Consider the following 72,089-nt stretch of genomic DNA (forward strand, 5'->3'; position numbering starts at 1 on the left):
TTTAATAAAAAGTATAATTAAGCCTAAATTTCCCATCCATTCATAATGATAATGAAAAGTACTAGTATAGATATCTTAAATAAATCTATCTAAAGAATTACCGATAGATATCCAGTAAAAAATAATTATAATTTAATTTACTACCTCCAAAATTATTTACATTTTCTTTGTTTCTATTTATTTAGTATTTTACTTAAGGCTTTATTTTAATTTCTAAAAAATGGATGATTTATATCTCCAAATATTATAATTTAAATGAATATTTTATGTGATATTTATTTAATTTTTATCAAAAGAATTTTATATTTATAATAAGATTTAAAATTTTGACATGTAGATGGTTGTCAAATTTAACCTAGAAGAATAAAAGTTAACATTAACACATTGGCACCTTCCCACTCCACTCATTCTATCATTATTGAATGCCTATTGACATTAATAATGGTTTAACCATCTTGTTGACAACAATAGGAAATATACATGAACAATGATTTTATTAAACAAAGTGAAAAGGTGTCAACTATACGATTGAATACATAAACATAATTATAAAAATCAATTATACCAAAAGATGCAACCATACTCATCAAGTATTAAATAAAAAAATAATACAAGGAGAAATGGAGTCCAGTCATAATACATGATATAAATGTACCATTACCTAACTCTCCATTTGCAAATACTTATCTCCTAAGCTATCAAACATTATTTCATCTTCTTTCTCGATATGAGACTATGTCTCAAACACTCTTTCTACCCAACCTAAGAATAATTTTCTCCCTCTGGGCTCATCCTAACATGAAGTGTACATTGAACTTGCCTATTAAACCTAGCAATCAAAAACTACTTGAGAAAATGGATCGTAAGGTGTAGCCATAAAATTAAGTATGAAGATTATATACCAAATGTTAAACAAATCACAAATGTCATAGGGACTCATTACATAACTAGAATATTTAAGGAAATATATCCACACAAAGTTTGTCAAATTATTTGAAAATGATATTTATGCAGGTAGTTAGGTGCAAAGAAAGTAAAAAGCTTCTTGCCTTTCCTTGATTTCCCACATTAAAAACCATTCCATACTTAATGTTCTCAAATAAGAGTGATTACATTACAAATACTTTCATTAAATAAACAAATTTCTTAACAAAATAACTACTAGAAAGAGGAAAGCTTAATAAATATTTTATTCAAGTTTCTATAGTTCAATTAGCATTTCTCTTACAAGAATCTAACTAAACATATTTGTGTGCCCACATGAAAGTAATAAGCCAAGGGTTATATACCTTCCTTAGAATCAAAATTTACATGTCAAAATGAAATGACTGCGAGTAATGTAAAACCAAAGGTAAGTGCTTTAAAAAAAATATTTAATGGTATCTTAATTTTTCTAAACTTTATATTTGACTTCCCTGAGTCTTTAGGAAGGATAAAAAAATAGCTGGTTAAAATTAGCCATAGAGTATCTTTATTTTTCTGATCTCTATATTAAAACATAGAGTATTTAACTAGTAATTTAGTAAGCAATTCTATTTTCTTGTAATTTACACAAGAACTCTTTCTTTGTCAACTAATTTTGATTTTGTAAATGAAGAACTTTATAAGATAATCTACTTTATTAAAAAAAAAAGATTACAATTCTCTAAACTTTCATGGAGAAATTTGTAAATATTTGACTATGAATATAAAATAAATAGAAATCCAAAATATTAAGGAATCATTACGTTTAGTAAGGGGTCAACTTCTATTGCATGAGATTACATACAACTAAAATTTATAATATATAATACGTTTAGAAACCTTAACAAAATGACATGTCTTGATCTAGAATAAGTAGTAAAAGTGTATGGTTATGATAAATCAAGTAGAAAGTACAATAATTAACAACCATTAAAAAAGGTTAATGATAATAAATAAATAAATAAAATTAATTTTTTTCTTGAGAGTGTATGATATTCAAGAATACTTCAACTATTTTCTCCTCTTTTATAAAATATTAACTACTACAATTTCCTATTTGTTTACCTTATATACATGAAAGTTATAGATCTATAAATATATTTTTTGATTCAATAAAAGGAATGAAGGATTGAATCCTTGAAGGATTGAAAGAACATTAAACATTGCAAGAGATATCCCCGAATATGAAAAGACACATTATCTATTTAGTTGAGTGAAAAAACATTAAACATAGTGAGATCTATATGCTAACATGAAAGGACACATTATCTATTTATCTTAGTGAAACAATATTAACATTGCATGAATTATACACTTACAATTAGTCACTATTCCACCATTATGAAACCAATTTTCAAGTTTCATCCCTTAAAAATGTCTTCATAAACTAATAAATAACTCATATTAAGTTTTGGCGCAATTTTCACACTCAATCTTTGAGAAATATTCTAAAATATGTCTAAATGTTAATAAAATTTTGTTAGTAAAAAATAATAGATAAAACCTAAAAATGGTCCACAATCCTCTGATAATTATTTATGCCATTCCAAGAATGAAAAGCACATGGATGTGATAAATGAGCCCAAAGTATAGTGTGTTCATTTGAACATTATAGTGTATTCACAAACTTAACCATGGAATTCTTACAAGACACTATCTTAAACTGTGCCGTATTATTTTAGCATAAGAGCCTATAAAAACTTTATTCAAAAAAATGGAATATCATCTTTTTAGGATTTAAGAGGAAATATGAATCTATTTTTTTCGCATAAATTATCTGCTAGTTTCATGGGAACAGTCAATAGACACTGCAGTCCAATCGAGCACATTTCTTTGAACCATTCTACAAAAATATTATACATGATTCCACACTTTGTATTGGAATAGTGAACATCCTTTAATCTAGGAAATTGAAATAGAGTTTACATTGCTCATTAGGCATAATTACTTTTATTTTACTCTATAACTAGACATGGAGTTCACTTATATTAACTGAAATGCAACCCATTTTAGGATATTTACACATTTACATACATTAAAGGATAAACTACTAAATTCTTTTTCAATAGAAATTTATTTATTTTTATTTGTTTCTACTCATCACCAATATAAAAAAATTATTAAGAGTTATTTTTCTTTTATATATTTTGAGCAATGTATGTAGGATGAAACTTACAATTTGAGAAAACCCTAACTGTAAATTGTAGGCATAATCCTTTTTCTAAAACATGGAGAACATGTGTTGTAATAGCACAAAATAAATGTTTTAAATGTTATTCTTTACAGTACAAGAGGAAATAGGTTAGATTATTTATTATGAATATTAGCATGAAAATATTATACATGGCATCTTTACAAAGTCCCTTTGAAACTTATGTCAATTCAAGTAGCATATTGTCTTAATGGAAAACAATTGCCTAGTAGAATAAAAGAAATTGCCACATTAAAATTTTTGCATGTATGGAATAAGACTAGGAATTGGAATTAGGAATTAGAAATAAGAATAGAGAAATGGTGTTTGAATAGGAAAACAAATAGGAATATGATTTGTTATTCCACACCCCATTTAATTTTACAAAACTTGCAAATTTGATACAATAGAGAACTTGCTTCTTGTAGGTTTGTTAATTAAATAAAAAGAACATTATATAAATTACTAACTTCCCATTAAAATAAAGAAAACCAATTTGACTATTTGAAATAAAAAATAAAATATATTTTCTCCTTCGCTCAATAAAAAATTAATTAGTTGTGTTGACCATTTGATCTTTTCAACACATTTTTGTATTCAATGGACTTTTAATTAATAAATAAAAACAATTTTCATATACCATATACAAGGGCTAAGGATCAATGCACAACAATATCTATACAATTGTGCTTTTAAAAATAAATTCAAACAACATTTTGACAAACAATCAGTGATAAATATATGTAAAAATAACAAGTAATCCTAATATCTGCCCAGAACACTGAAGGCATTTCCAAAAATGCCAATTAAAAAAAAACATAATCAAATATAAAAATTATTTTTAATATTGTTAGAATGTATACTAGATTTTTTTTTTTGGGAGATTTATTTTTCTTAAAGTTTGTAACTTTATTTTTTCGAAACACACTATTGATGCAACCACAAAAAAGTACAAAGAATTTATTTTATACCTCTTTCCCAGAGGTCAACGAAAATGAACAAATTTCTTGATCTTTTTGTGGGAAACAATTTTACTATGATTGTCTTGTCCACTTTTTTATGAATTGAACATCATTTATGCTATGTTAGTTATATTTAATAAATATTCATGTTTTTATGAAAATGGATCCATGAATGCACAATGATGAATGATGCATAGCTACTAAATATAACTAAGATCCAAAATAAATAATACATTTTTCACACTTTCATAGGAGAACATGTTGGACTGAACCCTTGAGGAGTACATTTTACTCCACGTGGTATGATGCTTATGAAATTAACTTAAAATATCCATTCTAATCATAAATATACAATAGAGTGAATAAATGTATGTTAGATAAAATATAATATTTTTAAATCTATTCTCTTACTTTTCTCCCTAAATTTATACACTATGTAATATAATTGAATTTGTATTGATTTCAAAAATAGTCTAATGTGGATCCCTATGTTCTAAAATCTCTAGGGACATCAAACTGAAATGTTAAGAAAAGAAGCCTCATATTGTAAAACAAAAATTCTAGGTTCTAGTAAATTGCATATTCAGAGGTCATATGGTCAAGATCTAAAGTTGAGGCTTTTATTGGTCCTTAAAATTGGGTAGCTAAATGATCACCATTTTAGGGACTAAAACTAGAGTCTTAGTATTTCTTTCCATTGGTGCAAATGATTTTGAAATTTGAGCACCAAGTCAAAAGTGACAACACAAATAGTTTGGAGTAAATAAACTCCTTATTTTTTTTATAATTTTTGTTATTTTTTTATGTCATGATATTGAATTCAAATTATTATGCTTGTGGGAAATTTTAATGTTCCATGATTATATATATTCTTCAAATTTTGAATATGGAGATGAATTTTGGATTGCATATAACTCTTTCAAGTTTGAAAGTTTTTCCAAATTGAACACAAATATCATAACTTTTCAATTCACACTAGATTTTTTTCTTCTATTCCATTTTTTAATTCAGGTCAATGGTATTAGAGTAGGGACACTCCTTTCTGCCAAATCACACAAAGTCTTCCTATCAAAGATTATGACTAGTCACATAGTATTTTTTTAAATACCCTTCTTTAAGACACACATAGCCAAATTTGTGAGATGATACATGCAGGTTTGTTAAGAAAATAGTGGAAGATGTTATAAAATACCAATGAAAATAGATGTTGAGCATGTTTCCACACATTCTACTAAACTAGCAATCCTCTAGGTTAGTAGTACCATTTCATGGAAATACCACTTTCAAAATATATGCAAATTTTGATATCCAAAATATTTTAGGAAAAGTTGATGTTTTCAATTAACAAAAAAAATAGGTTTTCAAGGAATGCAAAACACTTTACAAAAAAATCCTCTTATATGTAGATACTCATAAAAAAATAGTCATAATCTAGTTACTATCAAAAACATAAAGACTCTAACAATAAGAAACTACACAATATCAACAGTAGAAGCGATGAGAGTGAAATAGTCCACCAAAGACATAGAAAACAAAAAAGACCAGAACAAAAAAAAAAAAGGAAACTAGACCAAGTCTAGGAGGAGACACTCTATTTGATTTTCTGTAATGCCCCGCCAAGGGATTCAAAGAATTAACCTAAAATTTCACTAAATTTGGTAGCATTTTTTTTTTTTTTTTCAAACATGAAAGTAAATCCGTTTACAACTTATACATAGTAATGGAAGTAATAGCAATATCCATCTAAAAGTAAACATCACATATATAATAGGTTACATTCTTTAAGGATCCCTTAACATAGAATTACATCTAAATCAACTAATCTTAATGAATCCATCTAATACTGCATCCACATAAAATAATAATGAAAAGTCCAATGTTTATACATTACATTTATGAATGCTCAATCATCCACTATACATGTCACAGGATATGAAAGGCTTAAAAGAATATACATGTATGGAAATAAAATACATCATCCTACTCTAGTCCATGATGCAATAAGGTAAATGATACATCAACATAAAAGACAACCATTTATCACAAACATAATTAACTAAGTGCATGGTTCCTCCCAACCGTAAATAGCATCATTAGATCATCATGGGTCCTAGCCATCCCTCTGTGCGTAAAATTCCAAATCACTGAGGACATCATCGGTATTAACATGGTAGGAATTTCACTCCTAAACATACTACATCATATGCAGAAAGTAATCTAACATGCAAAATAAAGCATAAGATAACATCATCTAACATATGAAAATTGTTAATGTAAGGATACATATCCACCATCATAAAGAACGCATCAGCCACAGTTTCTCAAATGGATCTCAAATGATAAGAGTGGAAAAACACTACCACCCGACCGCGTGGAACCTAAATGGTCCACTCCCACTATGCTGAGGAGATAATCACAAGTCCCAAAAAAGCTAACAAAATCACATAGCATAATACTCTCTAAGTCTAGGAATCCTAAAACTATAGTAACTCAAAGGTTCCAATCACAAATCGACATCTAATTCCAGAGGCACGACAATGACATGTAGGAAACCTACTATGCAAGCAGGAAAGTGTCATCGCACGGATCACACTAGAGTTACCTTAGTAGTCTCTCAATAGACCCTAGCCCCTTAGTGATCCCTGTGCGGCCACTAGTATCCTCTCATACAGACGAGGCATACTATGGAATGCAAGGTTGCAACCAAGCATTCTCTCTACTCCCATCCTAGTTTGTACTAGCACTCGAGGCATGGGAAAGAACATAAAAATTATCTTATTAAGTTTTTTAATTCATTATTAGGTGTGAATTTTTTCACTTATTGAGACAACTTACAATGAGTTACCCTGGCAGCCACTTAGGGCTCCGAGCCCCATTGCAAGCCACTTCCCAACACTACAAGCAAATAACCTACCCTAAGCTCATGGAATTATAAATCACAAAATACCGAAAGATAATCCACAATATAATCATCAAATCTCCATGAGAAAAAAGAAGCATCCATAGATAATCATGACCACAACAATTCTCTATTGGCAACTGAAGGTATCCCTGATAATCACAATAATCATTGGTTCTTAATAAGCAACCAAAAAGTATCTCAAAATAATATTGATCAAAGACTACAAAAAGGTCGAGTCAAAACATGTCGCAACATGACATCATCAAGATTAGATAAAAAATTTCAATTCCATCAATGACTGGAAGGTAACCCAAGTATAATTCATCAATGACTCAAAATGGTTAAGTCAAGTGTCTCATACATATGAATCTCAGCTGCACACAAGAAGACTGGAAAGCATTAACAATCAGTAAATACAACATCTCATAGAGCATACCATCACATTACCATGGTTGGGTTTATAAAGATTGAGATCAAAAGACATCATCATGACATCACAATCATAACCCCTGAACCTCTAATAGACGTCCTATAACTGGTCAACACTAGTCAACCAAAAAACCCAAAACAGATAGCATAGAGAAAACACAATGCAAGCACATGTTTGGGTTTTCTAAAATTACATAATTGAATTAAGTGTGGAGGTCTCAATTTTCATTCTAAATTTAGATATTGAATGGAAGAACATTTTGTAGGTTTTTCCTAACCCATGTACTATTTTAAAGAATAAAAGTTTTTCCCTCTAACTCTTAGAATTCAATTTTTCTAAATGTTCTAGGAATAAACATTATACGTTATTTTGGTAATGAACTATAATAATCAGCAACAATTATACCACTTCATTAGCCAATTGATCATGATTTAAATTGCATTTAAATTAAACTAACTATCAATTATATTATTAAATCTCCAAACCCAAATCCCTCATTAATTCAAGCAACTAATGTTTCTATTTAATTTAATAATAATTAACGAACTATTATTAAATTAATGTTCCACATTCACCATTTAAAAAAAAGAATAATAACAAATATTAACTTATATATATATATATATATATAATAACATAACAAATATTAATATTAATTGATGAATATATTTATATTTTATTATAAATGATATTTAACAACACATATAAATTAACATAATATAATATATGATATTTATAACAAACTTTAAAAAAGATGAAGGGTAATTTATAATGATCGCACCGGCCACTGATGAGTGCGCACCATAGGTACTCTACGGATCACAGTACACTGCGAGTCGTAGGTACTCTACGATCTTGCAGGCCTGCAGTATGTAGGGGTGGGATATGGAATTCCTACCCTCCCCCCCCATTATTATTAATTTTGAATTTTTTTTTTATATAACGTTTTTATAAACGTTTTTGTGCGGCATGAAAAATTCCATTTTAAATGTTTGTCACTATGCCATTTTTAAAAAAACAAGAACTATGTTATTACATTTATATATTTTAATATAAATGTTTTCACATTGACATAATTTTTTTAACAGTGTAATATTAATGCAATTTAGAGCTCTTATATATATATATATATATATATATATATATATATATATATATATATAAGTAATTCAGACAGAAATTTGTTTGATGTACACAATGAATAGAATACAAATTCACTCAGATGAAGAAATAGAGTGTATTACCCTTCTGTTAAATTTTAACTACCTATTCCTTCTGAAAAGATTTGTCCATATTATTTAACCCCAATCCCATAAATTCCTCGGATCTATGCATGCGAGATTTTCTTATATAGAATTTTAAATATCAACGACAAGATTGCATAAAACTTAAGCAATCATGCATGGAATTCTCAAAAAGCATTCAAAAGACACGAAAAAGACAGGAAGTGCAAGATGTGGAAATAACATAAGCAAAGCCACAAGTGTCTACTTGGACACTGATGCTAAATCACTTCTCCTCAAAATTCCATAGAACAAGCTCCTTCCTTCTCCAACGTTCTCAGGTCCTCCAAAATGCTCTCCCAAACGCTCTCCCTAAGCTTCTAGTAGTGCCTGAATATAAAGAACTCTCAGGAAGCACCTAGAATGTCTCTAGAAACAACTAGAAGGTGTTGACAACTAAGCACGAGCTTTTTCCAACCTTCTAGATGAGTCATAAGGTTGTAGACACCATGTGTTTAATTTGTGCACTAACCCTTGTGTTGTTGACATATGTGGAATCAAAAGGTGCGTTTACTCCTAGGAAAGCTTATAACTTTTATTATTAATATTTATTTATTACTTTATTATTATGTTATTATTATTATTAATTTTAATTTTTAACTTCTTTTATTTAATTCTTTTCTCAATTAATTCTCGTTTAATTATTTATAATCAAAATATCAAAGATCATGATATTATATTAATTTCTTCCAAATAATTAATTTATTAATTAAATCTATTTATTTAAGACTTAATTAATAAAACATTCAGCATAGACCTCCAAGATAAAATATGAAAACCCATCATAGAACAATCCATACAAAATCAGTCTAAAGGGTTAAAAATCATGAATTATGTCATCCGACACATTCGGTGGGTAAAATATCTAGATACTTGTCCTATCTCTCTAGGAAAAATGGTTTAAGGGTTTGGGATTTGAATTGAGAATTTATCTACCTTCTCTTACCATTGAGATAGTGTAATAGGGTACGCTCATCCTGGCAATTCAGGGAAGTCGATACCCAGTACCTGCAACCTGCATAAAAACCATGCATGTACATACAATATATATATTACTAAGCTAAACAAGCACTGGCAAGAAGTGGTGCATCGTGTAGATCTCCAGTAGCAAGTGACTACGACTCCCTTCCTTAACCACATTAGAAACACTATACAATAAGAGACAAACATGCACACCATACACATGGAAGTATGGGGTAAGTATCCATAAGAACACACATGTGATAATAACCATCTAACTAATCATCATCAATAACTGAAAATAATGTAATAATCATCATGCATCCATGAAATGTAAAGTCTAAGTAATCTTGTCACATATAAACTGAATCCATAACACAATATTTGATAGTCTCAAAACAATACTATTAATAATCATCAACATAGAACTAGCCCTAAAAGAGTTTGAAAATGATAACAAAAATGTGACCTAGGGGCAGGCATTACATTTTCCAAATCTTCCAACTTCTGTAGAGTTTGAAGGATTGAGTCCTCTTTAGGCTCTTCCACTTTAGTGTCCTTTTTGTTCTTTCTTTTTTTGCCACTTGTTCTCTTGTAGGACCTATGATATCATTAGTGTTAACATCATCCTTGTCCAGATTAATGAACTTCTAATATTGCAACATTTTATCGAGATTTTTATGGTTCATCCTTGATGCCTTTAGTTCATGTAATTATGAAGAAAAATCGTAACCAACATTGTTTCATTCTTTTTCATCCTTTCAGTCAGAATCTTTATTTTGTTCTCCATTTCCTTAACTAGTATACTCAAATCAGCATTCTTCTCACCACCGTCCTTCTTTCTAGCATCCTTAGTTTCCATTTTAGTCGACTAAATTTGATTGACAAGCTAGTTGTCAAACTGAAATGAGTTAGAATACCTAGCATAAGCAATGTCAAGAATATTCAAGTTAGTATTTTTCTTATCCTTATTTCTAATCTAGGATTGATCCAATGAAATAATAGACTGGGCTTTGACAATGTTCTTCTCAATTCTAGTATTACAATCCATCTTGTTGTTGCTAATGTCATTTAGGGATTTCACTTCCATGGCATCCAAGTAGTTTTGTTGATTACAATTCACATTCTACAATAACCTTGGAGAAAACCCCTTAGCTTTCTAAGTGTATTCCTCCTCAATCTCATCACTATTATTATCCTCCATAATCTACTTGTCTTCCACACCATACCCTCCATCAATATCAATTTTACCCTCTGCATTATTAGATCATCCATCTTTTCCTCTACCTTACCCTTAGGGAGATCGAAATCTTCATTACCTTCCCCACATTCATATTTAGTGTTAAAATTTTCCTCTTCCTCAGAGTTGACCTGATCTTCATGATCAAGAGTGCTAATCTTCTCCCCCTCAGAGCTACCATTATTTTTTGTCTCTTGGCCCTCTATCTCGAATGAGGTTGAAATATCCTCTAAACTATCAATAGGGGTGGATGTAGTAGTCTCTTCCGAATAAGATAATTTCAATTTTTCTTATCAAGGTCTTTATCTGAATCAAAGAGCCATCCAAGGAGTCATCTAGGTATGAGATCACAAGCCTTCTTTTCTTGTCCTATTTCACCTCCTTGTTCCTTTTATTCCTATTCTTCTCTTTGGACTTCTCTAGATTTTTAGTCTCTATTTGTTCCCCCACTTTGTGCTTTGCACAATACTTAGTAATTAATTGCATTAAGCCCTCATGAAGAACAAGGTTAGATTGGTTCTTGCAATGCTTTTCAAGGCCCTTAACTAGAGAATTGAAAAGATAGAAAGGAAGATAAACTTTAACCTCATGTTTGAAGTGATTAATAAAAACAAAATTGCAGTTGCAAACTCTTGTGAACCTACCATCAAGAGTGATATACTCTATAATTGTCGTAACAACTTTTCACCATTTCTTCTTAATCTAGTGAATATCTAAGAAGCTAGCGCACTTTTTAACTAGAAGACCCTTTTAATTTTTCTTATTTGTAAATTTATTTAGGGAAATAATTAGAAGACCCATTACTTAGTAATCTCTTTGTCCATGCCATGGAACTTCTCGAAAAACTTTGTAACACGACCTTTCTTTGAAATTCTCAAGTGTTTTTATGCTCCGTCCAGTGATATTCCTCTGGCTCAAGAAAATTTAGATCAATTTCCAAGGTCTGCTTCATTTTGTGAGATCTAAGCCCTTGAAATGCTAGACTTTGCCTAATATTCTCTTTCCTTTTACAATCCTCCTTGTAGTTTGAATAAATCTTGAACCCCATGCAATCCCAAAGGCTACTGTTGTTCTTCATGAACAACATCCAAGTGTTACAAAAAATATTAAAATTTTCCTTCATTCTAATTAATAATGACCCCTACTCAAGAATTTAATATATAATGATTAATTATATTAATGAGCTCATGCTCCATATTTTCACTGCTTTTCTACTTTATATTGTCATTACTACTCATGGCCAAATTAGCCAATCCATCAACAAATTTATTTTCTTCTCTATATTCATGAGGAATTTCTTCAAAAGTTTGGTTTTCAATTTTAATTTTGTCAAATATATGAGCAATCGTAATACTAGGATTATGCTGCGCATTTATACATTTAACTATATTTTTTGAACCTCCAACAAGCCAAGCCCATTTGTTACTAGTTTCCCTAGCCATACTTATAATAGTGATAGCTTTCATTACTTCCACAAAATGACTAGTTTGAGTACTTAGAGGTGTAGCAATCACACAGAGATAACTTCCAAAATAATTTCTCAAAATACCACCATAGCCAAAAATATGTGAGTTCACTTTGGCAGCACTATTAAATTTAGCTTTTACCCAATCATGGGGAGGAAATGACTAGACCACATCTTCCCTTTTTTTTGGAGTCTTTATTGAACTTAGAAATCTCCTAGCTCTAAAGGAATTCCTTATTTCTTACCTCATTAGAAATTTGAAAGTTTTCATTAATGATATAAATATTTATTTTGACATTATCTTTATCTTTCCTACACTTATCCATGAAGATATGGTTGTTTCTCTTTTTCTAGGTATGACAGATGGTATAGGGTGCTATGAAATTCTAGAGATTTTGAAAATTAAATTTTTTCATAGGGCTTCTCCATTGATAAAAAAAAACTTGAATGGAGTTGGGAAAAATCCAGGATAGATTCATTTTAGCAACGATCAAGTTCCAAATTTCCTCCATGTATTGACAATTCAACAAAAGATGATTATTAGTTTTCATCTCCTATTGATATAGGTAACATTTTTTAGGAATAATCATTTTGTTTCTAATCATATCATCAATATTCAAAATTTTATTCTAAAGAAATAAGTAGTGAAAATATTGATTTTTGGAGTGGGGTCTATGACCCAAGCCTTATCCCAAAATGATTTTCTCTCATTTTTAAAGCTTTCTTTACAACCTGATTTCACACTATAGTTTCCATCTTGTTTAAGTTTCTAGATAAACCTATCATCCACATTCTCACTCATAAACCCTTGATTAATATTAGTTTGATATCAAATTATGATCCTGATTGATGACAGTCAGGTTCACCCAAGTATCATTCCTCTAATAGTTGGCCACTTTCTTCCCAAAACTAAAAATACTTGAGTATTTTGATGAATAGAAAGGTTAGGAAAATTCTTCATTGGTTTCTCCATTAACCATTGGTCATCCCAAAATTGATCTTTAGACCATTACCAAGAACCCAACCACTACCAATTTTCACTTAATTTCTACTATTATGAATAATTTTCTCTTCAAAATCTAAGAAAGAATGCAAATTTTTTAAATTTGAAAGATATTTGTCTTTAAGAATACTACTCTAGATTGTTAATCAACCTTATATATCTTAGCCCCAACCTACCACAATTCTTTAGTTTACAGACATCTTCCCATTTGACCAAATGAAATCTATTCTTCTTTTTAGTCCCCACCCAAAGAAAGTTTCTCTGAATATTTTCTATAGCATCAACAACTTTTTTTGGTACAGAGAAAAGATAGGATACATAATTTAGATAATTAGTCCATGTGAAATCCCCTTACAAAAAATTGTTGTGAAAGGTAGAGTGATCATGCCTATAAACTCCCTTATAGAAAATACAAGGGGAAAGGAAAATTTGATAATATCAGTGAGTTAATTGATTGGTGAAAGGTGTGTTGAAAGGCACGAAATTCCAAAGGGCATTGAGGGATGCAAACCTATTGGTATTAGGAGAGTGGAATTTGGTGAGTGTAGAGGAAGTGAACTAAAATCTTGAAGAGATCAAAAGCTAAGGAATCCTTGAGAGGTGGAGTATTCTCCACCTCTTGGATTGATGGGTGATGGGGTTTAGGTATAACTATGAAATTCAACAAGGCTACAAGAGAATCACCAAGATGAGTGAGATGTTTCTTTTCAAAGCAATCACATCAAGGCCCTCTGATAAAAAAATTTCACATTATATTCTCTGTTCTCTCTCCTTCATCTCCATTAATATACTCAAAGCTGAGAGGTGAACTTACAAGTATGTGTGCAGATGGCTTGTTCAATCTAACCATGTATGAAGGAGTAAAGTTGAGTTCTCAAGGAAGAGAAGCTGCTCTCTTATTGATTTTTAATGATAAAATCACTAAAGTCATGCAATTTGTCCTCTACCTTACTGCCAACCATGCAACACACTTGGCCAAGCTAGACAAGTTGATCCTCAAGATTAAGGAGGACTTGGGCTATGACTATTGAGAAAAGATAGACAACCTTCCATCTTTTCCCTCTCTATGCTTGCCCTTCCTTCTACAAACCTTCAACCTCTTATATCTTCACACCTATGTATACCAACTCATTTATGCCACGTCGTGAGGTGTAGCCATAAAATTAAGAAAATGGATCGTAACGAGTAGCCATAAAATTAAGTATGAAGATTATATACCTAATGTTAAACAAATCACAAATGTGTTAGGGAGTCATTACATAACCGACAGGTTTATGCGAGTAGGTAGGTGCAAAGAAAGTAAAAAGCTTACTACCATTCCTTCATTACCCACATTAAAAGCCATTCCATACTTAATGTTCTCAAATAAGAGTGATTACATTACAAATACTTTTATTAAATAAACAAATTTCTTAACAAAATAACTACTAGAAAGAGGAAAGCTTAATAAATATTTTATTCATATTTCTATAGTTCAATTAGCAATTGTCTTAGAAGAATCTAACTAAATATATTTGTGTGCCAACATGAAAGTAATAAACCAAGGGTTATATACCTTCCTCATAATCAAAATTTACATGTCAAAATGGAATTACTATGAGTAACTCAAAACCAAAGGCAAGTGCTTTAAAAAAAATACGTAACGGTATCTTAATTTTGCCAAACTTTACATTTGACTTCCCTTAGTCTTTAGGAAGGATGAAAAAATAGATGGTTAATATTAGCCATAAAGTATCTTTATGTTTTCGATCTCTATATTAAAACATAGAGTATTTTACAAGTAATTTAGTAAGCAATTCTAATTTTTTGTAATGTATACAAGCACTCTTTATTTTATAAAGAAACTTTGTCAACTAATTTTGATTTCTTAAATGAAGAACTTTATAAGATAATCTACTTTATAAAAAAAAATTGTAATTCTCTAAACTTTCATGGAGAAATTTTTAAATATTTGACTATGCATATAAAATAAATAGAAATCCAAAATATTCAAGAATCATTACTTTTAGTAAGGGGTCAACTTCTATTTCATTAGATTACATACAAGTAAAATTTATAATATATAATATGTTTAGAAACCTTACCAAAAAGACATATCTCAATCCAGAATTTGTAGTAAAAGTGTATGGTTTTGATAAATCAAGTAGAACAAACAATAATTAGCAACCATTAAAAAAGGTTAATGATAAGAAATAAATAAATAAAATTCATTCTTGTCTTGAGAGTTTATGATATTCAACAATACTTCAACTATTTTATCCTCTTTTATAAAATATTAACTACCACAATTTCCTATTTCTTTACCTTATATCCACCAAAGTTATAGATCTATAAATAGATTTGTTGATTCATTAAAAGGAATGAAGGATTGAAGCCTTGGGGGAAGAAATTGGTCTTTTCCTAGGAAGAAAGGCTCTATCACAAGAACTATAATAAAATAAATTAAACATTATGTATTTTTCTAAGTGAAACAACATTAAACATTACAAGAGATATCCGCTAATATGAAAGGGCACATTATCTATTTAGTTTAGTGTAAAAACATTAAACAACTTGAGATCTATATGCTAACATGAAAGGACACATTATCTATTTATCTTAGTGAAACAATATTAAACATTGCATGAGTTATACACTTACAATTAATCACTATGCCACCACCATGAAACCAACGTTCAAGTTTCATTCCTTTAAAATGTCTTCAAAAACTAATAAATACCTCATATTAAGTTTTTACACAATTTTAACACTCAATCTTTGAGAAATATTATAAAATATGTCTAAATGTTAAAAAAAATTGGTTAGTAAAAAATAATAGATAAAATCTAAAAATGGTTTACAATGCTTTGATAACTATTTATGTCATTCCAAGAATGAAAAGCACATGCATGTGATAAATGAGCTGAAACTACACTATGATCAATTGAATGTAATAGTGTATTCACAAACTTCAACATGAAATTCGTACAAGACACAATCTTAAACTGTACCATATTATTTTTGCATAAGAGCTTATATTCAAAAAAATGGAATATCATCTTTTTAGGATTTAACAGTTATTATGAATCTATTTTTTTTGCATAAATTAGCTGCTAGTTTCATGGGAACAATCAATAAACATTGCAATGCAATTGAGCACATTTCTTTGAGCCATTCTGCAAAAATAGTATACATGATTCCACACTTTGTATTGGAACTCGCAAAGAATAATTTGTAGAAAAAATGTTATGTGTAGTAGAAGTTTAGAAGCTAGCTTAGAAATAGGGTAACAAATGCTTCAACTCTATTAGAATACAAAAATATTGAACACAAAATTTCAATTATTCTTCAAAGCTTAAGCAATGTTAATGCATAGGTTTTCCTTTTATGACATGTTCCAACTAAGATAAAATCTATAAATGAAGAAGTTCTAAATTTTAAACATAAGATATGACTAAGTTGAGCCCCAATGTACTTTTCTAAAATTCTTCAATGTGCATGGATATGATATGTTAAGTAAAGGTAATAAAGTGACTTGAAATCTAAAATTGAGTGGTGTAAATTCCATAAATTATTATTTCTAATGCTTACTGAAACTTCAATATGTTGGTTGTTCTTTGTATTTAATAGTTTCATTAGGAATGCAAAGAAATACATGGAAGACCTTGATAGTTCTTGTCTTGCATCATCGAATATTCGTTACCATCACACTTAATATGGAACTAGAGGATTACAAACCCTAATCTCATGGAACATCATTCGCTCAATCCTTTCAACTAAATTTTTAATTAATTATTGAAATAGTGAACATCCTTTAATCTAGGAAATTGAGATAGAGTTTACATTGCTCATCAAGCACAATTACCTAGAGTTCACTTATATTAACTAAAATGAAACCCATTTTAGCATTCACACATTTACATACATTAAAGGAAAATTACTAAATTCTTTGTCAATAGAAATATATTTATTTTTATTTGTTTCCATTGAACACTTATAAAAGAGTATATTAAGAGTTATTTTTCATTTATATATTTTCAGCAATGTATGTAGGATGAAGTACAATTTTACAAAACCCTAACTATAAACTATAGGCATAATCCTTTTTATGAAACATGGAGAACATGTGTTGTAATAGCACAAAAAAAATATTTTAAATATTATTCTTTACAATACAAGAGGAAATATGTTAGATTATTTATTATCAATATTAGCATGAAAATTTTATACAGGGCATCTTTACAAAGTCCCTTTAAAACTTATGTGAATTCAAGTAGCATATTGTCTTAATGGAAAACAATTTCCTAATAGAATAAAAGAAATTGCCACATTTAAATTTTTGCATGTATGCAATAAGACTAGGAATTGGAATTAGGAATCATAAATAAGAATAGAGAAATTACATAAGAATAGGAATAAAAATAGGAATATGATTTGTTATTCCATACCCCATTTAATTTTACAAAACTTGAAAATTTGATAGAGTAGAGAACTTGCTTCTTCTAGGTTTGGTAATTAAATAAAAAGAACAATATAGAAATTACTAACTTCTCATTAAAATTTTAAAAAAAACCAATTTGACTATTTGAAATGAAAATAAAATATATTTTCTCCTTCACTCAATAAAAAAACAATTAGTTGTGTTGACCATTTCATCTTTCCAACACATTTTTGTATTCAGTGGACTTTCAATTAATAAATAAAAACAATTCACATATACCATATACAAGGGCTAAGGATCAATGCACAACAATATCTATGCAATCATGCTTTTAAAAATAAATTCAAGCAGCATTTTGACAAACAATGAGTGAAATATATATACATATATATATATATATATAAATAACAAATAATCCTAATATTGGCCTAGAACATTAAAGGCATTTCCAAAAATGCCAAGTGAAAGGAAATATAAGTTGGAAGTTGGGCACATATTTTGTATCAATGCGTTTAGGAGTATCTCGCGAGAAAAAAATGGGTTTACCATTGCAATCCATAAAAGAAATCAATCTAGCACCATAATGGGCTTGCAGTTATAGTCTTTGGCACCATTTTATAAAAGGGTTTCCCATTATGGCCATGATGGAATGATTTATGGATATGTGCATTCCATAATTGGACCTATGATGATTTGTAAAAGGTTGATTGAAGCTTTAAGTTGCTAGCATGGTGTGATGGATAGAGTCCGATGTGAAAATATTATCAACAAACTTGAAACAATTACAAAATAAGAAAAATTCAGAATGAGAATTGGAATAACAATTCTAATAACAAGTACTTTGAGGGAGAGGATTGACATATTTTTATTTTGGGGTCAAAATGAGAATACAAATTCTAATTACCAATTCCCATTTCGCACATCAAATTAAGAATTAAAAACAATTTTTTATTTGGTGATCCAAACATAAAACTAAAAATAAATTAAACAATTCTCAATTCCCATTCTACTTAAATTCCCACAAATAAATAGACCTTGGGATTTTTGTTTCCAGGAATTCAATTGGAAATAGAATTTGTGAATACTTGGATTTCAAAATTTGTCATCTACTCTTGCTATAAATGAGACAGATACACACATACTATACATGTTGTAAATCCTTATTTAAACCATCACCACTACTATAAAGCACATAGTCTACATAATTTTGATAAATATATATATTGTAAACTAAAAGATGATTACTATATGATTTCATGTTCTGAGGAGTGTATTCACTACAAGCATGCCACATAAGCAAGGAGCCAAGAACTGAAAAATGTTACATAGAAAACTCAAAATCAATTTCATAAAAAGTATAAGTAAGCTTATATTTTCCATCCATTCATAATGGTAATGATCAGTATAATGATTTTCCCATCTTGTTGATCGTGCTCAGAAAAATAGATGGATGATGATTTTGTTAAACAAGTGAAAATGTGTTGACTATATGATTAAATATTAAAAATGATTATACATAGACATACTTATAAATATCAATTATTTCAACAGATGCCACCATACTCATCAAGTATTAAATATGTCAGATCCAAATTTTGAGATAGAATTTTAACAATAATTAGATAATACAATATTATTAAATAAATAATGGTAATAGAGCTTTTTTTAACTAGTACTAAAATACAAGAAAATAAGAACTAATAATTATTTAATCTATACCCTTAAAGGAATAATATTCAGTTTGATATTTTAAATATTTAAAAAAAAACTTACAATAAATAAATAAGGAAATTAAATTAAATACAAGAGACAATAGTGTAGAAATTATGTAATGCCCTGCCAAGGGATCCAAAGAATTAACCTAGAATTTCACTAAGTTTGGTAGCATTTTTTTTTTTACATGAAAGTAAATACCACATATAACTTATGCATAATAATGGAAGCAATAGCAATGTCCATCTAAAAGTAAACATATCATACACAACTGATTACATTCTTTAAGATCCCTTAACGTTGGATTACATCCAAGTCAACTAACATTAATGAATCCATCTAGTACAACATCCACATGAAATAATAATGATAAGTCCAATGTTTATATATTACATTTCAAATGTTCAATCATCTACTATACATGTCACAAGGTATGAAAAGCTCAAAAGAATATACATATGTAGAATAAGGTACATCATCCTATGCTAATCCATGATACATCAAAGTAAAGATAATCACATGATATACATGATACATCATCATAGAAGACATATAAAAATCAAACATAATAAACTAAGTTCATGGTTCCTCCCAACCGTTAATAGCATCATTAGACCATCATGGGCCCTAGCCATCCCTCCGTGCATAACATTCCAAATCATCGAAGAGATCATCAGTATTAACATAGTAGGAATGTCACTCCTAACATATACTATATCATATGCAGAAAGTAATCTAACATGCAATAAAAGCATAAGATAACATCATCTAACATATGCTAATCATCAATGAAAGGATACATATCCACCATCACGAAGGACGCATCAGCCACGATGTCTCAATGAATCTCAAATGATAAGAGTGGAAAAACACTACCACCCAACTGTGTGGTACCTAAGTGGTCCACTCCCACCGTGTTGAGGAGATAATCTCAAGTCCCAAATAGGCTATCTATAACACATAGCATAAATCTTTGCAAGTCTAGGAATCCTAAAAGTATAGTAACTCAAAGGTTCCAAACACAAAATCTGACATCTAATTCTAGAGGCACACAATGACATGTAGGAACCTACTATGCAAGCAGGAAAGTGTCATCGCATTTATCACCTACAAGTTACCCTGGCAGTTAGGTAAACTCCATGGGTCCATACTGATCTCATGCGGCCACTAGTATCCTCTCATACTGACAAGGCATACTATGGAATGCAAGGTTGCAACCATGCATTCTCACTACTCCCATCCTAGCCTGTACAAGCACTCAAGGCATAGGCGAGAACCAAAACACTTATCTTTTTAGGTTCATTCAGTTAGTATTAGGTGTGAATGTTATAACTTATTAATCCAACTTACAATGAGTTACCTTGGTAGCCTCTTAGGGCCTTGGCCCCCATTGCAAGCCACTTGCTGACACTACATGCAACTATCCTACCTTAAGCTCATGGAATCATAAATCTCAAAATCACAAAAGATAATCCATAATGAAATCATCAAATATGCATAAAAGCATCAAATCTCCATGAGCAAATATCCATAGAAAATCATGAACACAACAGCTCTCTATTGGCAACTAAAGTTTCACTGATAATCAAAAGTATCCAATGGTTCTCAATAACCAAAATATATCTCAATCATACTGATCGAAGACTCCAAAATGGTTGAGTCAAAACATGTCACAACATGACAACATCAACAATAAATCCATATTTCAGTCTCATCATGGCAACTAGAAAATAACCAAGGATAACTGATCGATGACCACAAATGGTTAAGTCAAGTGTCTCATACATAAGAATCTCAACTATAACAATCAATAATTACAACCAATACATAGAGCATTCCATCACATAACCATGGTTGGGTTTCTAAAGATCGAGATTAAAACATCATCATGACATCACAATCACATAACCCCCAAGCCTCATGTAGACGTCCTATACTGGTCAACACTAGTCAACCCAAAACCCAAAACAATAGCATAAAGAATACCCAATGCAAACACATGTTTTGGTTTTGCTGAATTTACAAACTTGAATTTATATGTAGAGGTCTCAGTTTATGTTTCCAAGTTTAGAGAATAAATGGAGGAACATTTTATACATGTATTATTTTAGATGAATAAAAGTTTCCTTTAAAATCCATCTTTCGATTATAATCTTTGTTTGAAAACATCCCCCACCAAATTATTAATTAAATTGCATATTCTTTCTTTAATAATTAATATAATATTGTAAAACAACTCATCGTTATAAAAGATGAACCTTTAATATATATATCTTTATCAAATAATAATAATTTAAATTTATTAATTAACATATTTACATACTTACATATATACATATATATATATTTATATTTATATTTAAATATATATATACATATATATATATACATATATATATATACATATATATATATACACATATATATATACACATATATATATACACATATATATATATACACATATATATATATACACATATATATATATATACATATATATATATATATATATATATATATATATATATATATATATATATATATATATATATATAGGGTATGTGCAGGATCATGGTGTGCCAAAAAGTGGCGATCTGAAAAATATGTAGTTCTGAAATGCCTCAAAGAATTTCAAAATCTATTCCCACTTTTTTCCCACCCATCCTAATACTAAATGAAAACAATTAATACCTTTATAATTCCTACTATATCTTTCAATACCAACCTTATATGGTCATCTTTAAAACATCCCGAAAATGTGTTTTTGGCATGTTCTTATGTGTTTTTTACTTCAAGCATGTAGCTGATGACTTTTTTTTAACCAAAATTTGATGTAATGAAAAGGGTTTCTTAAGAATGTTCTTAGCTTTTCATAAATGTAAGTTTTTTTAAATTACGAGTTCAATAAGTAATTATTACTTATTTTCTAATAGAGTTAGCTACAAAATGCTGATTGACATACTGGTTGAAAAATAGCTATAACTTTCAAACTGTATAAGATTTATGAAATCCAAAAGATGCGTCACAATCTATGCTTTGACTAGTATAAGAAAATAAAAAGAAAAACTTAATTTTGATTTTTTTTGAACTAGTTAAGGTGGTCAGACACGGGAGTTTTTTAATTCTGAAAATAGTATAGTAGAAAATTCATAATTAATTATTTATTTGGAATAAAAATTGCCAAAAATATGCGTCACATCCAAGCATGAGTCTACTTTTTATATCTAAAATTATATTTAAAAATATTATCATTTGATTATGATTAAGGTGGTCAGACATACACCTACTTTTTATTTTTGCCCTGAAATTTTTGTAGTACTACATTAAAATCCAAACTTTTGACCAATCAAATAATTTTTTCTCCAGATAAGGCCTTGTAGTTTAGAAACTAGATTCAATTTCCTATAGATTATTTTCTTACAAATTTTTGATATAAATTCCAGAACCACTTTAAAATTATGTGTCAAGTTGATATAACCCTGATTTGCTAGTTTTTCACTGCCAGTTAAGGCTATAGTTTGGTACACCATGATCCTGCACATAGCCTATATAAACATATATATAATTGTTGCATTTTATATTAAAAAAATGAAATATAAAATTGAATTACAAAATTTTGATTGATGTCATATTAAAACTTTAATCACATACTACTGTTTAATAATAGTCACTGCCGGCTATAAAAGCCGTTCGGCCACCATGCCTGCCGTCGCAGGCCTGCGACAACAGTTATAGTACCTGCGACCACAGGTATGATGTCGCTGCCCAACATACAGGGTACGGGTCATATACCCGCCCAAAGACATGTTTAATATTGTTTTCAATAGCACTTTTAAAACACTTTTCTCAGAGATGAATTGCGATGCGATTTTTAAAACATTCGCTCGCTGTGAAATATATGTCATTCGACTTATATATATATATATATATATATATATATATATATAAGTATGTGTGTGTGTGTGTGTGTGTGTGTGTGTGTGTGTGTGTGTGTGTGTGTCTGTGTGTCTGTGTGTGTATACATACAAAGTTTAATCAAATATCACAGCATATAGACACACACACACACACACACACATATATATATAATTGTGTTTATATATATGCATATATGTATGCAGATTTAAAAATATAAACATTTATATACACAAAATTTAAATTCCAATTCTCAGAATTTTCCTATAATCCTTGATATCAAACCTTTTCCATTAATTAATCTAATGGGTTTGACTATGAATCTAAGACCTAGCCCTGTGTTCTTTTCAGATCTATGCATATAAAATTCTCAAATAAATTTAACAACCCATATTGAGAATGCATACAATTAAAATAGGAAAATCCTCAGGAGACATATGGAAGACATGAAGAAGACAGGGAATGCAAGATGCGAAAATAGCATAAGTAAAATCACAAGAATCTACCCTGATTCTGATGCTAATTCACTCTTCCTCAGAAAACCCACAGAGCAAGCTCCTCCCTTCTTCAGAGTTCTCGAGTCCTCCAATGCTCCAATTGCTCTCCAATGCTATATCTAAGCTTCTAGGAATGCTTGAATATGAAGAGCTCTCAGGAAACATCTAGAATACTTCTAGAAACAGCTAGAAGGTGTCACCAACTAAGCATGGGTCTTTTCCAACCTTCTACATGAGCCATAGGGTTGTAGACACCATGTTCTAAATTGATGCACTAATCCCCATGTTGTTGACATATAAGAAATGAAAAGGTGTGTTAATTCCCATGCAAGCTTATAACTCCAATTTACTTTTTATTTAATTTCTATTTAAATATTTATAACTTTCATTTTAATTTTTTATAACTTTTATTATTATTATTTATTTATTACTTTATTATTATTATTAATTTTAATTTCTAATTTTATTTTATTTAATTCTTTTTCCTCAATTAATTCACATTTAATTAATTATAATCAAAATATCAAATATCATGATTTTTTATATTAATTTTCTCAAATAATTAATTTATTAATTAAATCTATTTATTAAGACTTAATTAATAGAAAATTCACCATAGACCTCCAAGATAAAATATGAAAACTCATCATAGAGCAATTCACACAAAATCAGTCGAAAGGGTTAAAAATCATGAATTATGTCATCCGACACATTCGATGGTAAAATATCCAAATACTTGTCCTACCTTACTAGGACAATTGGTTTAAGGGTTTGGGATTTGGACTTGAGGATTTATCTCCCTTCTCTTATCATTGAGATAGTATAATAGGGTATGCTCATCCTGGCAAATTTAGGGAAGTCGATGCCCAGTACCTGCAACTTGTAGGAAAAACCATGCATGTACATACAATATATATAATGCTAAGCTAAATAGACAATGGAAAGAAGTGGTGCATCGTGTAGATCTCGACTAAGTACGTGACTACGACTCCCTTCCTTAACCATATCAGAAATGTCATACAATAAGAAAACACACACACCATACACATGCAAGTATGGGGTAAGTATCCATAATAAAGCACATGAAATAATAAACCATCTGACTAATCATCAACAATAACTGAAAGCAATGTAATGATCATCATGCATACATGAAATGTAAAGTCTAAATGATCTCATCATATATCCACTGAGTCCATAACATAATGTCTAATAGTCTCAAAACAATACCACTCATCCATCAACATAAAACTAGTCTATCATAGTCTAATAATAACAACAACAATGTCCAAAAAAGATGTCAATGAGGGTAGGTACTACATCCACCCCCCCTTGGATTAGACTTACTCTTGGAAGCCTACAAACAAGTAGGGATATAACTCCCATAATCTAGCTGCATACTCCCAAGTAGCTGAAGAATCATCAGTAGGGTCCCGTTGGACCCTTACCTACTCGATGGTTTGACCCCTGAGGGTCAACTCCCACTGCTTCAGAATAAGAACCAGGTCCAAAGCCAACTGCCCATCCTCTACTTGCAATGCATTCCAATCAAGAACATGTACAATATCAGGAATATACTACCAAAGCACTGAACCGTGGAAAACATCATGAATGCGAGCTAGGCTAGGCAGTAGAGCAAGGCGATAAGCAATCGTGCCAATCCTCTCCAAAATATCGAATAGTCCCACAAAGTGAGGTGCTAGCTTAGAACCCTTTCTATATTGGATTAGACTCTTTTGTGGAGGCACTCTCAAGAAAACCTTGTCACCCATAGCAAACTGCTTATCAGTCCTATAGCATCAACATACTTCTTTTTTCTATCTTGTCCCGTAGTCAGGTGCTTACGGATATGCACTACCTATTGCTCCATATCACAAAGCATCTCAGGACCCTACAGGATGTGATCCTCAAGGCTGTCCCAACTCAATGGTGTATGACAAGGATGTTCATATAATGCCTGAAATGGTGCCATGCCAATAGAACTATGATACCCGTTGTTGTAAGCAAACTCCACTAGGTAGAGATAGTCCTCCCAATGTGTCTGCCTATCCATCACATACATCTGTAACATATCCTCAAAAACCTGATTCACCCTCTCTGTCTGACCATCAGTCTCCAGATGATATGCCAAACTAAAGTTTAACTATGCTCCAAGCTCATGCTGCAGCGATGTCCAGAATGTAGATGTGAATATAGGATCCCTGCCAAAAGTGATCTTTCTAGGAATACCATGTAATCTCACAATGTCACGAATGAAGACATTAGCTACAGAAGCTATTGTGTAGGAAGACCTGATCGGTGAGAAATGTGCCACCTTAGTCAACCGATCAACGGTGACCATGAGAGCATCATGACGACGAACAGTCATAGGAAATGCTACAATGAAATCCATGGAGATGATATCCCACTTCCAAGAAGGAATGAGATTTGGCTGCAAAAGTCCATCTGAGTGTTGATGTTCTATCTTAACTCTCTGACACTCAAGGCACCTAGCCACAAAATTAGCAATGTCTCGCTTCATCCCTGACCAAAAGAACAAACATCTCAAATCAGCATGCATCTTCTTGACACCTAGATGTGCTAAGTAAGGTGTACGATGGGCTTTTTCTAGAATCGAGGTGCGAAGCTCATCCAATAATGGCACATAAATCCTCCCCAAATTTCTTAAAAGACTATCTGATTCTTGAACATAACCTGCAAACTTACCTTCGAAAGGTCTTCCTAAATCAATCTCTCTGTACACTTCCTGATACCAAGAATTTGTAGGAAGTGCCTGAAGAATCTAACTCCTCAAATCCACACTAAGAGTCATAGATGATACCACATGTCTCCTGTGACTCAAAGCATTTTCCACCACATTCTCCTTCCCCCAAATGTACTTAACCTCAAAATCATACTCACATAGAAATTTCATCCATCGCCTCTGGCGAGCATTCAAATTAGGCTGAGTGAAAATGTACTAAAGACTATGATGATCGCCATGTAGCTCAAATCTGTGCCCCAACAAGAAATGTCTCCACCTTGTCAAAGCATGAACTATTGCTGCTAACTCAAGATCATGCGTAGGATAATTTAACTCATGATCCCTGAGCTTGCATGATTCATACGCAATCACTCGTCCATTCTGCATCAACACTGCCCCAATTCCTTCAAGAGAAGCATTTGTACACACCATGAAATCACCTTCTGGATCAGGTACGACTAAAATTGGTGCACTGGTCAAAAGCTCCTTGAGCTTCTAGAAAGCTCCCTCACATTTCTCTGTCCATACAAACTTCTTGCCTTTCCTTTGAAGAGAAGTGATAGGATGTGCTATCTTAGAGAAGTTCTGGACCAATCTGCGATAATAACTACCAAAACCCATGAAACTATGAATCTCTGAAACATTAGTCGATGTCAGCCAATCTATTATAGCCTAAATCTTTGCAAGATCCACTGAAATACCATCACCTGAAATAACATGTCCTAAATACTGAATCTTCGACTTGAAGAATTCACACTTAGTTGCATTGGCATAAAGTTGATTGTCCCTCAAACACTGCAATAACAACTGCAGGTGTTCCTCATGCTCCTTCTGAGTCTTAGAATAGATCAATATGTCATCAAGAAACACAAGTACAAACCTTTCTAGATAAGATCGAAACACACCATTCATCAAACTCATGAAAACCAATGGAGCATTAGTCAATCCAAAAGGTACCACTGTGAACTCATAATGCCCATAGCGTGTTAAGAAAAGTGGTCTTGTGAATATCTGCTTCCTTAATTCAAAGCTGGTGGTATCCTGACTTAAGGTCAATCTTGGAGAATACTGTAGCTCCCTTGATCTGATCAAATAAGTCATCAATCCTAGGCAAAGGATACTTGTTCTTAATAGTCACCTTATTCAACTGTTTGTAGTCAATACAAAGGTGTAAAGAACCGTCTTTCTTCTTCACAAAGAGCACTAGAGCTCCCCATGGCAATACACTAGGTCGAATGCTCCCTTTGCTAGAAGTTCCTCTAGCTGAAGACATAACTCACCCAATTCCTATGTAGTCATACGATAAGGAGCTTTAGAGATAGGCTCCGCTCCAAGAATCAAATCAATACTAAAGTCAATGTCCCTCTCTGGAGGCATGTCCAAAATCTCACTTGGAAAAACATCAGCGTACTCCTACAAAATTGGGTGATCTAAAGTCTTCCTTATAGCATCTTCCTCATCAAGATCATTTACCATAATAGCAAATATATGACATCCCTTACGGAAACTCCACTTCAATTGCATAGCAGAAATCATCCGCAAAGATATAGGCCTTGGTATCTCAACTATCTTTAGTTCATTCCCTTGGTCATCTTGGCACATAATAGTCTTCTTCCTGCAATCTATACTAGCTCTATGAGATCCAAGCCAGTCCATGCCTAAAACCACATCATAGGAACAAAGGGGTATGACTCGAAGATCCACTATAGTATCAAAGCATCCTAAGCTAAGCCCGCACTTATGAACTACAGAATCTCTGGAGACCTTAATGCCTGAGTCTAGTTCCACTTGCCAACAATGATCTTGCTTCACCGCATCCAGCTTACACTTAGAAACTATAGATGGTGAAATAAATAAATTTTTAGCTCCGAAATCAAACAATACTGAAAGAGATATACCTCTAATAGAACCTATGGTCTCAACCATTGTTCCCTAATGATTTGCCTGACGGTGATCAACTGCTACAAAAACTCTATGAGCTCTACTTGCATCATCCACTGTAGGCTCTGAAACTATAGGTCTAGGTCCTAAAAACTAAGGTGCTTGTTGTGGACATTGAGCTGCATAATGTCCAATCTGACCACATGAAAAAATTCTATATTTCTGCCAGATCCTCTACCCATAGTTGGTACATTTGATTGCTGACGACTGTTCCTACTAACAAAACACTGGCTACTCTGAGCTGGCTGATTGGGCTGATTTTGTTTATTGCATTGAGCATTGCAGTTGTTCTTGGAATTAGAACCTTTGCCACCACCTTGAGCCTGAGAATTTGATCCCTTTTATCGCTGTGTCTGCTAAGACTACTGTTGATACTATTTCCCCTTAGAAAAAGAAGGCTTCTTGTTACCACCTGAATTGTAATTTCCTTTAGATCCTGAAGCTAATGGCGCTCCTACAAAACCTCCTTGAACAAGGTTGACACTTTTCTCAACAAGGATAGCTCGACGTACCACATCCTTGAGGGTTTTTGGCTCAAATACCTTGACACTCCCAATTATACGGTTATTCAAACCCCTAATAAAATGTTGTGTTAACTGAGCTAAATTTTCACTGAATCCTAAAAAAGTCATGAGCTCATAAAATTTATGCTCATACTCGATCACTGACATAGTGTATTATCTGAGGTTATGAAATTCATCTGCCCTTTGCTGTTTCCATTCCTCTGGTAGGAATCGTTCACGAAAACTTTCCAAGAATAGTTCCCATGTAACACTGCTCATATCGATTCCCAGCTTCTTCTCCTCAACTGTCCACAAGTGGCCCCAAAATTCTCTAAATTAGTGATCGCAAATCTTTCCTTAACATTGATGTCGAAATATTGCATGGAAAAAATCCTATCAAGGGAAATAAGCCACTGCTTGACCACATAACTAGAACCTTGCCCATTGAAAGGTTTAACCTTGGATCTTGAAAGATCCTTCATCTAAGTGGATACAATGGACCTCTGACGATCCTTCCAAGGACTCCTAGACCTAGGTCTATGCTCTTGTTCAGTCTGATGCACTTTGGGCTATTCTTGAATAGGAGGTAGACGTTCTAGAATAGTGTGCATCATCTATCTCAAACCAACCTCTTCAGACTCAACTTAGTCGTCTCTACGGCTCTCTTCCTATTGCATACTAGTGTGCTCTTCCTTGCTCTCTACATGAGCCGATCCCTCATGGGTAGACTCATGGACACTGATAGCTCTGCCATGACCATGGCCTCTACCATGGCCTCTAATAGAAGACCTAGTCCCAGATGCCATCCTACAATAGTACAAAGTACTATTACAATCACACGTTGCAATAGACTAAGTTCAGTTACTATGTTTAGTTTTAAGTTAAATTTCCAATCTTGAAACTAAGTGTTGAAGTATGAAAAAAAATATACAAGTAACAGTTCAAGTTCTGTTTCAGTTCACCTAGTTTTAAGTTGAATAGATACACTTTATAGTTCAAAGTTCCAGTTGTTCCAAAATACCCAGAACTCCCAATGTAGAAACTTGAGCTCTGATACCAAATGTAATGCCCCACAAAGGGATCCAAAGAATTAACCTAGAATTTCACTAAGTTTGGTAGCATTTTTTTTTTTTACATGAAAGTAAATACCACATATAACTTATGCATAATAATGGAAGCAATAGAAATGTCCATCTAAAAGTAAACATAACATACACAACTGATTACATTCTTTAAGATCCTTAATGTTGGATTACATCCAAGTCAACTAACATTAATAAATCCATCTAGTACAACATCCTCATGAAATAATAATGATAAGTCCAATTTTTATATATTACATTTCAAATGCACAATCATCCATTCTACATGTCACAGGGTATGAAAAACTCAAAAGAATATACATACGTAGAATAAGGTACATCATGCTATTCTAATCCATGATACATCAAAGTAAAGATAATCACATGATATACATGATACATCATCATAGAAGACATATAAAAATCAAACATAATAAACTAAGTGCATGGTTCCTTCCAACCATTAATAGCATCATTAGACCATCGTGGGCCCTAGCCATCCCTCCCTGCATAACATTCCAAATCACCGAAGAGATCATCGATATTAACACAGTAGGAATGTCACTCCTAACATATACTATATCATATGCAAAAAGTAATCTGACATGCAATAAAAGCATAAGATAACATCATCTAACATATGCTAATCATCAATGAAATAATACATATCCACCATCATGAAGGACGCATCAGCCACGATGTGTCAATGAATCTCAAATGATAAGAGTGGAAAAACACTACCACCCGACCGCGTGGTACCTAAGTGGTCCACTCCCACCATGCTGAGGAGATAATCTCAACTCCCAAACAGGGTATCCAAAACACATAGCATAAATCTCTGCAAGTCTAGGAATCCTAAAAGTATACTAACTCAAAGGTTCCAAACACAAAATTTGACATCTAATCCCAGAGGTACACAATGACATGTAGGAACCTACTATGTAAGTGGGAAAGTGTCATCGCATTTATCATGTACAAGTTACCCTGGCAGTTACCTAAACTCCATGGGTCCATACTGATCTTATGCAGCCACTAGTATCCTCTCATACTGACAAGGCATACTATGGAATGCAAGGTTGCAACCATCCATTCTCACTACTCCCATGCTAGCCTGTACAAGCACTCAAAGCATGGGCGAGAACCAAAACACTTATCTTTTTAGGTTCATTCAGTTAGTATTAGGTGTGAATGTTATCACTTATTATTCCAACTTACAATGAGTTACCCTAGCAGCTTCTTAGGGCCCCAGCCCCCATTGCAAGCCACTTCTCGACACTACATGCTTATATCCTACCCTAAGCTCATGGAATTATAAATCTCAAAATCACAAAAGATAATCCATAATGAAATTATCAAATATGCATAAAAGCATCAAATCTCCATGAGCAAATATCCAATGGTTCTCAGTAACCAAAATATATCTCAATCATACTGATTGAAGACTCCAAAATGGTTGAGTCAAAACATGTCACAACATGACATCATCAAGAATAAATCCATATTTTAGTCCAATCATGGCAACTAAAAAATAACCAAGGATAACTGATCGATGATAAAAAATGGTTAAGTCAAGTGTCTCATTCATAAAAATCTCAACTATAACAATCAGTAATTACAACCAATACATAGAGCATTCCATCACATAACCATGGTTGGGTTTATAAAGATTGAGATTAAAATATCATCATGACATCACAATCACATAACCCCCAAGCCTCTGGTAGACATCCTATACTGGTCAACACTAGTCAACCCAAAACCCAAAACAATAGCATAAAGAATGCCCAATGCAAACACATGTTTTGGTTTTGCTAAATTTACAAACTTGAATTTAAATGTAGAGGTCTTAGTTTATGTTTCCAAGTTTAGAGAATAAATGGAGGAACATTTTATACATGTATTATTTTAGATGAATAAAAGTTTCCCTTAAAATCCATCTTTCGATTATAATCTTTGTTTGAAAATAGTTTCCCTTAAAATCCATCTTTCGATTATAATTTTACATGTATTATTTTAGATGAATAAAAGTTTCCCTTAGATGAATAACAGTCGCAGTACCTGTGACTGCAGGTATGATGTCGTTGCCCGACGTACAGGGTACGGGTCATATACCCGCCCAAAGACATGTTTAATATTGTTTTCAATAGCATTTTTAAAACACTTTTCTCAGAGATGAATCGTGATGCGATTTTTAAAACTTTCATTCGCTGCAAAATATATGTCATTCGAATTTTAATTTTATATATATATATATATATATATGTATATATATGTCTGTGTTTGTGTATATATATACAAAGTTTAATCAAATATCACAGCGCACACACACACACACACACACACACACACATAATTGTATTTATATATATGCATATATGTATGCAGATTTAAAAATATAAACATTTAACAAAATATAAATTCCAATTCTCAGAATTTTCCTATAATCCTTGATCTCAAACTTTTTCCATTAATTAATCTAATGGGTTTGACTATGAATCTAAACCCTAGCCCCGTGTTTTTTTCAGATCTATGCATATAAAATTCTCAAATAAATTTAACTACCCATATTGAGATTGCATACAATTAAAATAGGAAAATCCTCAGAAGACATATGGAAGACACAAAGAAGACAGGGAATGCGAGATGCGGAAATAGCATAAGTAAAATCACAAGAATTTACCCGTATTCTGATGCTAATTCACTCTTCCTCAAAAAACCCGCAGAGAAAGCTCCTCCCTTCTTCAGAGTTCTCGAGTCCTCCAATGCTCCAATTGCTCTCCAACGCTATATCTAAGCTTCTAGGAATGCTTGAATATAAAGAGCTCTCAGGAAACATCTAGAATGCTTCTAGAAATAGCTAGAAGGTGTCACCAACTAAGCATGGGTCTTTTCCAACCTTCTACATGAGCCATAGGGTTGTAGAAACCATGTGCTTAATTGATGCACTAACCCCCATGGTGTTGACATAAAAGAAATGAAAAGGTGCGTTAATTCCCATGCAAGCTTATAAATCCAATTTACTTTTTATTTAATTTCTATTTAAATATTTATAACTTTCATTTTAATTTCTTATAACTTTTATTAATATTATTTATTTATTACTTTATTATTATTTTATTATTATTATTAATTTTAATTTCTAATTTTCTTTTATTTAATTCTTTTTCCTCAGTTAATTCACATTTAATTAATTATAATCAAAATAACAGAGATCATGATATTTTATATTAATTTTCTCAAATAATTAATTTATTAATTAAATCTATTTATTAAGACTTAATTAATAGAAAATTCACCATAGACCTCCAAGATAAAATATGAAAACTCATCATAAAGCAATTCACACAAAATCAATCTAAAGGCTTAAAAATCATGAATTATGTCATCCAACGCATTCGGTGGGTAAAATATCCAGATACTTGTCCGACCTTACTAGGACAATTGGTTTAAGGGTTTTGGATTTGGACTTGAGAATTTATCTCCCTTCTCTTATCACTGAGATAGTATAATAGGGTACGCTCATCCTGACAAATTCAGGGAAGTCGATACCTGGTACCTGCAACCTCCAGAAAAAACCATCCATGTACATACAATATATATAATGCTAAGCTAAATAGACAATGGCAGGAAGTGGTGCATCGTGTAGATCTTGACTAAGCAGGTGACTACAACTCCCTTCCTTAAACATATCAAAAATGCCATATGATAAGAAAACACACACACCATACACATGCAAGTATGGGGTAAGTATCTATAATAAAGCACATGAAATAATAAACCATCTGACTAATCATCAACAATAACTGAAAGCAATGTAATTATCATCATGCATACATGAAATGTAAAGTCTAAATGATCTCATCATATATCCACTGAGTCCATAACATAATGTCTGATAGTCTCAAAAAAATACCACTAATCCATCAACATAAAACTAGTCTATCATAGTCTAATAATAACAACAACAATATCTAGAAAAGATGTGAACGAGGGTAGGCACTACAAATTATGTTGACTTTCTACATAGATTTTAATAATAAACACAAATAAATAAATAATATAACATGGAATAATAAAAATTAACTAAATATAATGAAAAGTCAAGAGATATTTAAGAAATAGACATGACTCCTTAAAATAAAGATATAAAAGGGAGGGGAGGTTTTTTAGAGAGAGGGAAAAATGGAAGAGGACAAGATAGGAGTTCAAGAAGGAAAAATGGAAAAGGAAAGTATATGAAGAAAATAAGGAAATGACTTTCTTAAAAAGTATCAATGGTATAGAAAGTGTGTGAACCTTTAAAAGGGTTGTAAGTATGAATTATGTCTTTCCAAGATTGTTTTGATGTATTTAGAAAGCAACCAAAAGAGGGGGATGACCCTGTGGTACAAGTTGATAGAGACCAGTCAGAAGTTACCCCTTACTATCTAACCAATACCTTTTCTAGATTTATAAAACATTAAAAACATCTTAACCTTTAATCCCCTAGTATTAACCTTAAAAATACTAGTATCAACTTTACTACCCTTAACATTAATACTATACCAAAAAATTCTTTAGCAACTGATATTACAAATGCTACTTATAACATGATTAATAATAATAGATGGGGTTCTAAGGATCCTAAAGAGGGTTATTGATCTCGATGTGGAGATGTTTTTAAGGCTAGATTAGGATAGATGGTAGAATAGTGAAACATAATTGATTGTTGTGTAAATTCTAATTATTGCATAAATACTAATTACTATTGTTTTAAGGCCAGAATATTTTATAGATGTTAACATATGCATATGTGGCAAGAGACCTAAATACAGAATTTCTCTTCTAGGAAGGACCTTATAGGGAGCATTTCATAATAGATGGAGAATTAACCAAGGATCTAAGGATCCTCAAGAGGGTTCTTGATCTCAATATCAAGATGTCTTTAAGGTTGGGTTATGATAGAAGTTAGAAGAGTAATATATAATTTATTAATGTGGAAATTCTAATTATTCTAATTCATATTCCTTATGGTCCTTTCGAAGGTTCATAAACTATCAATATATTGATACCTTTTAAGAAAGTCACTTCCTTATTTTCTTCATATTTATTTCCTCTTCCTTTTATTATTGTGAAATATAAGAATACATAGAAAAAAAAAATATTAGAATTTACACAATAATAAATTATATATCACTATTCTACCCTCTATCCTAACCCAACCTTTAAGATGTCTCTATATTGGGATTACTAACCCTTTTGAGGATCCTTATATCCTTAGTTATTTCTCTATCTTCTATGTAGTAGTCCTTTCAAGGCCCTTCCTAGAAGAAACATTCTTTATCTGGGGCCCTTGAGATACACATACACACATGCATGCTTGCGCGTGCACGCATGCACACACACACACAGAGACACACAAGCCTAAATTTTCCATCCATTCGTAATGATAATGATTAGTATAATGATGCAATCAACTTGTTGTCAACACTAAGAAATATACATTAAAAATGATTTTATTAAACAAACTTAAAAGGGGTCGACTATATGATTGAATAAATAAACATACTTATAAACATTAGTTATACCAAGAGATGCAACCAAACTCATTGAGCATTAAATTCACCAATAATATAAGGAGAAACTGAGGCCAGTCATAATATATGATATCAATTCACCATTATATAACTCTCCATCTACAAATCGCTATCTCCTAAGCTTTTTTTTTTCATCTTCTATCTTGAGAAAAGACTGTCTCTCAAGCACCCTTTCTGCCCAACCTAAGAGTGCATTTCTCCCTCGAGGCTAATCCTTACATGAAGAGTGCATTGATGTCATGCCTGACCACTACTTCAGGTTTTTCTGCAAATTAGGACCTTGTGTTATCAAATTCCCTTTAGTTGTTATGTTTTTAATTCTAAAGTATTTGGTTATATTACTGTCTTTGAATGATGAGACTGATGCTAAACATATTTTCTGTTTTGAACTATGTTGTTAGCAGTGAATGTGATTTAGGATTTTTTGATTTGAACTGGCATATAAATATTTGCATGTTGGTTGGGTATCGATTATGTTTATAATGTTTCAAACTCATTGTATACTACATTCTATATCTTATTGTATGATTATCTTGATGTTGCAAATATATTTAAATGGTAATATGTTGTATGCATTCAGAATTCTTCATTGTAATTTCATATATGTGACTTTAAAGGGATTAAATACTTATATTGTGTATATCCTTGAGATGGTTTTAATTACAAAACTTATATTCATTTTGTTTTAAAAAGGTTTAATAAACTACAGTTGCATTTCATAGATATATAGATATATATATATGTTTTTTTTTAAAAGGGGTCTAAACACCCTAAGTTGAGGTTGGCATTAATATTTTCTATTATGTTTTAAAAAGGGGGTTTTGTATTTCTTAATTTTCATAGAACCCTAAAAGGGTATCAAATGCCATGAATGAGGAAAACATGCTCATTGTGTTCAAAGCCAAATTCATGGCGGTGGACTTGGTGCTGTGGAATACATGGCACTATGATTCTTGTGGTGTATTGAATGTTTGTTTTGGGGATTTATGGCCCCAAAGGATTAGTCGGCCATTTCGTGTTGTGAGTTGGGATTTTTGTTAAATATACACCAGAATCTTGGCCACAATGCTCTGTTTGAAATACATTTGTGACCCTTACTACTGAGGTATCAGCATAATGAAGGGTGTTGGTTGGAAAGAAAACTTGCATATTGGGTTTAACTCGATGGAGTTACTCCACAAAAGTTGTATGTTGTTCTTTTGAGTTCCTCTACTCCACTTCATTGTGAAGTCATTTGTGAGTTATATGTGTAAGCTATGTAGAGATTGTTACTAGTTTGGTCTTGGCTTTTGGGGCTTTGGCATCGAGTTAGATTGCAGAGCAATTTCCATCTTCAGAATTAAATGTAGGGGCAATTTCTTACCCTACTCTCTCTCTATTTTGAATTGCAATGTTATTTCATTTACCATAATGTAAATGGTTATCAGTTTTACATTTTGTGAATGTACATTCAAGGATTGGTATGTAAAGAGCATGGCACTACGTGCGATGCTTAGCTCTGTATATATCCACCTTTAAATGTGGATTTATGGAGAAGTTAAGTTGGGTGTTGATATATATATATTTGTTTGGGCTTTTCCCTAACGATACAATCTTTCTCTGAGTTGAACCCGATCAGGACTTTATGTCTGCGATAGCATGTGTGCAAAGTGTTTAGGATATTTTTATGGGTATTCGGCTTTGTTAGGGCCAAGCTTTGAGAGAATCATATTTTAAAATTCATAGATATATTTGGTTCAGCCACAGTCTCAAGCTTGCATTTGGTTGTAGTCTTATGATTGATTAATGCCACGGTTACTCTATTTCTTAAGATATAAATAAATAAGGTTTATGTCATTGTTAAAAAAATAGTATGCTTGAATTCTTTAACTCAATTATTGTAAAGTAAAATAGTAACTTAGCGAACAATTGTGACATTTAATGATAATGACATTTTGTCAAATGGTTAATAGGAAGCTCGAATTAAGAAGAAAATCTTTTGCGACAGCAAAGTTTACCCATTAATTTATTATGGAAATCGAGTCTAATTTAACTGATTATTTTGTGGTATATTTTGCAACTAAATAAGGCATTATTTTATAACAAAGACATTGTTAGATGCTGTTGTATCACCAGGGTCATTATGTGAACAGCTAGTGAGCATCTTACAGTTTTGGGATTTTATATCTTAATCATTTTTAGTCATTGATATAATGTAAGTTACATTTCATATTTGTGAATCATATTTTAAATTGAATTCAGATATTGTATTTTAAATGCTGATTGTAGATATAACTGGGTGGTATCTTATCGTTAAACAGTGGTAAAACTTCAATAGACACTTGGATATTCAGTAACATTGTAGATTATCTTTTGTTAAGCATTGGCTATACTTGGATTCAGTAATATTTTATTTTACTATGAAGTGTCTTAATAAGCATTTACAGATTGTTTTGAAATAAGATGTTTGAAATAGAATCTTTTTTTACAAAGATGTATTTCTGTTCTTAAATGAAATGGAAAGTCGTTTTAAGTTATGAGACGAGTTATGATATATGTTGGTGATATTTCATTTAAAAGCAAGAATATCATATGTACCTTGTATTATTATCTTGGCCAATTCAAAGGATAAGCTTAGTTTGTTATAATAGTAGAGATAAGTAGTATAGTATTACGACTGGTAAATATTGTTAAATTGATGTAACAGTTTAATTATATTTACAAGATCGTAATATTATAGTATTTATTTCTGTTGTTATAATAACCTGAGTTTACTTTCAAAGTTTGGTAGTAGAAGATAAGATTTTAAAAGATTAAGAATGTAATGTCATGTGAAATCCGACTGTTATTCATTGCATGTGCATTCTTAGAATATCTGATTGATGTGTAGTTTAAGGATAGTTGTAATGAACGTATATTGAGGTGGCTAAATATCAATTTATCCTATTCAGTTAATTAATTTAGTGATAATTTTAAAGATGAATTGGGTGGGTTAATTACATATAAAAGATAATTGGCCTTACCTATGACTTAAACCAGTAAGGTTAAGTACGAAGAATATGGAAAGTCTCTATTATGTCATTTCACAAGTACTATAGACAATCCCACTATGTGTTGTCTATGGGCTTACCATATACGGATGTAGTATCTTGGCACCATAGTGATGACACCTCAGTATATATATGGTTCATTAACTGGTTATTCTTAGTGCAAGTTTAATTTTGCATTGTTAAGAAGATGATACTTCTTGCATAGTAATTTTAGAATTGCACTATGTTATGTGGTTCAGATATCTACATTATGGTTATATATATATATATATATATATATATATATATATATATATTCTAACATGTATGCAGATGGAGTACGCTTTTCAACTCAATGTGTACTAAGCCCTCTTTATGTTGTGTTGCATTTTGTGTATGTTCTAGGTATTCAAGTTGAATAACTAGTGCTAAGGAAGACTATTGAAGTTACTTCTTAAAATTGAATTTGATATTTGTAAAGTCCATATGTTGGACTTAGGCATCTTTGAATGATATTGTTCTTCATTATTATACTGAACTTATTATGTATTAACTTCATTATGGAAATTTATTTAGACGATTTATTCTTATATTTTGAGGTCTACAAATTGAGAATGACTCAATCAATGTACTTGTTCTTGTAATATGATGATTAAATAAATAAAAAATTCTTTGGTTCTTTATGTTTGTTCATAGTTTTTCTCTTTGTTTTGTGGATCATTATATTTGGTATCAGAGCACGGTTAGAATAACCAAGACTCTTGGGTTTTAGGGGTTTTCTTGTCTTCGATGCATTATTAACAATTAATTATTTACATGTTGTTATCATGCCTCTCATCACTAGAGGAACTCGAGGTCATGGCATTCCTGAGGATAACCTTGCTGGCAGAGGTAGAGGTAGGGGCAGGGGCTATGGTAGAGGTCTTAGGCACCAGAGAAATGTTGGGGCTGATTAGGTTTATTAGAATGCTGGGGTTGGAAACAACCAAGATAATTAGGCAGATCAAGCTATGGTACTTCAACGGATACTGGAACGTCTCGATAATATTGAGACTAATAACTAGATTCCTAGTGGGTGAGCAAATGTGTGAGTACCTATTGTGCAAGGTATTAACCTTCTTGTAGAGGATGATCTAGTGGCAAGAGCTCAGATCAAGGATCTTTCCAAGGTAAAAGGATGGTTATTTTATGGTATGGAATAGGGTACAACAGCAGAAGCTTAGCTGTTGAATATTGAGTGGTGCTTTATCTTACACCGTTACTTGAGTAATGTGAGAGTAAGATGGATGGTTATGCATTTAAGGGGATTTAGTTCCTTGTGGTGGGAACAAAAGTTGGAGAATCTTGACATTGATATCTCTTTCATTACTTGGGAGCTCTTTTTAGAGCATTTCAAGGAGAGGTTCATGTCAGAATATTGGCATCAGGCCCGTGCAGAGGAGTTCTTTCAGATTATGCAGTCTGGCTCTATAGTGGAAGCTTATGAACATAGGTTCTATGAGCTTAAAAATTTTTTTGGCTAGGCAGAAAATGATAAAGCCATGATACAGCATTTCATCAGGGGGCTTATGCCCAAGATCGGGGAGGAAGTGAGAACTTTCAGACCTGTGTCTATGTAGGAAGCTTCGGAGCGAGCAAAGCTGATTGAGATGAAGTCTGGCTATCACGGGACTTCATACAAGATGAGCATGGATCTACCTACCCTGAATGTCAGTAAGAATCAAAAACCTCCTCAGACTAGTTCAAAATCAGGATTTTCAGTTGGGAAATTCAAGAAGAGGAAGTTTGATAAGAACTCCAAGGGTTCAGAATGGCCTAGACCATCTCAACCACCTCAGAGTGTGCAGAGTAATAATCCATCTCCTAGTCTTTCTAGTCAGAACATGGGATTTAGGAAATCTATTGAGTGTTATCATTATGGTTAGTTAGGTCATTACCAATCTTAGTGCTCGAACTGGGACAAGTTGAAGGTTGGACCTAAGCCAGCTAGGTCTGAAGTGACAGTTGGTGATTCTGCTAGGAACCACTATGTTTTTACTACCCTGAATCAGAACCAAGCTGATCATCATAACATAGTTATTGAAGCTCAAGGTAATACTCAAGGTATGAAAGTATCTATCTTATTTGACTGTAGAGCTATAGACTCATTTATTTCTTCTTCTTTAGCTGCATATAGTGGAATTCCTATGGTTAAGGCAAGGAATAGATGGCTAGTGGAGTTAGCGTCAGGTTCTAGGGTGAACACTGATATTGTTGCTCCTGACTGTAAGATTCAAATGAAACCTTTTACTACTTCAGCGAACCTTAGGGTTATACCTTTAGGATCATATGACATAGTTTTGGGAATGGATTGCTTAGAAAAACATCAAGCTATTATGGATTGCAAGGATAAGACAATTACTTGTATGGATGATGTTGGATCAGCTAGGGTTATTGCTGGAATCAGGAGACCCATTTCTTTGTGGATAATTTATACCAAGAAAATGGCAAGGTGTGCTAAAAAAGATTGTAGTTTGTTTGCCATATTGGTAAACAACTTAGAAGATTCCATGGTTAAAGGTTTTTCTCCCAATCATCCAGTCTTGCAGAGATTTTTGGATGTTTTTGTTGAAGAGATTCCTGGAATACCTCCAAGAAGAGAAATTGATTTTAGGATCATATGACATAGTTTTGGGAATGGATTTCTTAGAAAAACATCAAGCTATTATGGATCGCAAGGATAAGACAATTACTTGTATGGATAATGTTGGATCAACTAGGGTTATTGCTGGAATCAGGAGACCCATTTCTTTGTGGATAATTTCTGCCAAGCAAATGGCAAGGTGTGCTCGAAAAGATTGTAGTTTTTTTGCCATATTGGTAAACAACTTAGAAGATTCCATGGTTAAAGGTTTTTCTCCCAATCATCCAGTCTTACAGAGTTTTTCGGATGTTTTTGTTGAAGAGATTCCTGGAATACCTCCAAGAAGAGAAATTGATTTTCGGATTGATTTAGTGCCAAGAATAGAACCAATTTCCAAGACTCCATACAGAATGATAGCTCAAGAACTGGTTGAGCTTAAATTCCAGTTGGAGGAGCTTTTAGAGAAAGGTTTGATTCATCCTAGTGTATCACCTTGGGGTGCTCCAGTAATCTTTGTCAAGAAGAAAGATGGTTCCTTGAGACTTTGCATAGACTATAGATAGTTGAAGAAGGTCACTATTAAGAACAGGTATCCTTTGCCTAGAATTGATGACTTGTTTGATCAAGTTAAGGGTGCCCATGTCTTTTCAAAGATTGATCTGAAATTCAAGTATCATCAACTTAGAATCCAGGAAGCTGATATTCATAAGATAGCTTTTCGTACTAGGTATGGGCACTACGAATTCATAGTAGTACCTTTTGGGTTAACAAATACACCTTCTATCTTTATGAGCCTAATGAATGTTGTGCTTAGAACTTTCCTAGATAAGTTCGTAGTGGTATTTTTGGATGATATTTTGGTGTATTCTAACACTACTGAGGAGCATGACCTGCATTTAGAGCAAGTTTTGGAATGCCTTCGTACGAACAAATTGTATACCAATCCTTGGAAGTGAAAATTCTTCAAATCAGAGATGTATTACTTAGGTCATATCATTTTAGGGAATAGAATTTATGTAGATCCATCCAAAATTTGGGCTATTGTAGATTGGCCAGTACCTGCGAATGTGTCTGAGGTCTGAAGTTTCATGGGCTTAGCAAGCTATTACCACATATTTGTGTCAAACTTTTCTAGAATAGCACATCCTATCATGTCTCTTCAGAGAAAAGGAAAGAAGTTTGTGTGGATAGAGGAGTGCAAGGTAGCATTTCAAAAACTTAAGAAATGTTTGACCAGTGCACCAGTTCTGGCAGTCCCTTATTCAGCTAAGGAGTTCGTGGTTTGCACTGATGCATCTTTGGATGGCATAGGGGCAGTGTTGATGCAAGAAGGACATATTATAGCTTATGAGTCTAGAAAGCTTAAGAGTCATGAGGTAAATTACCCTACTCATGATCTTGAACTTGTAGCAATCATGCATGCTTTGACCAAGTGGCAGCATTTTCTTTTGGGTCAACGATTTGAGTTGCATATTGATCATCAAAGCCTTCAGTATCTTTTCACACAACTAGACCTCAATGCTAGATAGCAAAGATGGATGGAGTTCCTATGTGAATATGACTTTGAGATTAGTTATGTGCAAGGGAAGGAGAATGTTGTTGCTGATGCACTTAGCAAAAGGCGACATGAATTATCTACTTTGATCCTAACAGTGGTTCTTAAGGATAAGATCTTGCAGAACCTTTCTGCAAATCATTGGTTTTAGGATGTTAAGGCAGTTATTGATAGTGGCAGCATCTTGGAAGGGCATTTTGAGAGGTATTTAGTAGATTTTGAAGGTTTACTGCTTTTTAGAGGGAGTGTGTACGTTCCTGAGTCGGGTGATTTGAGAAATCTGGTTTTGTTTGAGGCCCACAAAGCACCATATTCAGCTCATTCGGGTGTCAAGAAAATTCATGCTAATCTTAAGTAGCATTACTATTGGCCTGAAATGAAGAGAGACATAGCAGATTTTGTGGCTCGATGTTTGGAGAGTCAACGAGTTAAGGCTGAACATCAGCACCCTATGGGACTATTGCAACCACATAATATTCCAGAATGAAAATGGGACACTATTTCTATAGATTTTATTACTGGATTGCCTATTACAGCTCATAGGCATGACACTATTATGGTGGTAGTAGACCATTTTTCTAAGGTTGCCCACTTTATTCCAGTTAGATCATCCTATAATGCAGTAACGGTTGCCAAGGTATATATGGAGCAGGTAGTTAAGTTACATGGCATTCCTAAAAAGATTATTTCTGATAGTGATCCATTGTTTACTTCTCCTCTTTGGAGATCCATGCAGCGAGAGTTAGGTACTCAACTAAATTTTAGTTCAGCTTATCACCCAGAGATAGACGGATAAACTAAACATGTCAACTAGATACTGGAAGACATGCTTAGGATTTACATAATGGATAGACAGAATAAATGGGAGGAGTATCTACGCTTGGTTGAATTCACTTATAATAATGGATATCACAATTCCATAGGTATGGAACCCTTTCAAGCATTGTATGGAAGACCTTGTAGGACACCTCTCAGTTGGGATAATTTGGAGGATAGGACTCTTTTAGGACCTGTTATGTTTCAAGATTTGGAGCAGTAGGTTAAAAGGATCAGAGAGCACCTTATTACTGCTCAAGATAGACAAAATAAATATGTTGATAAGCATAGAATCGACTATCAATTCTTGGTGGGTGATAAAGTGTTTCTCTAGGTAAGACCACGTAAGAGTCCAATTTGTTATGGAAAGGGATCCAAGTTAGCACCTCGATTCGTGGGTCCATTTGAAATTTTGGAATGGGTTGGACCTATTGCCTATAAACTTGTCTTGCCACCGAGTCTTTCACGCATTCATAACATATTTCATGTTTTAGTTTTGCGTAAGTATATACCTGATATTGCTCACATGCTTGATTGGAAAAATTTGGAGATTATGGATGGTCAAATCATGTTGGAACCAGTGTAGATCACTCAAAGCAGAACTATGAGTTTAAGAGGGAGATAAATAAGGTAGGTAGAGGTCCTATGGGACCCCAATGATGAAACATTTGCTACCTGGGAGGACACTGAAATGAAGAGAGCAACTCATCCGTTCTTTTTTACTGACTTGTAGGAGAAAGTCGATTTCTAGTGGGGGAGGGTGTCATGCCTGATCACTACTTTGACTTTTTCTGCAAATTAGGACCTTGTATTATTAGATTCCCTTCAGTTGTTATGTTTGTAATTCTGAAGTATTTGGTTATATTACTCTCTTTGAATGATGAGACTGATGCTGAACATATTTTCTATTTTGAACTATGTTGTTAGCAGTGAATGTGATTTAGGATTTTGTGATTTGAACTGGCATATAAATATTTGCATGTTGCTTGGGTATCGATTATGTTTATAATGTTTCAAACTAATTGTATACTGCATTCTATTTCTTATTGTGTGATTAACCTGACGTTGCAAATACATTTAAATGGTAATATGTTGTTTGATTTCAGAATTCTTCATTGTACTTTCATATACGTGACTATAAAGGGATTAAATACTTATATTGTGTATATCCTTCAGATGGTTTTAATTACAAAACTTATATTCATTTTGTTTTAAAAAGGTTTAATAAACCGCAGTTGCATTTCATAGATATATATATATATATATATATATATATATATATATATATATATATATATATATATGTTTTTTTTTTAAAAAGGGGTCTAAACACCCTAAGTTGAGGTTGGCATTAATATTTTCTATTATGTTTTAAAAAGGGGGTTTTGTATTTCTTAATTTCCATAGAACCCTAAAAGGATATCGAATGCCATGAATGAGGAAAACATGCTCATTGTGTTCAAAGCCAAATTCATGGCGGTGGACTTGGTGCTACCAAATACATGGCACTGTGATTCTTGTGGTGTATTAAATGTTTGATTTGGGGATTTATGGCACCAAAGGTTTAGTCGGCCATTTCGTGTTGTGAGTTGGGTTTTTTGTTAAATATGGGTCAAAATCTTGGGTGCATTGCTTTGTTTGAAATACATCTATGACCCTTACTACTAAGGTATCGGCATAATGAAGGGTGTTGGTTGCAAAGGAAACTTCCATATTGGGTTTAGCTTGATGGAGTTACTCCACAGAAGTTGTATGTTGTTCTTTTGGGTTCCTCTACTCCACTTCATTGTGAAGTCATTTGCGAGTTATATGTGTAAGCTGTGTAGAGATTGTTACCAGTTTGGTCTTGACTTTTGGAGCTTTGGCATCGAGTTAGATTGTAGAGCAATTTCCATCTTGAGAATTACATGTAGGGGCAATTTCTTACCCTACTCTCTCTCTGTTTTGAATTGCAATGTTATTTCATTTAAAATAATGCAAATGGATATCAGTTTTACATTTTGTGAATGTACATTCAAGGATTGTTATGTACAAAGCATGGCACTTCGTGTGATGCTTAGCTCTTTATATATCCACCTTTGAATGTGGATTTATGGAGAAATTAAGTCGGGTGTTGCTATACATATATATCTATTTGGGCTTTTCCCTAACCATACAATCTTTCTCTGAGTTGAACCTAATCGAGACTTTATGTCTGTGACAGCATGTGTGCAAAGTGTTTAGGATATTTTTATGGGTATTCGGCTTTGTTAGGGCTGAGCTCCAAGAGAATCATATTTTAAAATTCATAGATATATGTGGTTCGGCCACAGTCTCAAGCTTGCATTTAGTTGCAGTCTTATGACTGATTAATGGCACAGTTACTCTGTTTCTTAAGATATAAATAAATAAGGGTTATGTCATTGTTAAAAAAATAGTATGCTTGAATTCTTTAACTCGATTATTATATAGTAAAATAGTAGCTTAGAAAATAGTTGTGACATTTAATGGTAACGACATTTTGTCAAATGGTTAATAGGAAGCTCGAATTAAGAAGAAAATCTTCTATGACAGCATAGTTTACCCATTAATTTATTATAGAAATCGAGTCTTATTTAACTGATTGTTTTGTGGTATAGTTTGCAACTGAATAAGGCATTATTTTATAACAAAGACATTGTTAGATGCTATTGTATCACCAGAGTCATTATGTGAACAGCTAGTGAGCATCTTACAGTTTTGGGATTTTATATCTTAATCATTTTTAGTCATTGATATAATGTAAGTTACATTGCATATTTGTGAATCGTATTTTAAATTGAATTCAAATATTGTATTTTAAATGCTAATTGTAGATATAACTGGGTGGCATCTTATCGTTAAATAGTGGTAAAACTTCAATAGACACTTGGATATTCAGTAACATTGTATATTATCTTTTGTTAAGCATTGGCTATACTTAGATTCAGTAATATTTGATTTTACTATGAAGAGTCTTAATAAGAATTTACGGATTGTTTTGAAATAAGATGTTTGAAATAGAATCTTGTTTTATAAAGATGTATTTCTGTTCTTAAATGAAATGGAAAGTCATTTTAAGTTATGAGACGGGTTATGATATATGTTGGTGATATGTCATTTAAAAGCAAGAATATCATATGTACATTGCATTATTATCTTGGCCAATTCAAAGGATAAGCTTAGTTTGTTATAACAATAGAGATAAGTAGTACAGTATTATGACTGGTAAATATCGTTAATCTGATGTAACAGTTTAATTATATTTACGAGATTGTAATATTATGGTATTTATTTCTGTTGTTAAAATAACCTGAGTTTACTTTAAAAGTTTGGTAGTAGAAGATGAGATTTTAAAAGATGAAGAATGTAATGTCATTTGAAATCTAACTGTTATTCATTGCATGTGCATCCTTAGAATATTTGATTGATGTGTATGTTAAGGATAGTTGTAATGAACGTATATTAAGGTGGCTGAATATCAATTTATCCTATTCAGTTAATTAATTTAGTGATAATTTTAAAGATGAATTAGGTGGGTTAATTACATATAAAAGATAATTGGCCTTACCTATGACTTAAACTAGTAAGGTTAAGTACGGAGAACAAGGCAAGTCTCTGTTGCGTCATTTCATGAGTACTATAGAGAATCCCACTATGTGTTGTCTATGGGCTTACCATATACAGATGCAGTATCTTGGCACCATAGTGATGAAACCTCAATATATATATGGTTCATTAACTGGTTATTCTTAGTGCGAGTTTAATTTTGCATTGTTAAGAAGATGATACTTCTTGCAGAGTAATTTTAGAATTGCACTATGTTATGTGGTTCAGATATTTGCATTATGGTTATACATACATACATACATACATACATACATACATACATACATACATACATACATACATACATACATACATACATACATACATACATACATACATACATACATACATACATACATACATACATACATACATATATATATATATATATATATATATATATATATATATTCTCTGACATGTATGCAGGTGGACTAGGCTTTTCAACTCAGTATGTATTGAGCCCTCTTTATGTTGTGTTTCATTTTGTGTATGTTTCAAGTATTCAAGTTGAATAACTAGTGCTAAGGAAGACTGTTGAAGTTACTTCTTAAAATTGAATTTTATATTTGTAAAGTCCATATGTTGGACTTAGGCGTCTTTGAATGATACTATTCTTCATTATTGTACTGAACTTATTATGTATTAACTTCATTATGGAAATTTATTTAGACGATATATTCTTATATTTTGAGGTCTATGAATTGAGAATGATTCAATCAATGTACTTGTTCTTGTAATATGATGATTAAATAAATAAAAATTCTTTGGTTCTTTATGTTTGTTCATAGTCTTTCTCTTTTTTTTGTGGATCATTACAATTGAACATACCTAATAAGCTTAGCAATCCAGAACTACTTGAGAAAATAGATGGTAAGGTGTCACCATAAAATTAAGCATGAAGATTAAATTCCTAATGTAAAACATATCACAAATGTGGCAAGGAGTCATTACATAACCAACATAATTAAGAAAATGTATCCACACAAATTTAGTCAAATTATTTCAAAACAATATTTGTGATGGTAGGTTTTATGATGGTATGTAGGTTCAAAGAAAGTAAAAATCTTCCTATCATTCCTTGATTTCCCATGTTAAAGACCACTCCATACTTAATGTTCTTAGATAAGAGTGATTAAATTACCAATACTTTCATCAAATAAAAAAATTTATTTACAAAAAAACTTTTAGAAAGAAGAAAGCTTAACAAATATTTTATTCATATTTCTATAGTCCAATTAGCAATTCTCTTAGAAGAATCAAACTAAAACAATTTGTGTGCCTAAGTGAAAGTAATAAACCAAGGGTTATGTACCTTCCTTGGAATCAAAATTTACATGTCAAAATGAAATGACTATGAGTAACACAATACTAAAGGGAAGTACTTTAAACAAACTACTTAGTAATATATTTATTTATTATTTCCCTTTGTGTTTAGAAAAGACAAAAAAATAGATGGTAAAAATTAGCCATAGAGTATATTTATTTTTCTAATCTTTATATCAAAACATAGAGTAATTAAATATTAATTTAGTTGAGTGAAACAACATTAAACATTTCAAGATCTATATGATAACATGAAAGGACACATTATCTATTTAGCTTAGTGAAACAATATTAAATATTGTATGAGTTATACACTAACAATTAATCACCATGCCTCGATCATGAAACCAATTTTTAAATTTCATTCATTTTAAGTGTCTTCTTAAACTAATAAATAACTCATATTAATTTTAGGCACAATTTTAATACTCAATCTTTGAGAAATGTTATAAAACATGTCTACATGTTAATAGAATTTGGTTAGTAAAAACAAATAGAGAAAACCTTAAAAAGGTCCACAACCCTCTTATAGCTATTTATGCCATTCCAAGAATTAAAAGCACATGCATGTGATAAATAAGCCCAAACTATAGTGTGTTAAATTGAAGTGACCATGCAAATAATAATAGTGCTTTCACGACTTTCAACATGAAATTCATACAAGATAATGTTTAGTCAAGTAGAATTATCTTGTCACTATAACGAAAATCACAATCTTAAACTATGGCATTTTATTTCTACATAAGAGCCTATAGAAATTTTATTGAAAAAATGGAATATTATCTCTTTAGAAAAGTAAGAGGAAATATGAAACTAAATGTTTCACATAAATTAGCTGCTAGTTTCATGGGAATGGTCAATAGACACCACAATCCAATCGAACACATTTCTTTGAGTCATTCTACAAAAATAGTAGACATGATTCCACACTTTGTATTGGAACTTGTAAAGAATGATTTGCAGAAAGAGCAACTAGCTTAGAAGTAGGCTCAAGAATGCTTCAACTCCATTACAATACAAAAATATTGCACACAAAATTTGAATGATAATTTAAAGTTTAAGTAGTGTAAATGCATAGTATTTCCTTTGATGACATGTTCCAACTGAGATAACTTCTAAAAATGAAGAAGTTTTAAATTTTAATCATGAGATATCATTAAGTTGAAACCAAAAGTATTTTTTCTTGTGAATAAATAAGACAAGGGAAGATGAAAGATACTATAGTATCATATGATATTGGTAGATTTTTTGAATTCTCCAATGTCCATGGATATCATATGTGAAATAAAGATAATAAAGTGACATGAAAACTAAAATTTAGTGGTGTAAATTTCCAAAATTATTATTTTTAATGAGTACTAAAAATACAATATGTCAAAATTTCTTTGTATTTAATGGTTTCATTAGGAATGCAATGAAATACATGGAAGTCCTAGATAGTTCTTGTCTTGCATTATGAAATATTCCTTACCATTACACTTAATATGGTACTAGAAGATTACAAACCCTAATGTCATCGAACCTCCTAGGATTAGTCCTTTCAATTATAGTTTTGGTTAATTATTGAAATAGTGAACATCCTTTAATATAGGAAATTGAGATAGAGATTTACTTTTCTCATTAGGCATAATTATTTTTATTTTACTATATAAATAGACCTAGTGTTCACTTATATTAATTGAAATGAAACCCATCTTAGGACATTTGCACATTTACATAATTGAAAGGAAATTTATTAAATGCTTTGTCAATGAACATTTATTTATTTGTGTTTGGGTCTTTTAAAGATTAATAAAAAAAATATTAAGAGCTTTTATTTCATTTATATAATTTGTGCAATTAATGTCAGATGAAGTACATTTTGAGAAAACCCTAACTATAAACCATAGGCATATTCCTTTATCTAAAACTTGGAGAACATGTATTGTAATAGCACAAAATAAATGTTTTAAATTTTATTCGTTCTAATAAAAGAGGAAATATGTTAGAATATTTGTTATGAATATTCTCAGGAAAAATTTATACAGGGAATCTTTACAAATTCCCTTTGAAAATTATGCGAATTCAAGTGGCATATTGTCTTAATGGAAAATAATTGACTAATAGAATACAAGAAATTTCTGCATTAAAATTTGCACATTTGTGGAATAGGACTAGGAATGGGAATTAGGAGTCAAAAACAAGAATAGACAAAATATATAGGAAAAATAATAGGATTTGTTATTCCACATCCCATTTGATTTTACAAAACTTGCAAATTTGATATAGTAGAGAACTTGCTTCTTGTAGGTTTATTAATTAAATAAAAAGAACAACATAGAAATGACTATCTTCTCATTAAAATAAAGAAAACCAATATGACTATTTGAAATGAAAATAAAATATTTTTTATCCTTCACTCAATAAAAAATTAATTAGATGTGTTGACCATTTTATGTTTCCAACACATTTTCCTATTTAAATTGACTTTCCATTAATTTTTTTTTTTTAAATTACATATAGCATATAAAATGGCTAAGGATCAACACAAAATAGCATCTTTATCATGATTCTTTTAAAAACTAAATCAAACAATATTTTCAAAAACAATGAGTGATATATATATATATATATATATATATATATATATATATATATAGAAATAGAAAGCATTCCAAATATTGACCAAGCACACTAAAGGCATTGCCCAAAATGCCAATTGAAAGGAAATATAAGGTGGAAGTTTGGCATGCATCTGATGAAAGTATAAGAGACGTAATTTAGAGGGGAAGGGTGAATTAATTACCAGAAAAAGAAATCCTAGACCCCTTAGATGTCAATATAAATCAAAATCAAACTTTGCTGAAATTTAAAATATTGTTCTAACTTGGTTAGCACTGAATCACTCAGAAAACACTAAGAATTACCGCTATTCAACACTCACTGAAATAAATGCTTCTTAAGATGTTTAATAAAACTAACCAAAATTGACTTAGTTGCAAAATCATAAAGAAAAGAACATTAACACATATGACACCAAGATTTAACATGGAAACCCAATTTGGGAAAAAACACCAATTGCAAATAGCTACTATTTTTCACTCTTTTGAAGTAAGCACTATTAAGAGCCAACCCTAATAAAGGTTATAATACAAATTGTTGGACACTTCAATCTAGAAATGCCAACTTGTTAGAGGATTTAGCAAATATCTCTTAAGCTAACTCTGATAAGAGATTTGATACACTATTATAATTATTTGAGAATAAAAATGATACAACTAGATTACTGATGCAACTTTATTTGTTCACTACAAATATTTGTTCTAGCTTGAATACTTGATCCTCCTTGATTAGATAAAATTTTGTAGCTCTGTCAACTTAGGACAGTAGTTTTTGAAGTGTTATGTTTGATTACATTTTGTAGCTTGTGATCATTTTGAGATAGCTCTTTGTGGATAGTTGTGTTAGTGTTTGCAAGCCTTGGGATGGTTTACTCAAATGTGCATAATAGGGTTCATATGATGTAATGAATCTTTAAGCGAGCGCGCGCACTCACACACACACACACACACACACACACACACACACACACACACACACATACATATATACTGCCGATAAAAAAAAACATAATCAAATATAAAAAAATATTTATAATATTGTTAGAATGTACACTAGATTATATTTTTTGGGAGATATAGTTTTCTTAAAGTTTGTGACTTTGTTTTTTCGAAACCCGCTATTGATGCAACCACAAAAATGTAAAAAGGATTTATTTTATATTTGTTTCCTAGAGGTCACTGAAAATGAACAAATTTCTTGATATTTTTGTGGGCAATGATGCTACTATGATTGTCTTGTCAACGTTTTTTATGAATTGAACATCATTTATGTTATCTTAGTTATATTTAATAAATATTCATGTTTTTATGAAAATGGATCCATAAATACACAATGATGAATGATGCATAGCTACTAAATATGACTAAGATCCAATATAAATAAAACTTTTTTCACACTTTCATAGGAGAACATGTTGGGGTCAACCCTTGAGGGAGTACATTTTACTCCATGTGGTATGATTCTTATGAAATTAAATTAAAATACTCATTCTAATCATAAATATACCATAGATTGAATAAATGTATGTTCGATAAAAAAAATCCTTTTTATGTGTTCCCTTACTTTGCTCCCTAAATTTATACACTGTGTGATATAATTGGGTTTGTATTGATTTCAGAAATATTCTAATGTGGATCCCTATGTTCTACAATGTCTAGGCACATCAAACAAAAATGTTTTTAAAAAAACCTCATATTGTAAAACAAAATTTCTAGGTTCTAGTAAATTGCATATTTAGAGGTCTTCTGGTCAAGATTTAAAGTTGAGACTTTTATTGTTCATTAAAATTAGGTAGCTAAACAATCAATATTTTAGGGACTAAAACTAGAGTCTTAGTTTTTCTTTCCATTGGTTCAAATGATTTTAAAATTTGAGCACCAAGTCAAAAGTGACAACACCAACAAGTTTGGGTAAATAAACTCCTTATTTTTGAATTTTTTATAATTTTTATTATTTTGTTACATCGTGATATTCAATTCAAATTATTATGCTTGTGGAAAGTTTTAGTGTTATATGATTATATATATTTGTCCAATTTTGAATATGAAGATGAATTTTGGATTGCATACAACTCTTTCAAGTTTGGAAGTTTTTCCAAATTGAACACAAATATCACAAGTTTTCAATTCACATTAGATTCTTTTTTTCTACTCCATTTTTTAAATTTAGATCAATGGTATCATAGTGGGGACACTTCTCTATGCCAAATCACACAAAATCTTCCTATCAAAGATTATGACTAGTCACATAGTATTTTTTTAAATACCCTTCTTTAAGACACACAGCCAAATTTGTGAGATGATTCATCGAGGGTTGTTAAGAAAATGGGGGAAGAGGTTATAAAAGACCAATGAAAATAGATGTTGAGCATGTTTTCGCTGTAGGATTTGAGCAAAAACACATAACAAATCCATGAAGCCCAAGAAAACCTACATGCAGAAAACCTGTCATGGAGAAGAAAAAGACAAGAAGAGGCAAGGGTTTGATCTAAAAAACTCAAACAAAGAAGAAAAATATTATTCAACAGATTCAATAAATTTACAAAGAGATCAATCCTTATAAAGGAGATTGAAACCCGAAAAGGGTAACCTAAAGCCTAAAAAAGCTAGGGTTGCACATTATAATTAATAAAATATTAATTATATGTACCTACAAGATAGCTTAAGAAAACTAGAGTAATAGGAAACTTAATTAATTAAATCAAAGTGATTTAATTAATAAGTGAAAACAACTAATTACTCTAAAACTACCCCTTAAGCAAAGCTCAAGAGGTAAACTAACCTAGCACATCTATGAAAGCAGATAAATGGGTCCTGGTAATAAGGCCTGATCAGGTACCCAATATAAGAAAATCTTTGTAAACTAGAGAAATAGAGAAAATCACATGGAGAAAACCCTACTCTAGAAAGAGATAGCAAAGAATGTTCCAGAAGTAGGAACAAAGAGAGATCATGAAGAGAACCAGTGAAGCATGAAAAGCCACAAAACTCTATCAAAAGGTGTTGATTTGTAGAATCTCCACAAAAATAGAAGGCATGAACCAAGCGTGTCTATATGGTAGATGATCCATCTGACCAAAATGCATAGGTATCCAACCAATACAATTGCCTAGTATGTAGGATCAAGTACTAAATACATAGCTCACACTAATGAACCATCAAACTAAGGAAGCATTAGGACCAATAATATAACCCCCCTTAATGCAGATGGGGTGAGGTGATAGGAAATTGAAAAGATAGGCCAAAAATATCCTACAAAATAGGAACCAAACACATCGAGAGTGAGGTACAGAAACCTATAAAGGCATGTGTCATTAACACATCATGAGGCAAAAATGGAAGAGGGTACAAAATGGAAAACAACTATCCTCCCCATGGCACTTTATAAAATAGTGCGAGTAGAACAAATCACAATGATGAAAAGGATCCCAAAATGCAAGAGTAGCACTTTATCTCAATGTGTTTCCATAAAGATGCTTACAAAAAATATTTAAAATGATCATAAAAAGCATAAGGCTGGTACAAAAAAAAAGTACAAGCTAAAATGAAGCATCTAAAGCAACAAAATCGATCCCTGAACCTAAAATAGCCAGGATATCCACCAGCATACAAAAAAATGTAGAAGGCTGAATAAAATGTGCCTAGAGTAGAATCCAAAACCAAAACTAGCATCACTGAAAAGAGCACAAAAAGAGCTTTCCAGCAATATAAAGAAGTCCAAAATCAAAGATCGAATGCTCAAGATATGCCTCTCGAAGTGTAAAATAGAACATCCAGCTTTGACAGCTAAAATAGGCAACCAAACTACATCAAAACTAAAAAGAAACCTACAAAAATATCTCCATCTTAGAACCAGCTTTCCAGTGCATTTTTTAGAGTGAAAAAATATGTCCATATGCTCAAGTTATGGAAGAAAAATCGACAGGGGCTCTGAAAATGCATGAAAATTTATTTTTTTTAATAAAAAAATAATTTTTAAAAAAAAAAATAGCCACCCCCACACCACCAGCGGAGTAGTGACCATGGTGGTAGGAGGGTAGAGGGCTACCATAGGACAGAGTGGTGGTGGGGCCATGGCGGGCACTACCGGCGGAGCCGCCGCGGTCTACTGGCGGATCGCTAGTGGTAACTGCCAACGGTGATCCCAGCATTTAACTGCTAGTGGTTCTGCTATGGCTAACTAAATGTTATGGGTCAAAATAGACCACTGTGCAACTTTTTTGTAATTTTTTTAATTTTCCTTGCCTTGGATTGCATTCAGAGGACATACGGCCCAGTACAACAAAAAAAATTTGCCTCCCAGTTCAACATTGGCCAAATTGGACAAATTTTATATCAAAATGGGGGTTTTGATGCCTTCTGAATCCATTTGTGAGGTCTGTTTGGCCTCAAACTCCTTCAAAAATTAGTGACCCAGCTATTTTCTCAGAAAAAACCCCAAAAAACACCAAATTTGATCTGCCAAACCCTTGTTCTCCCTTTTTCTTGAAACAACAAACAAGTTACAAAAGATCTGGCTTTGATACAATGTAGGATTTGAGCAAAAGCACATAACAAATCCACAAAGCCCAAGAAAACCTACATGTAGAAAACTTGTCGTGAAGAAGAAAAAGAAAAGAAGAGGCAAGGGTTTGATCTAAAAAACTCAGACGAAGAAGAAAATTATTATTCAATGGATTTAATAAATTTACAAAGAGATCAGTCCTTATAAAGGAGATCGAAACCTGAAAAGGGTAACCTAAAGCTAAAAAAGCTAGGGTTGCACATTATAATTAATAAAATATTAATTATATGTACCTAAAAGATAGCTTAAGAAAACTAGAGTAATAGGAAACTTAATTAATTAAATCAAAGTGATTTAATTAATAAGTGAAAACAACTAATTACTCTAACATTCACACATTCTACTAAACTAGCAATCCTCTAGGTCAATAGTACCATTTCATGGAAATTCCACTTTCAAAGTATATGCAAATTTTGATATCCCAAATTTTTAAGGAAAACATGATGTTTTCATTTAATGGAAAAATAGGTTTTCAAGGGATGCAAAACTCTTTACGAAAAAAACCTCTTATATTTAGATACTCATGAGAAAAATAGTCATAATCCAGTTGCTAGAAAAAACATAAAGACTACTAACAATAAGAAACTACACAACATCAACAGTAGAAGTGACGAGAGTGAAACAGTCCAACAAAGACATAGAAAACAAAAAAGACCAAAACAAAAAAAAAACTAGGAAACTTGACCAAGTCTAGGAGGAGACACTCTATTTGATTTTCCAAATCTTCCAATTTTTAAAGAGTTTGAAGGACGGAGTCCTCTTTAGGTTTTTCCACTTTAGTGTCCTCTGTCATCTTTCTTTTGTTGCCCCTTTTTCTCTTGCTAGGACCCATGATATCATTTGTGTCAACATCATCCTTGTCCATATTGATGACCTTCTAATATTGCAACATTTCATAGAGATTTTTATGGTTCATCCATGATGCATTTAGTTTCTCATGATTATGGAGAAAAATGGTAACCAACATTGTGTCATTATTTTTCATCCTTTCAGTAAGAATCTTTATTTTGATCTTCATTTCCTTAAGCAATCTACTTAAATTAATATTCTTATCATCATCAATCTCCTTTCTAGCATCCTTAGTTTCCATTTTAGTTGACTAAATTTCATTGACAAGCTAGTTGTCAAACTAAAATGAGTTAGAATACCTGGCTTGAGAAATGTCAAGAATATTCAAGTTAGCAGTTTTCATATCCTTATTTCTAATCTAGGATTGATCCAATGACATAATATCTTAGGCTTTGATAGTATTTTTCTCAATTCCAGTATTACGATCCATCTTGTTTTCGCTAATCTTATTTAAGCCTTTCACTTCCATGGCTTCCAAGAAGGTTTTTTTATTACAATTCACATTCTCTAGAAACCTGGGAGACAACACCTTAGCTTTCTAAGTGTATTCCTTCTCAAATTCATCACTATCATCATCCTCCAGAATCTACTTGTCTTCCACACCATACCCTTTGTCAATATCAACTTTATCCTCTACATTATTAGATCATCCATCTTTCCTTTTTCCTTATCCTTATGGAGATCAAAATCTTTATTAACTTCCCCACATTCATATTTAGTGTTAAAATTTTCCTCTTCCTCAGAGTCGACCTGATCTTCATGATCAGGAGTGCTAACCCGCTCCCCCTCAGAGCTACAATTATTTTCAGTCTCCTAGTCCTTTGTCTTGAATGAGGTTTAAATATTCTTTGAGCTATCAGTAGGGGTGGATGTAGTAGTCTCTTCCAAATTAGATAATTTGAATTTTTCTTATTGAGGTCCTTATATGAATTAGAAGAGTCATTCAAGGAGTCATCTGGGTCTGAGATGACAAGCCTTCTTTTCTTGTCCTATTTCACCTCCCTATTCCTTTTCTTTCTATTCTCCTCTTTGGACTTATCTATATTTTGTCTCCTAATGTTGATAATAACCCTTTGGCTATGCAGAATTATCTTGCCATTCTCCCAAAAAATTTGCAACACCACCTTTCTTTAAAATTCTTAGGTGTTTTTATGCTCCTTCCACTGATATTCCTCTGGGTCAAGAAAATTTAGATCAATTTCCAAGGTCTACTTCATTTTTTGAGATCTAAGTCCTTGAAATGCTAGACTTTGCCTAATATCCTCTTTCCTTTTACAATTCTCCTTGTAGTTTGAATAAATCTTGAACCCCATGCAATCCCAAAGGCTAGTGTTGTTCCTCATGAACAACATACAAGTGTTACAAAAAATATTAAAATTTTCGTTCATTCTAATTAATAATGACCCTGCTCAGGAGTTTATTATATCATGATTAATGATATTAATGAGCTTGTGCTCCATCTTTTCACTACTTTCTAATTTATATTATCATTACTCCTCATGGAAAAATTAGCCAATCTATCAATAGCTTTATTTGCTTCTCTATATTCATGAGAATTTTCTTCAAAGTTTGGATTTCAATTTTAATTTTGTCAATAATATAAGTAATCATAATACTAGGATTATGCCACCCATTTATAAAATTAACTATATTTTTTGAATCTCCAACAAGCCAAACCCATTTGCTACCAATTTCCCTAGCCATACTAATAATAGTGATAGCGTTCATTACTTCCACAAAATGACTAGTTTTAGTTCCTAGAGGCATAGCAATCACACAAAGATAACTTCCAAAATCATTTATGAAAATACCACCATAGCTAGAAATACTTGGGTTCTGTTTGGCAACATCATTAAAGTTATCTTTTACCAAATCATGGGGAGTAAAAGTCTAGACCACATCTTCCTTATTTTTTTTGAGTCTTTATTGAACTTAGAAATCTCCCAGCTCTCAAGGCATTCCTTATTGCTCACCTTACAATTATTTCTTACCTCATTAGAAATTTGAAAATTTTCATTAATGAAAAAAAAAATTTCCACATTATCTTTATGTTTCCTAGGCTTATCCATGAAGATACAATTGTTTCCCTCTTTCCAGGTATGACATATGGTATGGGGGGCTATGAAATTCTAGAGATTTTGAAAATTTGATTTGTTCGCAAGGCCTCTCCATTGCTCAAAAAAACCTTGAATGGAGTTAGGAAAAATCCAAGATAGATTCATTTTAGCAAGGATCAAGTTCCAAATTTCCCCCATGTATTGACAATTCAAGAAATGATGATTAGTACTTTTTACCTCTTGTTGACATAGGTAACATCTGTTAGGAATAATCATTCTATTTCTAATCATATTGTCAATATTCAAAAGTTTATTCTGAAGAAATAAGTAGGTAAAAAGTATTGATTTTTGGAGTGAGGCCTATGACCCAAGCCTTATCCCAAAATGGTTTTCTCTCATTTTAAAAACTTTTTTCATTGCCTAAGTTCACACTATAGTTTCCATCTTGTTTAAGTTTCTAGATAAACCTTCCTCCACATTCTCTCTCATAAACCCTTAATTAATATTAGTTTGATATCAAATTCAATTCCTGACTGATGATAGTCAAGATCACCCAAGTATCATTCCTCCAGTAGTTGGCCACTTTCTTCCCAAAAAAAAAAAATACTTGAGTATTTTGATGAATTTAAAAGTTACGAAAATTTTTCATTGGTTTCTCCATTAACCATTGATCATCCCAAAATTGATCTTTAGACCATACCAAGAACCCAACCACTACTGATTTTCACTTGATTTCTACTCTTCTGAATACCATTCCAAATGAAAGCACCATTAATTTTCTCTTCAAAATCGAACAAAGAGTGCAAATTATTGAATTTTGAAAGATATTTGTCTTTAAGAATACTACTTTGGATTCTTTATCTAAGTAAAAAAGTCTCTATAAATGTTTAGAAAAAGGAGCTATATTAATCAACCTTATAGATCTTAGCCCCAACCTACCACAATTCTTTAGTTTACAGACTTCTTCCCATTTGACCAAATGAAATCTATTCTTCTTTATAGTCCCCATCTAAAGAAAGTTTCTCTAAATCTTTTCTATAGCATCAACAACTTTTTCTGGTATAGAGAAAAGACAGGGTAGACAATTCAGATAATTAGGCCACTTGAAATCCCCTTATAGAAAAAATGTTGTGAAAGGCAAGGTGATCACATCTATAAATTCCCTTCTAGCAAATACAAGGGGAAAGGAAAACCTGATAATATTAGTGAGTTAATTGTTTTGTGAAAGGTGTGTTGAAAGGCATGGAATTCCAAAGGGTGTATGATTAATATAATATTTCATTTTGTAAGGAGTGTATTCACTACATAAATGCCATATAAGAAAGGAGCAAAAAAACTGAAAATGTCACACATAGAAGTGAAAGTCAATTTCATAAAAAGTATAAGTAAGCCTAAATTTCTCATCCATTCACAACGATGATGATAAGTACTAGTATAGATATCTTAAATAAATCTATCTAAAGAAATGTCAATAGATATCCACTAAAAGATAATTATAATTATAATTTACTACCTCTAAAATATTTATATTTCATTTATTTCTATTTATTTAGTATTGTACTAACTTAAGCTTTTTATTTTAATTTGTTAAAAATATTATAATTTAAATGAATATTTTATGTGGTATTTACTAATTTTTTATTAAAAGTATTTTCTATTTATAATAAGATTTAAACTCTTGACATGTATATGGTTGTCAAATTTAACCTAGAAGAATAAAAGTTAACATTAACATGTTTCACACCATCCGACTTCACTCATTCTGCCATTGCAGAATCCCTATCAACATTTAATATGATTTTACCATCTTGTTGACAACAATAAGAAATTTACATGAACAATGATTTTATTAAACAAAGTGAAAAGGTGTGGACAATATTATTGAATACATAAACATACTTATAAACATCAATTGTACCAAAAGATTCAACCATACTCATCAAGTATTAAATACAAAAATTATACAAGGAGAAATGGAGTCCAGTCATAATACATGACATAAATGCACCATTATCTAACTCTCCATCTGCAAATACTTATCTCCTAAGCTATCGAACATTCTTTCATCTTTTATCTCAATAAGAGACAATGTCTCAAGCACTCTTTCTACCCAACCTAAGACTACTTTTCTCCCTCAAGGCTCATCCTAACATGAAGAGTACATTAAAATTTCCTATTAAGCCTACCAATCAAAAACTACTTTAGAAAATGGATCATAAGGTGTAGTCATAAAATTAAGTATGAAGATTATATACCTAATTTTAAACAAATCACAAATGTGGTAGGGAGTCATTACATAACCAACATATTTAATAAATATACACACACAAAGTTAGTCAAATTATTTCAAAATGATATTTATGCAAGTAGGTAGGTGCAAAGAAAGTAAAAAGCTTCCTATCATTCCTTGATTTACCACATTAAAAACCATTCCATACTTAATGTTCTCAGATAAGAGTGATTACATTATGAATTCTTTCATTAAATAAACAAATTTCTTAACAAAATAACTACTAGAAAGAGGAAAGCTTAACAAATATTTTATTCATATTTCTATAGTTCAATTAGAAAATCTCTTAGAGGAATCTAACTAAACATATTTGAGTGCCAACATGAAAGTAATAAACCAACAGTTATATACCTTCCTCAGAATCAAATTTTACATGTCAAAATAAAATGACTACGAGTAACACAAAACCAAAGGGAAGTGCTTTAAAAAAAATAATGAATGGTATCTTAATTTTTCTAAACTTTATATTTGACTTACCTTTGTCTTTAGGAAGGATAAAAAAATAGATGGTTAATATTAGCCATAGAGTATCTTTATTTTTATGATCTCTATATCAAAACACAAAGTATTTAACTAGTAATTTAGTAAGCAATTCTAATTTTTTGTAATGTACACAAGAATTCTTTCTATTATAAAGAAACTTTGTCAACAAATTTTGATTTCTTAAATGAAGAACTTTATAAGATAATCTACTTTATTAAAAAAAAAATTACAATTCTCTAAACTTTCATGGAGAAATTTTTAAATATTTGACTATGCATATAAAATAAATAGAAATCCAAAATATTAAGGAATCATTACTTTTAGTAAGGGGTCAACTTCTATTGCATGAGATTACATACAAGTAAAATTTATAATATATAATATGTTTAGGAACCTTACCAAAATGACATATCTCGATCCAGAATAGGTAGTAAAAGTGTATGGTTATGATAAATCAAGTAGAAAGGACAATAATTAAAAACTATTACAAAAGGTTAATGATAGGAAATTAATAAATAAAATTCATTCTTGTCTTGAGAGTATATGATATTCAAGAATACTTCAACTATTTTATCCTCTTTTATAAAATATTAACTACCACAATTTCCTATTTGTTTACCTTATATCCACCAAAGTTACAAATCTATAAATAGATTTGTTGATTCAATAAAAAGGAATGAAGGATTGAAGCCTTGGGGGAAGAAATTGGTATTTTCCTAGGAAGAAAGGCTCTATCACAAGAACTATAATACAATAAATTAAACATTATCTATTTAGCTAAGTGAAACAACATTAAACATTGCAAGAGATACCCCCTAATATGAATGGACACATTATCTATTTAGTTGAGTAAAAAAACTTTAAACATCTTGAGATGTATATGCTAACATGAAAGGACACATTATATATTTATCTTAGTGAAACAATATTAAACATTGCATATACACTTACAATTAATCACTATGCCACCACCATGAAACCAATTTTCAAGTTTCATCCCTTTAAAATGTCTTCATAGACTAATAAATAACTAATATTAAGTTTTCGCACAATTTTAACACTCAATCTTTGAGAAATATTATAAAATATGTCTAAATGTTAATAAAATTTGGTTAGTAAAAAATAATAGATAAAATCTAAAAAAGGTCCACAATCCTCTGATAACTATTTATGCCATTCCAACAATGAAAAGAATATGCATGTGGTAAATGAGCTGAAAGTACAATGTGTTCAATTGAAAATAATAGTGTATTCACCAACTACAACATGAAATTCATACAAGACACAATCTTAAACTATGCCATATTATTTTTGCATAAGAGCCTATAAAAATGTTATTCAAAAAAATGAAATATCATATTTTTAGAATTTAATAGAAAATATGAATTTTATTTTTTCGCATAAATTAGCTGCTAGTTTCATAGGAACATTCAATAGACACCACAATCCAATTGAGCACATTTCTTTGAGCCTTTCTACAAAAATAGTATACATGATTCCACACTTTGTATTGGAACTCATAAGGAATGATTTGTAGAAAAAATGTTACGTGTAGTAGAAGCTTAAAATTTAGCTTAGAAATAGGCTAAGAAATGCTACAACTCAATTATAATACAAAAATATAGAACACAAAATTTCAATTATTCTTCAAAGCTTAAGTAATGTAAATGCATAGGTTTTCCTTTTATGACATGTTCCAACTAAGATAAATTCTATAAATGAAGAAGTTTTAAATTTTAAACAGAAGATATGACTAAGTTGAACCCCAATGCACTTTTTTTGAATTCTTCAATGTGCATGGATATTATATGTTAAGTAAAGGTAATAAAGTGATATGAAATCTAAAATTGAGAGGTGTAAATTCCTAAAATTATTATTCCTAATGCTTACTTAAACTTCAATATGTTGATTGTTCCTTGTATTTAATAGTTTCATTAAGAATGCAAAGAAATACATGGAAGAACTCGATAGTTCTTGTCTTGCATCACTGAATATTTGTTACCATCACACTTAATATGGAACTAGAAGATTACAAACTCTAATGTCATGGAACATCCTAGGCTCAGTCCTTTCAACTGAAGTTTTAATTAATTATTGAAATAGTGAACATCAGGCATAATTTCTTTTATTTTTCTCTATAAGTAGACCTGGAGTTCACTTATATTAGCTAAAATGAAACCCATCTTAGGATATTCACACATTTACATACATTAAAGGAAAACTACTAAATTGTTTGTCAATAGAAATTTATTTATTTTTATTTTTTTCTACTCAATGCTAATAAAAAAGGATATTAAGATTTATTCTTTATTTGTATATTTTGAGTAATGTATGTAGGATGAAGTACAATTTGAGAAAATGCTAACTGTAAACTATAGGCATAATCCTTTTTCTGAAACATGGAGAACATGTGTTGTAATAGCACAAAATAAATGTTTGAAATGTTATTCATTACAATACAAGAGGAAATATGTTAGATTATTTATTATGAACATTAGTGTGAAAATCTTATATAGGGCATCTTTACAAAGTCCCTTTGAAACTTATGTGAATTCAAGTAGCATATTGTCTTAATGGAGAACAATTGCCTAATAGAATAAAAGAAATTGCCACATTTAAATTTTTGCATGTATGGAATAAGACTAGGAATTGGAATTATGAATCAGAAATAAGAATAGACAACAACATAAGAATAGGAATACAATTAGGAATATGATTTGTTATTCCACACCCCATTTGATTTTACAAAACTTGCTTATTTGATAGAGTAGAGAACTTCCTTCTTGTAGGTTTGGTAATTAAATAAAAAGAACAATATAGAAATTACAAATTTCTCATTAAAATAAAGAAAACGAATTTGACTATTTGAAATGAAAATAAAATATATTTTTTCCTTCACTCGATAAAAAATTAATTAGTTGTGTTGACAATTTGATCTTTCCAACATATTTTCGTATTCAATGGACTTTCACTTAAAAAATAAAAACAATTTACATGTACCATATACAAGGGCTAAGGATCAATGCACAACAATATCTATTCAATCATGCTTTTAAAAATAAATTCAAATAATATTTTGACAAATAATGAGTGACAAATATATATAAAAATAACAAGTAATCCTAATATCGACCTAGAACACTGAATGAATTTCCAAACATGCCAAGTAAAAGGAGATATAAGTTGGAAGTTGGGCATGTATTTTCTAACAATGCATTGAGGAGTATCTAGTTGGAAAAAAATGGGCTTGCCATTGCAGTCCATAGAAGAAATCAATCTAGCATCATAATGGGCTCGTAGTTTTAGTGTTTAGCACCATTTTATAAAAGGGTTTCCCATTATGGCTATGATGGAATGATTTATGGATATGTGCATTAAATAATTGGACCTATGATGATTTGTAAAATGTTCATTCAAGCTCTAAGCTGCTAGCATGGTGTGATGGATAGAGTTTGATGTGAAAATATTATCAACAAACTTGAAAAAATTATAAAATAAGAAAAATTCAAAATGAGAATTGGAATTTAATAATTCTAATAACAAGTATTTTGAGGGAGGGGATTGACATATTTTTATTTTAGCATCAAAATGAGAATACAAATTCTAATTAACAATTCCTATTTGGTGCACCAAATTAAGAATTAAAACCCAATTTTGATTTGATGCACCAAATAGAAAACTAAAAATAAATTAAACAATTCTCAATTCCCATTCCGGTTAAATTCCCACCAATAAATAGGCCTTGATTTTTTGTTTCCAGGAAGTCAATTGGAATTACAATTTGTGAATACTTGGATTTCAAAATTTGTAATCTACTCTTGCTATAAATGAGATAGACACATACATACTATACATGTTGTAAATGCCTAATTAAATCATCACCACTACTATAAAGCACATAGTCTACAAAATTATGATAAATCTATATATTGTAAACTAAATGATTAGTATAATGATTTTCCCATCTTGCTGATCACACTCAGACAAATAGATGAATGATGATTTTGTTAAACAAAGCGAAAATGTGTCAACTATATGATTAAATATAAAAAATGATTATACATAGACATGATTATAAATATCATATATTCCAAGAGATGCCACCATACTCATCAAGCTCTAAATATTGAAAGGGTGTGAAGCTTTAAAAGGGTCATAAGTATGAATTGCAGCTCTTCAACATTGTTTTGATGTATTTAAATAGCAACCGAAAGAGGGGGGATGACATCCAACCAATACATTTTCTAGATAAATAAAAAATTAAAAACATCTTAACCCTTAAACCCCTAGTATTAACCTTCAAAACACTAGTATCCACTTTACTACACTTAACATTAACACTATATACCAAAAAATGTTCTAGCAACCGATATTATAGATGCTACTTATAACACGATTAATAATCATAGCCAAGGATCTAAGGATCCTCAATTGGGCTATTGATCTCGATGTGGGGATGTCTTCAAGGTTGGGCTAGGATAGAGGGTAGAATAGTGAAATATAATTTATTATTGTGTAAATTCTAGTTATTGCATAAATACTAATTACTATGGTTATAAGGCTAGAATATTTTGCAGATGTTAACATATGCATATATGTCAAGGGACTTGGATAGAGAATTTCTCTTCTAGGAAGAACCTTATAGGGAGCATTTCATAATAGATGGAGAAGTAACTAGGGATCTTAGGATCTTCAAGAATTTTATTGATCTCGATGTCAAGATGTCTTTAAGGTTGTGTTAGGATACAGGTTAGAAAAGTAAAATATAATTTATTATTGTGGAAATTCTAACTATACTAATTCATATTCCTTATGGTCATTTCAAAGGTTCATAAACTATCAATATCATTGATACCTTTTAAGAAAGTCACTTCCTTAGTTTCTTCATATTTATTTCCTCTTCCCTTTATTATTGTCAAATATAAGAATACCTAGAAAAAAAGGTTAGAATTTACACAATAATAAATTATATTTCACTATTGTGCCCTCTATCCTAACCCAACCTTAAAGATGTCTCATATCAGGATTACTAAACCTTTTGAGGATCCTTATATCCTTAGTTATTTCTTTATCTTCTATGTAGTGGTCCCTTTAAGGTCCTTCCTAGAAGAAACATTCTTTATCTAGGGCCCTTGACACACACATGAATATATTAACATCTATGACATATTTTGGCCTTATAAATATATTAAGACCACTCTATTCCCAAAGGGACTCTCTTGATCTTAAACAATTAACAACAGAGTCATGTGTGTTATCCATTCCAAATTCCATCTTTACATATACATATGTATATGCGTAAATTATCCACAAGTATGATTCATTAATATAAATAAATTTATAAATATAATTAAACAAATATAATCCATAAACATGAATTTCTTACCTTCCTCTTTTCTTGGTCCATGTGGTTTTATGAATACTCAACTCTTAAATGTATTATTCCTTCTAGATTATCTCAATTCTATATTTATTTTCTAAAATTCTTCCATTTCTAATTATAAATAAAGAATAAAATATACTTTTGTGTCTCTTTTCAAAGAGTCACAATCTTTCATAATACAAATATTTTGAAAAGTCACAACACTTCATAGTTATAATCCTTTCAAAAAGTAACAATACTTCATAACTATGTTAGAAATAGATAATATTGAGAGGGGGGTTGTACAATTAGTATTCTACAAAAATTTTCCCACAACTAGATATTAAATTATAATTATAATTTACTTTGCAACATGCATTACAATATAAACCAATAATGATAAACATTAAATATAACCATACACAAAGAGAACTCATAACACCATTATTTGTTAACTAGAGAAACCTTGACCAAGGGAAAACCTCGGTGAGGATGGTACCCAAAAAATGATCCACTAAATAAAAGAATCATGTTAAGGATATTGACCATGTTAGCAGCCTATGAATTACATATAGTGTCTCAATCATTGTTAGAGGACTAGGCCATGTTAAAAGCCTCAACCCTATTAGGAGTTGTTGTTACAATTACAACTATATGTAGGAAGAGCCTATTGCTCTAACATTTGACTATACAACATAATGCCTTTATATCAAAGAGATAGATACAAAAACCTCTTTATCATTGACTACCACACCTCACATAGCCTAATCTAACATCAGAATTCACATCATAGATCTCTCATATAAATTTTAATGGTATATACATAGTTCACATATACATCATATATACTTGACATTCTCAGATATGCCACATATCACTTTATAATACTTTGAATAAAGTAACTCTTTAGCTATACCATTTCCTTTCACAAAACTCTTGTGTAGTTAGCTCAATGTAAACACACATTACAATGCCTTAGATTTAAAATCTAGGATGTCCTCCTTACAAACATAAGTATTTATTTCATGGCAAAAATAATTTCTTAACCCTTTATACCTCTTTTCCTATTGTACTATGTTATAATGTGCACACTACCTTTAGTGGTATTTAGCCTATAACTTTGTATGTACTATTCGTACTGATGTGCACACTTAGGTATGTAATCATAACACACTGTTATACCTTCCCTTAACTTCAATAGTATATTTTTTCATTACATCCTAAAATATATGTTTCCATAAATGACAACCATAACTCATCTTACCTAGCCTTATTGCCAAAAATATCCCCCTTCAACATTGATGGAAACATATGGGAAAATTGACTAAGTTGCAAAATTTTATTTAAAATAACAATAAAAACAAATAGAATCTTCTCAAAAATTGGCTTTCAAAACTCCAAAATTTTATTCATGTCTGAATCAATCATTTCATGTTTGCATCATTACATATCATATTTCCATCATTCCTTATCTCTCCATTCACAATGATTTCCTATATAACTCTTCTTAGGATGACAAACGAGATATGCAATCACAAAAAATGATTGCTAGAATCTTCATATTCTTCTCCTACGAGTCCTTGACTCCTTATAAAATTCTTAGTAGGCAACACAAATTGTAAGATGTTATCTTTACTACATTCATATCTGAGTACACAAAGTTTTCAAAAGATGTCTTAACTGACAGACATTCCTCCAATTGACTCTCTATTGTGCTCAACTTCACAGATAAGTGTTCAATTAGAAGTGAGAACTTATTGGTTATCTTTTATTTCTTACCTTCAATGAGAATTATCTCATCATGGGCCTTGCTAATTTGTGCTTTATTGTTTTGATATGCACACTAGGTTGACTAAGTTGACTTCCCAATGCTTCCACTTTTGTGAATTTGGCCATAAACTCACTATCAATATCTTTTGTGAAGCTATAAGACATCGATCACTTTGCATATAGAGGTTCTCCTTTAAGCTCACACTTCCTTAATGACTTCATGCAAGAATTAAGATTCAATAAGTCATTTCTGATGTTCTTATAGATAGTATCAAACATTTGTGCATCATACTTGGCTTGAACTTGTGTTGTTGCAACCTCTTAGAAACTTGTGAGTTCAACATTAAATGCTTGAATCAGAGCTTTTACTTTATCCTCAAGGTTATAATCAAGTGATTTTACTATCACCACTCCCTAAAAAATTTTAGTGACTTCCAATCGAGTCTACTGCAAACTCTTTACCTATTTGTTTTTGTTGATTATCATTCTAAGGGATGATATTAGTTTAGATATATCATTATCGTTTGAATCAGTAAGTGCAACAAGGTTGAGAGATGTGGTCAGTGCACTAGGCTAGTCATCCTTCTTTGCTTCTTTCTTCCTCTATTCCTCATCCTCTTTCTTCTTCTCATTTTTTCCTCTTCTTCTTCATTCTTTTTCATTTCTTCTTCTTCTTTCTTCATCTTCTCATCATCATCTTCTTCTTCTTCATCTCCCTCTCCCTCTCCCCCTCCCTCGACCCCTCCCCCCCTGCCCCTCCTCCTCCGCCTCCTCCTCCTCCTCCTCCTCCTCCTCCTTCTCCTCTCTTCTTCTCTTCTCATGTCTTCAACCTCTTCACATCTTCTTCTTCCTTCTTCTTGTCTTCTTCTTATCTTCTTCTACCTTTCTTCTTTTTGTATCTGCTTGTATCTTCCTTCTCTTATCTTCTTGTTCTTTCCCTTTCTTCTCCTCTTCTTGCTTCTTTTTATCCTTTTTTTTTTTCTTATTTTCCTCCACTTCTTCTTTCTATTTCTTTTCATCTTCTTCTCTATGTCTCTTCTTTCATTCTTCTTCTTTCTTTTCATTTGCTTTCTTCTTCTTCTCTTTGGCCTCAATATTTCTCATCTCTTCCTCCTCATCTGAATTGGAGTAATTTTTCATATTGGCAACAATGTTAAGCCCAAGATCCTCAAAAGGATATTTTTGCAATCTTTATTGTCATACTTGCAATTGAAATTTGCATCATATCTTTTCCAATGGATATCTATGAGAATAGATCTTATGTCTATGAGTGCTTAGATTCCACTGTTGCTACAATTGGAGTACTTTGTTGAACAAATATAGACCTTACTCTCCTTGACTTTACACTCACATCCTTTGGTACAAAATCTATATATTTGACAATAGTTTCTTCTATTTCTTTTTTTAATTCTTCATTTTTCTTTTGGATCAAAAGAACTTGCTTTCTTTTATTCCTTGGCAAGGGATCAATTACCTTCAATATATCTTGCAAGTCTTCATCATTATTCATTTCACAAAGTTTCTTGATCATTATTTCCTCTTATTTTATTATTGTCACAAATAACTCTACTTCTTTTGTTAATTAATCTATTGTACAAATTATATATAATGTGTCTTTGAACATTTTTAAATCTTTTATTCTTAAGAATCATATTGCTTACTATAACATTTGCTAACTGGATTCTATCCATATTACTAAACATGCTATAAAAAAATATTCAACTGAATGAAAATGTTATCATTTATGATTTGCATGTTCAAGTTCTCTACCTTTCCCTTCCAAGTCTTCTTTCTTGTACATATCCTTTCTTTGCTAACTACTTGTTAATTATTTATGTCTTCTTCATCATATTTATCAAACTCGTAAGATTCAGCCATTTGTAGTGTCTTTCTCCTCTTTTCACGGGTCCTAGGTAGTTGCTTGGTCCTTTTCTTACTAGGTGACTTAGCTTCTTGTTTCACCTTGGTCACTCTCTCTGACTTTCATTTAGGTTGAGGAGTAGATGATTTGTCTTCAACAATCTATACCTCCTCTTCATTAGCTTTTTCAAGGGTTGTACAACATTAGGTTATACTTGAGCAACTATGGCATAAAGAACAATAGGTATCTGTGAAGTACATTCTACTATGGCAATAAGAGTAGCTTCCAATATGTTACACTATCCACTAGCCTTTATCTCCAAGGCTATACCCTTAATCTCATTTGATTCTTTCCTTGCCACTCCTTGTTATACAATTTTCTATTTTTTATTATAGAATCTTCAATAATATATTCTTCAATATTTTCCTAAGATATATGTTGCCATAAATAAAAACCCCATCGCATCCTACCTAGCCATATTTCCAACACTCTTATACCTTGCCAATGTTTGCCTAGTCTTCTTCCTTTGTATCTCATTTTTTGCATCATTTTTAGAAAAAAAAATATATTGTTTTTTAAAGAATCCTTTCTTGTTAGAATCATAAACTATATTTTAATGTGAAGCCACATCCCCTTAAACTTAACCATATTCAACATTAGGTACAAAATGCATGTTGAGTGAAAGTTAATGAAAAGAATAAAAATATTTGGTGGCACATGAAACATCTCAAATAGGTAATTTTGATTTAGCATTTTGATTTCCTTTTTACAAATTTTTATCTTCTTTTCCAAATATTTATCATCCTTACAAAAAATTGAGATGGAAAACTCTATTTTTCATTAAAAACTAAAGGAAATATTATTTCTAATAAACCAAAATTAAATGAGCTCCATATAAAATTTCCTATCTCTTCCAATAGAAAAATAATAAAGAAAGAAAGAACTAGAGAAAAGTTGCAATTCCAAGGCTTGAAAAAAAGGCTTGAATCCATAAAAAGGTAGAACTAAAATTGAAACTAAGCTTGAATCAAACTCCATATTACTTCTCGTTACATTTACAAAATGATCTCCTTGGGTGAGGTTTTAATAAAACCATGCATGAAAAGAGAATGAAAGTAAGCAGAACTAGAGTTAAGTCGACTAAATGGACCACTCAACAAGTTTATAATCTAAAAAAGGGTCTAAACTTTCATATAACTACTCATGAAGTTAATAAAACTTCCCCTTCTTCTCCACATGACACACAATCCTTTTTTAATATCCAACTAAATCCATTTAGAATATTAATAATAAATATATATTAACAAGTATTTTATTAATTTCACTTTAATACTTATTTTTTATTATTTTACATTTTTAAATTATTAATAATATCATTTTCTTTAGAAATGATTATTAAAATAAATATAGATAAAAATGAAAATGGTAAAAATCCTTCTTGTGAGGACATATTAGTGTAAAAACCTTAAACAAACCCTTGGCCATCATTAATTTTTTTCAAATCCTATTCATCTCATTGCACTACCA

The sequence above is a fragment of the Cupressus sempervirens genome, chromosome 11 (assembly GCF_028749045.1).
Source record: "Cupressus sempervirens isolate cs-2001-9-10 chromosome 11, ASM2874904v1, whole genome shotgun sequence".
Classification (NCBI taxonomy): Eukaryota; Viridiplantae; Streptophyta; class Pinopsida; order Cupressales; family Cupressaceae; genus Cupressus; species Cupressus sempervirens.